Consider the following 71,127-nt stretch of genomic DNA (forward strand, 5'->3'; position numbering starts at 1 on the left):
GCCGGCTGTAACACTATATCCCAAACCTGGTGATGGAAAAACGACAGACAGGGATTTTCTTACAGTTCCGCACACTGGAATCAATTTCACTTGCCTGACATTAAGGTGTTGGCAGGGCCACGCTTCCTCCGGAGGCCCCAGGGCAGACTCTATCCCCAGCTCTTTCAGCACCTGGTGGCTGCCAGCATTCCTTGACTTATGGCCGCAGCCTCAAAACTGGAATCTTCAAATCTCTCTCTGTTTCTCTTCCTACGGCCTTCTCCTCTGTGTGTGTGTCACCTGGTCTCCCTCTTGGGAGGATGCATGTGACTGTCCTTAGGGCCCCCCAGATAATCCAGGCTGATGCCCTCATCTCAAGATCCTTGACTTCATCACATCTGCAAAGACCCTTTCTTTTCTTTCTTTTGCTTTTTCTTTCTTTTTCTTTTTTTTTAGGGCCACACTCGCAGCATATGGAAGTTCCCAGGTTAGGGGTTGAATCGGAGCTGCAGCTGCTGGCCTACACCACAGCCACAGCCACAGCGACATGAGACCCAAGCCGCGTCTGCGACCTACACCACAGCTCACAGCAATGCCGGATCCTCAACCCACTGAGCGAGGCCAGGGATCGAACCCGCATCCTCATGAATACTAGGTGGATTCATTTCTGCTACACCACAGTGGGAACTCCCCTGTAAAGACCCTTTCTTAAAATAAGGTAGCATTTATAGGTCCCGGGGATTAGGGCTTGATGTCTCAAGGAGCCATTTTTCAGCCTACCACACACGCATTGGTGCCCATGGGTCACTGTCCCAATATCTGAAAATTCTCATGCGGGGGCAGGCTGTCTGGTATCCAGCAGGGGATGGCAAAAGCACCTGAATAAAACAGCAATATCGGAGTTCCCATTGTAGCTCAGCAGAAATGAATCTGACTGGCATCCATGAGGATGCAGGTTGGATGCCTGGCCTCGCTCAGTGGGTTAAGGACCTGGCGTTGCCGTGAGCTGTGATGCAGGTCACAGATGTGGCATAGGCCGGCAGCTACAGCTCTGATTCAACCATATGCTGATTCTCCATATGCTGCAGGTGCGGCCCTAAAAAGACAAAAACGAACAACAACAACAACAAAAAACCCAGCAATATTATTCCCAGTTCACAGACGACTGGACTGAGGAAGAGCAAAGCTTGAGGAAGTGAGGGAGGATGTGCTTGGTTTTGTTTCTTTCAACAGGGCTCCTCCCTCGTTACCTGAAAAAAAACCTCATGAGTCCTTACCAGCAAAAGAGGCACGAAGTTGAAAGGCCATCTGCCGTGCGGTTTGCTGGCCTGGGTGTGCTGGAGGAGAAAAAAAGAAAAAAGTCAAGACCTAAAGAAGCTTTGTCAGGTCCTAAGGAGAGGGCGAGCCGACTGTACCTGTTGAGCAGAACAAATACCTAAATGCATGCAGGGAGCTGGCAGGTGCCTCCAAAGCGACGGTGGATTTTCCCATCTCTTTACATGGAATTAAAGCTATATCGATGTTACCCGCCATCCTGCTTCTAGTAAGCAGCAGATACTCAACTGACCTCAGCAGTTAGCGTGACAGGAGTGGCTCCGACGTACTGTTTTTCGTAAGCATCGGGCTTACCTGGACGTTTGTCCTTCACAGTTCTCGCCCAGTTTTCCCCAGACAGTTGCTCAAGCACATGTGATCCTTCGATATTCCTCAGCGTGCTTGGATTTGGTTCAATTTCCCCACAGGAGGGAGAAGATCTGGGTTCAAAGCCCCGTTGCGTCACTGTGGCTGAATGACACGGAGCAAATCCCCTCTTCTCTCTGGGTCTCAGATTTTGCATCTGAAAAATCAGGGAGGTGTCGGGTCCCATTCAAAAGCACACAAGTCCCGGGAGTTCCCTGGTGGCTCAGCAGATTAAGCATCCAGCTTCATCACTGCTGTGGCACGGGTTCGCTTCCTAACCTGGGAACTTCTGCATGCCATGGATGTAACCCCCGACCCCCCCCCCCCTCAAGAAAAAGAAAGAAAAGGAAAAAAGTGCCTATGTCTTCAGAGTGGCTGAAGTACCGGAGACCTTCGCCAGAAAGAAATGATCTAAAAGGAAACTCTCCGACCACATGGGAGGCTGCTGTCTTTGCAGAGTTGGTCCCGAATTCTACGACGTGGCCTTAGGCACAGAAAGGCAATCATTCTTCTTTGCAATGACTCTAACAGATCCCATTCTTGGCAATTACTGTAGGTGGGAATGAGAGAATTCTTTCATGACGAACAAAAGCCTTTGTGTCTTTTCCAAGCAGTGGCAAACTGCCTAGATGGACACACCAAACCACCCTGATGGAAGACTTGGGATGTCTAATTTGAAAAACAGACACACGTGGCAGTAGAATAAAGGCTTCTGCCTACATTCTCCATCTCTTTGCCTCCTCCTCTCCCCTACTTGTGCTCTGGTGCCAAAATTAAAGACTTTTCTCTGGAAACCTGAAAACTTTACCCTAATCACTTTCATTGGTTTTAAGCAAGGACTAAATTAATTAGCAAAACAGGACAGCCAAATAAGCAGCTTCATGTGCCCTTTGGGTAGACAGTTTTGAAAGCTTAGGACAACGGCGACATGGGCTTTGAGCCTGATAAAGTCAGGCTACAATCCCAATTCTTTTTTTTTTTTTTTTTGTCCTTTTGCCTTTTCTGGGGCCGCTCTCGCGGCATATGGAGGTTCCCAGGCTAGGGGTCGAATCGGAGCTGTAGCCGCTGGCCCACGCCAGAGCCACAGCAACGCTGGATCCGAGCCACGTCTACGACCTACACCACAGCTCACGGCAACGCCGGGTCCTTAACCCACTGAGCAAGGGCAGGGACCGAACCCGCAACCTCATGGTTCCAAGTCGGATTTGTTAACCACTGCGCCCCGACAGGAACGCCTACAATCCCAATTCTGCTCGTTCCTAACTGTGTGACTTTGGGCAAGTTGTTGACCTTTCTGGGCCTCCATTTCCTCCTCTATAAAATCAGCCTCCCAAGAGCTTCTTTCCATGGTTAGTGGTTTACACGGATTCTTAATCCTCACAGGTTGGTGGCATCTGCTTTTATTGTGAGGATGAAGTGAGAGGACTCAGGTTGGCAGCTGTTACTCTGTGCTTGGCTTTGTGCCAGGTACCACAGAGGAAATTGAGAGTATTGATTCAGAGTTCCCCATGTAGCTCAGGAGGTTAAGGACTTGCCGTTATGTTTGTGAGGATTCGGGTTCGACCCCTGGCCCTGCTCACCGGGTTTAGGATCCGGCAGTGCCGCAAGCTGTGGCGTAAGTCACAGATGCGGCTCAGATCTGGTGTGGCTGTGGCTGTGGTGTAGGCTGGCATGGCAATGCAGCTCTGATTCCACCCCAAGCCCGGGAACTTCCATATGCCACAGGTACGGCTGTGAAAAGAAAAACAAACAAACAGACAAACAGACGTATTAACTCACTAAACATTATGTGAGCACCTGCCACGCACTTATTTACAAAGTGGAGGGGGACTGTGCAGAGAAAGTACACGACTCGGTTTCTCAAGCTCGACCGGTTCTTTTCCGGTTGGAAGGGTTGAGAGGAGGCTGCATTAAACGCCCCTCCTGGCCAGATGAGAGCCTCCAAGCGTCAAGGTTTCTCTGCTCTAGTTCCTAGTTCGGAGCGCAAGGCTACCGACTGGGACGCGATCCTCAGGGGAGGGCCTGGGGGAAGACACATCACTGCAAAGGCTGAAAAGATTCTGGAGACTCAGGTGGTCTCGGCGAGAGAAGGCGGGGGCTTGCGCCCCCTGCCGGCAAACCCTTCACAGACCGGCCTCCCAACAGTTGGGCGGCTCTTCCTCCTGCTCCCCCGCCTGTCACCTGTGCTCCTTGCAAAGCTTGCCACACCCCCCTCTTTGATCTTCTTGGCATCTTGGGGTCATTCCCCAGGTCTGGCAGAAGACTTGCACCCCCATTGAAATGCAGCTCATCCTAAGAGTCTGAATGGCCCCTCTGGGGACAGTAGCAGGAATGAAAGTTTAAGGCCGCCTTTCTATGGCATATGGTGAAATAGCAGCCCTTTAATATGGCGTGAGCTGTTTAGACTACTTTAATCCCTATTAAAGCCATCACGCATGTATGGTTAATTTTTTAAATAAAAATAAGTGTGATATTTATGTAGTACACATAAACCGACTACAAACATAAGTCAATTAATAGAAAATATCGATGGAACTACACACCAGATGTCAGCCTATTGCCAGATGCCAATATTTATAACCTTATCTATCTATATCGTACACATACCCCGCTGCATTGATTAACACATAAACACTTTTGAATTACATGATTACACGTGATTTATAGATTTATATATGAGAAAACACACTTAGCCAAGGGAAAAATTATAACGATGGGTAGAGCACTAAGCAGCCTAAACCTTAAAGGGATACCAGAGATTAGAGTATAATACATGCAAGCATCAGCGACTACAAGTGTGAAAAGTTGCGTGTAAAGACCTCACACTTACTTTTTGGGCTACCGTAACTAAAAGAAAACTCCGGTTCCAAGTTGCAAAAAACAAAATAAAAGTTTTGGAGGTGCCGTTGTGGCTCAGCAGGTTACAAACCCGACCAGTATCCATGAGGATGCAGGTTCAATCCCTGGCCTCACAAAGTGGGTTAAGGATCCAGTGTTGCCGTGAGCTGTGGTGTAGGTTGCAGGCATGGCTCAGACCCTGTGTTGAGGTGGCTGTGGTATAGGCCGGCAGCTGCAGCTCTGATCCAGCCCCTAACCTGGGAACTTCCATGTGCTGCAGGTGCCGGCCTACAAAGCAAATAAAATAAAATAACATTTTTATCCACTTAATTTTATGGGTCCACTATAGTGGGTTCAACAGTGCCCACTCCCCATTTATGTCTGCCTGGAACCTCAGGCGGTGGTCTTATTTGGAAATAGAGTGTTTGCACTTATAATTAGTTAAGTGCCTTAAGAGGAATCACCTAAAATCATTCTGTATTTAAGGTGAGTCCTAAATCCAGTGGCTGGTGTCCTTATGAGAGGACAAGAAGTCACAGAGAGACGCCCGCAGGGGAAAGTCATGTGAAGACAAAGGCAGAGACTGGAGTGACGCGTCTATAGTTAAGAAATGCCAAGGGGAGTTCCCGTTGTGGCTCGGTGGGTTAAGAACCCGATAGTGTCCATGAGGACACATGTTCCACCCCTGGCCTCTCTAGGCGGGTTAAGGATCTGGCATCGCCAGATGCAGTTAGGTCACAGATATGGCTCAGATCTGGTGTTAGACTGTGGTGTAGACCTGCAGCTGCAGCTCTGATCCAACCCCTAGCCCGGGGAACTCCCACATGCCACGGGTGCGGCTATAAAAAGAAAAAGAAATGCTGAGGATTGCTGACAACCACCAGAAGCCTCTAGAAGGAACCAACCATATTTACACCTTGACTTCAGATTTCTGGCCTCCTGAACTGTGAGAGAGTAAATTTCTGTTGTTTTAAGCCACCGCATTTGTGATGACTTGTTATAGGAGCCCCAGGAAACTAATACAACCACGTCGACTTTTATATCGAAACTTGACAAAGCACCAAACATGAGAACTAGACACCTATCTAATTTGTGAATATAGAGGCAGAAATTCTTTTTTTTTTTCTTTTATAGGGCCGTACCTGTGGCACATGGAAGTTTCCAGGCTAGGGGTCAAACTGGAGCTGCAGCTGCTGGTCTACACTACAGCCACAGCAACTCAGGGATCTGAGCTGTGTGTGCGACCTACACCACAGCTCACAGCAATGCCGGATCCTTAACCCACTGAAAGAGGCCAGGGATCAAACCTGAATCCTCATGGATACTAGTTGGGTTTGTACCACTGAGCCACAATAGGAACTCCCAAGAAGCAGAAATTCTAAATCAAATATCAGCAACGCAATCCTGAAAAATAATAAATTTTTAAGACCAGTTTACTAGGACCAGGGAGGTTTTATTTTAGATGTTTATTCGAAAAATCTATGGGAATTCCCTGGTGGCTCGGAGCATTAAGAGTCCAGCAGAGTCACTGCAGCATCTTGGGTCGCTGCTGTAGCACAGGTTCGATCCTTGGCCCAGGAACTTCCACATGCCGTGGGTGTGGCCAAAAAAGAAAAAGAAATAAGTGTCAAGAGGGCATTGTTAAAATCCACATGAGTTCTTAACAATCATTTTCATATATGTATTTTTTTCTTTCTTTTTTCTTTTCACAGTGCACCTGCAATATACAGAAGTTCCTGTGCTAGGGGTCAAATCAGAGTTGCAGTTGCCAGCCTATGCCACAGCCACAGCAACACCAGATCCCAGCCGCATCTGCGGCGACCTATGCCACAGTTTGTGGCAGTGCTGGATCCTTAACCCACTGGGTGAGGCCAGGGAATGAACCTGAATCCTCACAGAGACTCCTTCAGTTTCTTAACCCGCTGAGGCACAAAGGGAGCTCCTCTTTTTTTTTTTTTTTTTTTTTTTTTGGCAGCACCATGGCATTTAGATTTCTCTGACCAGGAATTGAATCTGAGCCACAGCCACAGCAACGCTGGGTCCTTAAGCCATTGTACCAAACCGGGGATCAAATCTTCATCCCCCAATCCCATTGCACCACAGCGGGAACTTTTTTTTTTTTTTCTTTTTACGGCCACACCTGTGGTATACGGAGGTTCTCTAGCTAGGGGTCCAATCGTAGCTACCACTGCTGGCCTACACCAGAGCCACAGCAACACAGATCCAAGCCGCGTCTGTGACCTACAGCACAGCTTATAGCAACACCGGATCCTTAACCCACCGAATGAGGCCAGGGATTGAACCCGCAACCTCATGGTTCCTAGTAGGACTCGTTTCCTTTGCGCCACGACGGGGACTCTGGGAACTTCCTAATAATCGTTCTTCACAAAGTGTGAGTATAAAGATGTTTCCTTAGCAGAACATGCAAGATGCATCTGAATGCGTACATCCGTGTGGCTGTGCATATACATACGTGTATTTTGCAGCTCCACCTACTGCGAGGACCTAGAGACAGTGACCCCAGCAGCAGTGACCATACCTAGTGTCCAGGTCTTGATTTCTAAATGTCCTTCTCCTTGGAGAAATGTCCTTCTCCTTGGAGAAAAGACCCAAGAGGAGCCTGAGCCTAGAGCATCCTGTAGTACCAGAAAGTGGGAAATGCTCAAAGACTAAAAAGGCTGAGGACTTGCCAAAGGCTTATGAGCCAACCTGAAAGAGCACTCAGTGGTTAAATGTGGGACAATGTGAGCAACCAAATTAAATAGTATTGGAGTGTAACCCAAGTATAAGATAAATATACATGAATTCATGCTGATAAATACTTGATTGAATGAATAAATGAGGCAGAAAGAAAAGCTCTTTCAATTTATCAATACAGGCAGAATAATGGCCGTAGAAACTCATCATTTGGCAACCACCACGGTTTTCAAGAAAAATCGGTAGCGGATGCTAAAAGCAGTGGATGGAAGGATGATGAGAAACAGGATATTTCCATCGTCTCAAAATATTTATCATTCCTAAGGGCAAAACAGTAACCTTACAGTGAAGGAAGCCAGCAAACAAGAGCAACGTTAACATGGTCCGTGGGGGTCATATCACCGTCACCCACCTCCTGACACGGCGCCCCAGGAAGGGCGAGGCATCCTTCTGTAATACTCTTGAACTTCATCAAGGGAACCTCAAACAAACCCAAAGCGAACAACATTCTACGAAGTAAGTGGCCACTTCTCTTCAAAATTTCAGAATTGGTAAAAACAAAGGCTTATTAAAGAACCATCCCAGAAGGTAGAGGATAAAGGAGGCAAGACAACCACGTGCCTGGTGTGACCCTGGATTGGATCCTGGACCAAAAAGAAAACATCTATTAGTGGAATAATCGTTAAAACTCTGTATAAGGTCTGGACTTCCCGTCGGGGCGCAGTGGTTAACGAGTCCAACTAGGAACCATGAGGTGGTGGGTTCGATCCCTGGCCTTGCTCAGTGGGTGAAGGATCCGGCATCGCCACGAGCTGTGGTGTAGGTCGCAGACGCGGCTCGGATCCAGCGTTGCTGTGGCTCTGGCGTGGGCTGGCGGCTACAGCTCCAACTCGACCCCTAGCCTGAGGACCGCCGTATGCCACGGGAGCGGCCCAAGAAATGGCAAAAAAGACAAAAAAAAAATCTGTATAAGGTCTGTAGATGGATTAATAACATATCAATGTTAATTTTCTGGTGTTGATACTCATACTATGAGTATATGAGAATCCTTTATACTATTTTGCAAATTTTTGTAAATCTGAAATGATTTCAAACATTAAATAATTGTAATGAAGGCCCCCTAAATTTTTAAAAATTATACTGTAGCTCGCACAGCAGAATTTTGTGCAAATATTAAACTTAGGGTTTTCTCAAAGGAAGAAGGTGCCAATGAGGAAATGTATTAAGAGAAGATCTGCCGTGTATGTAAACTGCATGTTCTCTATGATCCCAAGTCTGTGTAATTACTCACAGATATACGTATAGCCAAGCAAGATAAATAAAGGCAATACTGGGAAGTAGAAGATGAAATAATCATATTCGCAGGTGTTATCACACTCTACTTTCTACTTAGGAATGCAAGAGAATCAACTATATATAAGAGCTACTAAGAGAATTCAGTTACCTGGTTACAAAATAAATGCACAGGATTCAGAGTATTCTGTGTGGCAGCAATAACAGTGGGAAAATACAATTTTAAAAGAAAACCTGGGAGTTCCCGTCGTGGCTCCGTGGTTAACGAATCTGACTAGGAACCGTGAGGTTGAGGGTTCGATCCCTGGCCTCGCTCAGTGGGTTAAGGATCCGGCGTTGCCATGAGCTGGGGTGTAGGTCACAGACGCGGCTCGGACCTGGTATGGCTGTGGCTGGGGTGTAGGCCAGCAGTTGCAGCTCCAATTGGACCCCTAGCCTGGGAACCTCCATATGCCATGGGAGTGGCCCTAGAAAAGGCCAAAAAAAAGAAAGAAAACCTCATTCACAAATAAAATCTTCAGCATACTAGGAATAAACTAAGATTTTGTGTGTGTGTGTGTGTGTGTGTGTGTGTGTGTGTGTGTGTGTGTGTGTCTTTTTAGAGCCGCACCCATGGCATATGGAAGTTCCCAGGCTAGGGGTCAAGTCGGAGCTGCAGCCACCAGCCACAGCCACAGCCACAGCCACAGCCACGTCAGATCCGAGCATTGTCTTCGACCTACACCACAGCAACACAGGATCCTAAATCCACTGAGTGAGGCCAGGGACCGAACCGGCATCCTCATAGATGCTAGCCAGATTCGTTTCAGCTGTGCCACGAAGGGAACTAAAAACTAAGATTTTACCGAGAGGGATTTAAGATTTTACCTTTGAGTAAGGAGTGTGGATGGAGCTGGTAAAATTGGTTAAATACGGGGAAAAAATAAAGTGAGTCAGTATCTTGAACTATATGCCATTGAAGAGAAGCAGAATATGCCCCCTCAAATATGACTCTTTGTTAAAGTTATTTGGAGCTGATGATTTTGAGAAACTGCAGACAGGAGAGGCTCTGAAAACAGAATGGAAGTTACCTTTTGGTAGAGACATTTACATTAGAAGGGGGTCTTTACCAGGAAAAGAGTTATTACTGGCGATCACTTTTCATCTGAGAGACTGACTTAGATGGCAGGGCAAATTCTATTTACCATCTATTTCCCCTTTCACCTTCCAGTGAGTGGCCTTTATCCCCTTTTGGAGTCCCAGAGCCCTGCCCCTTTCCTTAGTTAGAGAAGCCTCAATTCCCCGGCTGCCTTTGTGAGACTTATATCTTATATCTCTATATGTGCATACATAATTAAAATCATTTGTTTTTCTCCTTTTAATCTGTTTTTTATTAGATGAGGTCTCAGCTAAGACCTAGAAGGGTAGAGGGAAAATTACATATTTCCTCCTCCACACCACTAAAAATACCCTATGAAACAAGTAGCTAAATATGAAATGTTTAACCATTTGGAGAAAACAAGCTAGACATCACTAAGGTGAATATGTAATCACAGGGGAAGGAATAATTTTTGAAGCATAAGTACGTAGAAGCTATAAAGTAAAAGACTGCTAGTTTTGACTACATAAAAGTTTTAAATTTATTTACTTCAACTAGATCATAAATAAGAATAAGAGAAATAACAAATATGAAAAAAAAATATAATATATATGCAGACAGGGTCAATACCCTTAATATGTAAAGAGTGTTTACAAATAAACAGAAAAAAAAAAAGACTCCAACAGGGAAAAAAGAGAACCCTAAAGTCTCCACCCAGAAACTATTAGAGCTAATAAATAAATTTAGCAAAGATTGCAGGATACAAGAGTAATATACAGAAATTGAAATCCATAGCATTTCAATACACTAATAATGAAATATCAGAAAGAGAAAGTTTTAAAAAATCCCATTTAAAATCACATCAAAAAATAAAGTAAAATACCCAGGAATAAACCAAGGAGGTGAAAGATTTATGTGCTAAAAACTGTTAAACATTAATGAAGGAAACTGAAGCTGATTCAAAGAAAAGGAAAGGTATCCCATGCTCTTGGATTGGAAGAATTAGTATTATTAAAATATAATTAAAATGGTCATGCACCCAAAGAAATCTACAGATTTAATGCAATCTCCATCAAAATACCCATATTTGGCACAGAACTAGAATAATCCTAAAATTTATATGGATCCACAAACTACACCAAATTGCCAAAGTAATCCCAAGGGAAAGAAAAAAAAAAGAAAAAACTTGGAGGTATAACCCTCCCAAACTTTAGATTATACTATAAAGCTACAGTTATAAAATAGCATAGTATTGGGAGTTCCCTGGTGGCTCAGTGTGTTAAGGATTGATGTTGTCATTGGTATGGCTCGGGTTGCTACTGTGGCACAGGTTTGATTCCTGCCTGGCCCAGGAACTTCCACATGTCACAGGCGTGGCCAAAGGAAAAAAGAAAAGCATGTTTTGGCACAAAAACAGACACAAAGATCAATGGAACAGAATAGAGAGTCCAAAAATAAACCCACCCACCTATGGGCAATTAATCTATGACAAAGGAGGTGAGAAGGTACAAAGGAGAAAAGACAGTCTCTTCAATAAGTGGTGCTGGGAAAACTGGACAGCTACCTGTAAAAGAATGAAATTAGAACACTCTCTAACACCATACAAAAATAAACGCAAAAGAGTTTAACGATCCAGATGTAAGACGTGACACCCTAAAACTCCTAGAAGAGAACATAGAACCCTCTTTGATATAAATTATAGCAATAGTTTCCTGGATCAGTCTCCTAAGACAAAAGAAATAGAAGAAAAAATAAACAAATATGACCTAATTAAACTTAAAAGCTTTTAACATAGATAACAAATGCTAGAGAGGATGTGGAGAAAAGGGAACCTTCCTACACTGTTAGTGGGAATGTGAATTGGTGCAGCCACTGTGGAAAACAATATGGAGGTTCCTCAGAAAACTAAAAGTAGAATGATCTTATGACCTAGCAAGTTCACTCCTGGGTATATATCTGAAAAAAACAAAAATATTAATTTGAAAAGACACATGCATCCCAATGTTCACAGCAGCATTATTTATAACTGCCAAGATATGGAAGCAACCTAAGTGTCCATTGACAGATGAATGGATAAAGAGGATGTGTAATGGAATATTACGCAGCCATAAAAAAAGAATGAAATAACGCTATTTGCAGTAACATGGACAGACCAAAGATTATCTTACTAAATGAAGTTAAGTCAGACAGAGAAAGACAAATATCAAATCATATCACTTATATGCAGGATCTAATAAAAATGATGCAAATGAACTGATTTCCAAAACAGAAATATACTCAGACATAGAAAACGAACTTATGGTTACCAAGGGGAAAGGAGGGAGGGATAAATTAGAAATTTGAGATTACAGATATACACTACTATGTATAAAACAGATAAACCATAAGGACCTACTGTGTAGCATAGGGAACTCTATTCAATATCTTGTGATAACCTATAATGGAAAAGAATCTGAAAGTTTATATGTATATATACACAGATATATAGAATCACTTTTCTATGTATCTGAAACATTGTAAATCAACTATACTTCAATTAAAAACTACTAAAAAAAAACAACACAGATGGTTGGATTAAGGAGCTGTGATCTGATATATATATATAATATGTATAGTTGTGTATTTGATATGCTTAATATTAATACATATTTTACATATATATTCATATATTTAATGTGTATGTATATAAATATATATATGTCTTTTATATATATATATTAGAATGGAATACTACTTGGCCAAAACAAGGAATTTAAATACTGCTATTTGCAACAACATGGATGAACCTAGAGAGTGTTACGCTTAGTGAAATGTCAGATAAAGGTAAATACTATATGGTATCACTTAAGCGTGGAGTCTCAAAAAATAAAACAAATGCATATACAAACAGAACCAGACTCACAGACTTGTTGTTACCAAATGAGAATGGGGGGAAAGGGGAGGGATAAACAAGGGGGATGAGATTAATATATACAAACTGCCATGTATAAAATAGATATAACAAGGAGGTACTGTATAGCACAGGAAATTGTACCTATTATCTTGGAATAGCCTATAATGGGGTATAATCCGCAAAAATACTAAATCGTTACGCTGTACACCTGAAACTAACACAATATTGTAAATGAACCATAAGAAGTGGGAAAAAAATATACAGCAGTACTTACAGGAGCAAAATAGTGAAAACGGTGCAAATAGATAACACTAAGGAAATGATTAAATAACTCCTGGTCCATTTATCTACAAAATAAAATAGCGCACATTAAAAATTACCTGACCAACACATGAGAATTGTAAGAAAAATACTTTTGAAATACAATATACTGTTAAGGAAAATACAATATAGGGTAAAGTAATAAAACATGCCATAAAATAATATTAAAATATAATCTTAATTTAAATATATATTTATATTATACATTTTAAATATATAAATACCACCACCATTTGGCTTACTTCAAATATAATAAGAAAGTCTGTTCTGAATATATTGGGAAGCCACTAAGAGTAAAAAAATGTTAAATGTAACCAAAACTGAAACACTGTGATTATTTATTCATTTATTTATTTTTGGCTGTGTCTGCAGGATGCAGAAGTTCCCGGGCCAGGGATCAAACCCACACCACAGCAGTAACAACACTGGATCCTTAACCTGCTAGGCCAATAGGAAACTCCAAAATACTGTGACATTTTAATAAAAAAAATTTAATTATATGATTTTAAATCATATATACTCATTCAATAAATACTTGCCAGGCGCCAGTTATATAGCAAACACTCTAATAGGTTCTAGATACTCGGTCATGCAAAGAACACAAACCTGACCTGCGGCGTTTATGCTCTGGTGCCGCAGATCATTCAGCTTACAAACACACAAATAAATATATAGGTATGGATTTCAAGAAGTGTCTTGAAGACCTAAGACAAGCTAGTACTATAGCACGTAAAGGGGGACGGATGTGTTAGGCAGGTGGGCGCTGTGCGAGGGGCATCTAAAAAGAACTGAGTTGTTTTCCAACTGTGAAAAGTGATTCTTATTTTGATAGGAGTATTAGTAATTATCAGTGCTTTTTCTTTTTATAACTCCTGCTATATTTTCCTAAATTCCAGCAATGAACATGTACTACTTTTACAATCAAAAAAGAATAAAATACTTAGAAGTGCACTTAACCAAGGGGGGGAAAGGCTTGCACACTGAAAATTATAAAATACTCGTGACAGAAATGAAAGCAGACACAAATACCTGGAGAGATACATCATGTTTATGAATTAGAAGAATCCTCTTGTTAAAATATCTATACTACCCAAACCAATATACAGAGTCAATGCAATCCTTAGCAAAAGCTCGACATTTTTTACAGAGATAAAAAAAAATCCTAAAATTCATATGGAAGCACAAAAGACTCCACACAGCCAAAACAACTCTGAGCAAGAAGAACAAAGCTGGAGGCATCACACTTCCTGATTTCATAATATGTTACAAGCTACACTAATCAAAACAGTATGATGCTGGCATCAAAACAGATATATTAACCAATGGAACGGAATAAAGAGCCCAGAAATAAAACCACACCTATATAGTCCACTAATCTTCCAGAGGGTGCCAAGAATACACAATGGGGAAAGGATAGTGTCTTTAATAAATGGTGTTGGGGAAAGTAGGTATCTATATGCAAAGGAATGAAATTAGACCCTTTCCCTGTGCCATACGCAGAAGTAAACGCGAAATGGATTAAAAGCTTCAATGTAAGACCTGAAACTGTAAAACTCTTAGAAGAAAACATAGGGAAAGAGCTTCTTGACGTCGGTCTCGGCAATGATTTCTTGGATACAACCCCAAAAGCGCTTGCAACAAAAGCAAAAATAAACAAGCAGGATTACATCAAACTAAAAAGCCTTTGCTTAGCAAAGGAAACAATCAGTAAACTAAAAGACAGCCCACAGAACGGGGTTGCCAACATGTGTCCGATAAAGAATTAATATCCAATATATAGATAAGGAACCCTTTTAACTCGGTAGCAAAAAAAGTCACAAATAAGTCAATTAAAAACTGGCCAAAGGACTTTAAGTCTATTTCACAGATATTTTTTTCAAAGAAGACAAACAAATGGTCTTGAAAGGACATGAAAATGAGCCTCGCATCACTGATCACTAGGGAAAAGCAAACCAAACCATAACGAGGTATCACTTCACACCTGTCACGACGGGTATACCCCCCCCCCAAAAAAAAAGCAAATGTTTTTAAGGATGTGGTGAAAAGGGAACCCTTGCATATTGCAGGGAATGGAATTTGGTGTCACCACTATAGAAAAGTCTGGAGGCTCCTTTATATAAATAGAGCTACCATATATGATCCAGCCATCCCACCTGTAGTTATGCATCCAGAGGAACTGAAATCGGGATTGTCAAAGCAGCATCTGCACTCCCAAGCTCACTGCGGCACTATTCACAATAGCCAAGACATGGAAGCCGCCTAAGTGTCCATCAACAGAGGGCTGGATAAAGATGTGGTCGTCTTGGTTCAGGATGCTATGACAAAGTACCATAAACTGGATGGTTTCAACAACAAACAGGTTTTTTCTCACAGTTCCAGAGGCCAACGGTACTGTATCGTATGCTTCAAAATCCGCTAAGAAGATAGATCTTTTGTTACGTGTTCTTATCGTAAAAAATAATATTAAATAAAGACAGTGGTCATAGTTTCATGGGTGTACACTTGTCCCCAAAAGTCCCTGTAACATCTCACCCCTGTGGCCTTGTCCAAACTGCTCTTCAAATCGCCTTTTAAATTTTTGTCACCACACTGATACTGTCACCGTTGGATTACCTCAACCTCAAAAAAGAAAGTCTATTGTGAATGTACTGGGAAACTTCCAAGAGCAAAAATTTTTAAACATAGTTGAAAGGGAAATATTGTGATATTAACAAAAAATTAAATGATACTATGTGAAATCATCTTTGAAGTAAACTCCAATTGGATGAAAAAGATACTGGAGTGATTTGCGTATAGAGATATCTTCTGATGTTTATCGGATGTCGATTCAAACGAGAAAGGAGGCTGGTTCAGACAACGCGTGATCTTTACAGAACAATTAAGGACACTGGAGGAGGGGGAACGGTGATCTATTGTAGTCCAGCCAATGCAGCGGTAGCCTGCAGGACCATTTATTGAAATCTCAAATTGAGAAATGTTCAGTGAACAAAGGGCCAGAAATCCTTCAGAGCACACATGTAGTAGGATTGAAATTCCTCAACATCTTTCAAGAATTTCAGTTGTTTTATCTTCTGTCTTGTCTTAGGGCCGCACCTGCGGCATACGGAGGTTCCCTGGGTAGGGGTCGAATCAGAGCTGCAGCTGCCGGCCTACACCACAGGCACCACCACGCGGGATCCGAGCCGCGTCTTCCACCTACACCCCAGCTCACGGCAACGCCGGATCCTTGACCCACTGAGCGAGGCCAGAGATCGAACCCGAGTCCTCATGGAAACGAGTCGGGTTCATTAACTGCTGAGCCACGACGGGAACTCCTGAAGAAGTTAATGCGTATTGTCACATTTGGGGTGTCAAAGTCCTTGCTGAATTTCGCCAACGAAGTGTGCGAGAGAACAGGAATCAGTGCCACTGCGATCACAGACGCCGGCGGGGCTTCCAGCAGTGCGAGTGAGTGAAGGCAACGAGCAGGGCTCCTGTGGGCGGTCAGGCAAGGAGCCTGGCCAGTAAATAGGCTTTTCTGCTAAGCCACTGAGGTTTGGGGGTTCTTTGTAACTACATCAAAACCTAACCCCATAAACAAGGCGCTATTGGGTAGTACAGGGAACTACATTCAATATCCTGAGATTAAAGCATAAAGGAAAAGAATTAGAAAAGAAGATATATATTCTGTATTCTATGTATAACTTAATCACTTTGCTGCACAGAGGAAATTAACCCAACACTGTAAATCAGCAAAGAAGAAACATCTAACTCACGCTGACCTGTACTGTCCTTAATCCAAACCATCAGATGTCCTGGATCAAACTGATTTAAAAACCTTTCTTTCTCATAATAGAAAGTTTAGTTGCTGGTATTCAGCTGGTTGCAAAAATGACACTGTGCTCTCACAGGACAGCGAGCAGGAATGGCTCATAATTAATAGCTCAGGCTTTGGAGTCTGAAAAAACAAGAAAACTGTCCGCAAGTCCTGGCTGCTACCAGTTCCTCTGTGCCACGGGCCAGTCATTAACCTCTCTGAGCACCAATTCTTTTTATTTTTTTATTTTTATTTTTTTGTCTTTTTAGGACCTCATCCGTGGCATATGGAGGTTTCCAGGCTAGGGGTCGCCACAGCCACAGCCACACAGAATCCGAGCCGTGTCTGTGACCTACACCACAGCTCACGGCAACGCTGGATCTTTAACCCACTGAGCGAGGCCGGGGATCAAAGCTGCCTCCTCATGGATACTAGTCGGGTCCCTTAACCACTGAGCCACAGCGGGAGCTCCAGCACCAATTCCTTTTCATCTGCATAGTAACAGGCAATGGATGGAAAGAGCTTGGCACATACTGACAATCTCCCTTCTGAAATACCCTAAGACCAATATCTTGGTAGCCTCATGGCTCCCCACATATCAGGGACGAGCATTTTTTTTTTTTTTTTTTGCAGGCAAATATGCCATATTTATTGATTCCTCTCCTCAGTGGAAGAAAATACTGTTGGTAGAAATAAAATATCAGCCTCAGCTTGTACCAGATACCCAAGATCTTGTAAGTCATTACAATGTGTTTTTGAGAGTTGCCACTTCACTGCTCTATAAAAAGCTTCCTGGAAAAAGTATTAACAGATGGCCTCTTAGTCTCTGAGACTGTTAGTAGCACACCAGATGGCAACCCAAATGAGAAGATTCAACTTAACTTCTCCAAACCAAAGGAAATGTGACACTAGCTTTTTAAGAGGTGTGCAGCCTTAGAGGTAGCAAAGATAGGATCCGTTGAGGTAAAAAACTCATTTTCTCTCCTTGTTTCAATGTGGAATACAGTCCTTCTTGCTTCACCAGCTGGCCAGACAGCTCTTTTAAAATGCTGGAAATGCTTTGCCCAACGCAAACAGAAATTTTATTTGAAATGATTGACAGATTTATGAGGTGTAAGGCTGGTCTAAAGAATGAAAGTACAAGGCAGCGCCCCAGGGACAAGTGCTGGGCCACAGACACTTCTTTTTCTCCAGGACCAGTCATGAGTCTGCAACATTTTGCTCTTATTGTTAGAAATATTAGGCCTCAGCTCAACTGTCCAACTTTTGACAGGAAGGTAATAACTGTTATAAGATACTTATCATCTTTCCAGATGTCCAGCTCACCTACTGGTGAATAAAAGCCTGGGCTGGGGGGCTTCCCTCCTCAGGCATTGCTCCTGTACCAGTTCTCCCAGGTGCCTGTGCGTTCCAGAATAATGTTGCCCCATCGGGGTTCAGAAAAGGCCAACAGAGTCTTCATGTTGGCCTGGGAAGGTATCTTTCTCCCATACTAGGTTGCATGAGTCAATGAAGATGTTTCTGGAGATCAGAGGATACGCAAATATCAGTGTTTCAAGAGGCCATGGAACTCCCCCAAAGCTGGCACCCAATGATTTCATTCCTCCAATATGGAAGCCCATGACCCATACCGGACAGATGGATTTGGGGTAAAGTGGCTGGAAATGTGGTCTGCAGTACAAACACAGCATGAAAATATGAGTATATCCTCTCTGAATCGGTCCTTTTGGGAAAATGTTGGACACAACATCCTGAGTTCCCACCATGGTGCAGTGGGTTAAGCATCTGACCACAGCAGTTCAGGTTGCTGCAGAGGTGTGGGTTTGATCCCTGGCCTGGTGCAGTGGGTCAGATTCAATCCGTGGCCTGGGAGCGTCCATATGCTGAGGGCGAGGCCATAAAATGAAACAAACCAACCAACAAAAACAATCACACAAGGCTGCTGCCCTCTCCAGTCTCAAGTGCAAGTCCACTGCAGAGCTGGGGTAGACACAAAGGAAGCATGACTGACACAAACCACATCGAATTGTCAGCAGCTCCTCCCAGCTTCCTTGTAAGGTCCTAGGACAGGGGCTGGGTCCACCCCCTGCTCTCATGAACCCTCCTGGGAGCTATAGGCTAAGACCGTGGGCACCCTATAATTCGAGAATACAGACATGGCTCCAGGGCTCCAGGGAACAGGTGTTATCTAAAGAAAAAACGAGTCCATCACGGGGGCTGACCAGCCTGGCAAATCGAGTTCAAAGAAGTACAAGTGGTCATGTCTACCCAGTCCCACCTAAGGGAGGGAAACCCGGGCTCTAGGGTCATTAAGGGAGATGATCTTTGTTCTGGGACAGGAACGGATCCCCAAGCCCACTCCCAGGCCACCCACCTCCCCAGGCAACATCTGCCTTAATGATTCTGCTTCCCTGATCTCCGGACACTGAGAAGGAGACACACGCACATTCCGGCTCCTGCAAAGAGGGAAGCTCTCTTACAGACTCTCCGAGCTCTTGCTTCCTCTGTCACTGTCTAGTATTTCTCTGTCCTCACTTCTGGCACCCTGACACGGCTGAAGACTGAGAACCAGACGGCAGAACTGGAATCTTAACCTGGGGTTCACGTTCCATGAGGCCAGGTCTTTGGGAGGTCAAGGAATTCCACGAAATTATATGTATCCGTGTGGGCACAGGTGCGTATGAGCGTGCGGCAGTGGGAAGTAAACCATAGGTTCTTTCGGATTTCCCATGGCCCATGACTCAAAAAAAAAGGTTAAAACCCACTTCTCTAGCTTCCTGATTGTTGAACACACGGAGGTGCTGGGAGGGTGGCACGCCTGGAGAGGGCACAGAAGCTCCTTGCCATCCCAACTCCCACAATGCCTTGCTCTATGCCTCTCTTTCATTTGATGGTACCCTTTATGAAAAGCCAGTAATAGTGCGTTGCCAAAAAACTCACTTCTCTAGAATGTGGTCACCCCACCAAGAAGCTGCTCTTGAGAAACCCTGCCCGCCATTAACCAGTACCCCTAGATGGCCCCCAGGTATCTAGACAGCGTCACTGCCTGCCCCTAAATTTGCCACAAGGTAATGCCTAGACCATCCCAGGCGTGGCCATTTCTATTATTCCTAAAAGTGTCAGCAAGGATTTTACCGCTTCTCTCAGAACCCAAAAGAAACAACTGTCCTCAACATGAAATAATAATTCTATTATTGGCTGCCAACGCGCACCCACAGATACGTTTGTCTCTCCTGGACTTGTGAGTCTTAGGATACTTGACTCATCCTCCAGGAATCAGGAGAGGTCTGTTGGAAGGGTCGTTTTTCTTCATCCCAAGATGTCTGGGGTTGCCTTGCATGTGCTGCCTTAGGGCTCGAGAGGCGGTGGCATTCAGCTCAACATCATCCAGTGAAAACGCGGTGGCCAATTAACAGGCGCGGGCGGCGCAGGAACGCGCACACCAAAACCACACAGACGTCCTCTCGGACAAAGCAAGCATTTACACAAAGTCAAGAGGCTGATGGTCGCATCACGTATTCATCCCAGCGGTGGACGCGGGCAAAATCCCACAGAGAAGGCCTGCCTCTGGCTCCGGCACTGGCCGCCGTCCAAACTTCACAGACTATAAACAAGGCACAGCTTTTCCACGAAGCGCGTTAGGAGTGCAGCGCACTCGGGGTCCCCAGCCGTCTGAGCAAGTGCTCAAGCCATACGTCAAAGGAACGTTTTCATCAGCCCAAGGTGGCAGGCGAGGATAAATGAGCTGGTCCTACAGGCGCACGTTGACAGGGCACCGGGAGCGGGGCCCTCAGGAAATGCCTGTGGCCCACTCGGCGGCCCGGGCCGGCCAGGAGGGCCTGGGAGTAGGTGTCACGCCGCAGGGGGAGCCGGCTCCTGCAGGCCTGTCTCGCTCCAGGGAAACACAACGGCTCCATTGTTGACTTTGGCTGGAAAGAAAGTTCTGGCTTTGCCCGCAGCCTCATTCAGGGAACAGGCCGCCTGGGCTTGCGTGGGGCGCGCCGCTCACACAGGCGAGGGTGGCCCTCGGTCGGGTCAAGGCCCCCAGAGCCTCTGCCGCGGCCAGGGGCCAGGAGCCCCCGACCGTCCCTGTGATCGCTGCTGTTCCGCGTGAGCAGAGGGCCAGAGTGGGACGCTCTTCGTTCCCAGGGGGTTGACTCTGGTTTCTTTCTCGGTGTTCAAAGTTCTTTCCCCGGGAGGTCCCTGGGTTGATGCCACCTCAGGCTGTGGAATGAGTCCGCCAACCTCATGCCTCAGACGTCATGTCTCCGTATCAGAGTCTCGGCGCGGCAAGAGGCGGGCGGAGAAAGGGGCGCCGAGATGAGGCCGGGGGACAGACAGCCTGAGCGCAGGTCTCTGCACCCCCGGGGCCCCCTGGAGCCCAGAGCCCAAAGAAGGTGTTCGTCATTGCTAGGGGCCCCCCGGGACAATGGTCTCAGATCCACACGGAGCCCCTGGGGCTGCAGCCTCCTTATTCTTTTTTTCAAGTGGTGAAGTCACCTCGGGATGTTCTTGGGATAAAGAGGCGCCCTGCCCAAGACTCTGTCCAGGATCCGGGGCTCCCACTTGGGACGAGTAGAAAGCTGGAGGGGATGATGGCCACCGGAATACTTGGCATCCTAGAGTCAGGGCCCAAAGAGCCCCCACGGAAAGATGGATCACTGGGAAAGGTCATGGGTCCTGGCGAACCCCTAACTCAAGCTTTTCTGCGGTGGCTGATGGGTAGAGACGGGCAAGACCAAGGGGACCAGCAGATGCCAGTGCCGGGCTAGACACCTTCCCATGCGCCAGCCTCCCGGGGCCTCCATCAGAGTTAAATGGCTATGATGTGGTGGAACAGTCACTGACAAGGACCAATGATAACACATACCCAGAGGCCGAAGGACTACCGCATATGTAAAGTGCCCGGCTCAGCCTGAAGAAGTCAACACACGCTAGACATTGTCGTTACCGCACAGTTGATTGAAACTATTCCTAAGTTCTCCAACTGGACTGAGCTCCCTGAAAGACTGAGTCACTGGCACCAGCGCTCGGTAAATGTTTTTCAATGAACGAATGAATGAAGAAGCACTACAGAGTCACTGCGTGAAAAAAAGCAACTTTCTCTCATCATCCACATCGAGACCGCTGGTTTTGCTTTCTAACATCCCTAAAGCCCGTCCTCCACGGCTCTCCATCACTACTGCCACCGTCTTGTCATCAGCTCTAGCCTGGCCTCTTCAAGTCGCATGACCGGTCTCCCTTCCACCCATCTCGACTCCTCCTCCAACTGGGCTCCAGAAGGCCAGCATGGGACCCTTAAAAACAGAGCAAAAGAGAGGCTAATTCAGCTGCCAAGGAACAATACCCATTGCAGGGCCCAGGCAGCCGGGGCTGAAGAAAGCCCTACTCTACGCAGACACGGAGGACACTTGTGGCTGAGACTGAGCAGAATAAGAAATTAGGGGGAATCAATTTTGGACTTTTTCACTTCTTTGGAGTTAAGAATGCTAAGCTTTGGACTTCACTTACCAGGAGATGAGATTTCAAATTTGGACCTTAATTTCTTTGGGCTTTAACTTATAAAAACAAGAGGATTTAATTTGTTTTCGTTTCTGTCTTCCAACCGTTTAATAACACAGGCCATGTAACGTAATGCAGCATCTAATGTTCTAAATGGAACCAAGTTTTCAAATACGGGCACACGGATCTCTGCCTAACTCATTTTATTTTTCCATCCTTGGTTCCTTTTTCATAATAAAAGGGGTATAATATTTTCTCTTTTTTCAATTTTAAATTAAACATCTTTTCCTGGGAAATCCTTTTATTTATTTTTCTGATTGTTTTTATTGTGGTAAAATACACATAACATAAACCTTACTCTCTTTGCTATTCTTAAGTGTGCAGTTCCCTGGTATTGAGGACACTCGTATTGTTGTGCAATTGTCACCACCATGTATCTCCAGAACTTTCTTCATCCTGTACAACTGAAGCTCTGTACCCGTTAAACACTAACTTCCCATTACCCTCTCCCCTCAGCTCCTGGAAAATGCCATTCTACTTTATTATTTTTTTAAATCTCCCCTATTTCCCCACACCCTCATCTCTGGTCACCACCATTCTACTCTCTGTTATTATGAGTTCAACTTTTTAAAAAACTTCTACATCTAAGTAAGATCATATAATATTTGTCTCTCTTATTTCATTAAGCATAATGGCATAGAGGTCATCCATGTTGTTGCAAATGGCAGGATTTCCTTCTTTTTATGACTGAATAATATTCCATTGTCTATAAACCACATCTTCTTTATCCATTCATTTATCAACATTTAGGTCGTTTTCCATACCTTGGCTGTTGTGGATAACGTTGCAATGAACATACTGCCTTCTGAAATATACTTGGAATCATATGGTAGTTTGGGGGGGGGTAGTTATAGTCAGGTCTTTATTTAAAAATCTGATCTTTCACCAAGTCGGGGAGCAGAAGCCTTCACGGTCGTCACAATCTTTTGCTTGGGTGCTGCCTTTGTGGGAGCCTTTGAAGCAGCCATTGCTGTCTTTTTAGATGCTTGCTTAGCCTTTTTTTTGCTTCCTTGGCAGCCCTGAGAGCTTGTTCTCGTTGAGCCTTCCTAACTTGAGGTTTCGGATTCCTCTTGGCCATTGTGTCAGCAAGATATGGCCCTGGTGCATCTCCTGAATTTGACTGTACGATAGGTTCTTTTCTTTCGAATTTCTTCTGACTGTCCCTTTTTGTGCTTCCTTCTGTAGAGAACAGTCCTGTTGATCTGTGGAGGATTCCTCTTGGAAAGGAATGCTGACTCACATTTTGCATTAAGAAATTGGAAAACCTTCCCGTCAGTCCTGGCGTAGCGCCCCCCGGGTCCTGGGTAGATCTTGTACCCTCTGAAACTGCATGGCTTGACCTTCGTTGCTGCTAACACTGGGGAGAAGGAAAGATGGCGAAGAGGACCACACTGCTTTCCATAATGGCTGCACCAATTTACATGCCCACCAACAGTATCATCGTGTTCCCTTTTTCCCACATCCTTGCCAACACTTATCTTTTGACCTTTTGATGATAGCCATTCTGACAAGCGTGAAGTGATATCTCACTGTGGTTTTGATTTGCATTTCCCTACTCATTATGGACACTGAACATCTTTGGTAAATGTCTATCCAGGTCTTTTCCCCATTTTTAAATCAAGATGTTTGTTTCTTTGCTATGGCATTGTGTGAGTTGCTTATATATTTTAGATATTAACCCCCTCTCAGACACATCACCCTGTCACTTTTTGGTGGAAGCCTGGGAGCCAGTGCATAACGTTTGATGTTCCTTGCTCCCGCCATGGTGATGGTGAAAGCAAGTGGTGACAAGGGAGCCTCCAAAGCCTGTATTCTTGAGTGACCATGAGGAGCAAATTCCCCCGCTGACCTGCATTGCAGAGGTCATTTGAATGAGAAATTGAGCTTTGTCATTACACCACCAAGATGTGTGGGATTGTTTGTTACCGCAGCATAACCCAACCCATACTGACTAATACAGATTATATTTGATGAAGGAGTTTTATAGTAGTAGAAACATAATTGCAGAAGTCGGACAGTTTACTCAAGGAAGTAATGTTCCTCAAGTATTTTAAGAGCGCCTATTTACTAATCAAAACTTGCCACGTTGATAAGATGACATTTTTGTCTCTTCATTAAAGCAAGTTCTCAGAGATACTTTCTGGATCCTGGTTTGAGTCATTGTATGATTTTATTTTACAGCATTTGCCAATCTACAATAGATTCCAAGAAAGGTTTTCAGCCATACACCCATATTTTTTTTGGCCCAATATTTACTGAGCTCCTACAATGTTTCAGGTAACCTGCTAGGGTGATGGGGTATCAATAGTCAAAAAGAAAGATAAGGTTCCTTCCTTTAAGGAGCTGGGAAATGTCCTGAGGGAAAAGAACAGGGTGCTTTGAGACTGTATAGCAGGAGAACTGACCTAGCCAGAGAGGAGAAAGAAAACATGACGCTCTCTCTGAGACCCGAAGGATGCATAGGAATCAGCCTGACATGGCAGCTGTTAGTAAGATCTTGGTGTCAGTAAGAAATGGAATGTTCAAGAAATAGGGCAGGGAGTTCCCCAAATGGCTCAGTGGTTAACAAAGCTGACTAGCATCCATGAGAACGCAGCTTCGATTCCTGGCCTCACTCAGTGGGTTAAGGATCCAGCATTGCTGTGAGCTGTGGTGTAGGTTGCAGACGTGGCTCGGATCCTGTGTTGCTGTGGCTGTGGTGTAGACTGGCGGCTGCAGCTCCGATTTGACTCCTGGCCTGGGAACCTCCATACGCCATGGGTGTGGCCCTACAAAGCAAAAAATAAAAGAAAAAGAAATAGGGCACTTAGGGTATTTAAAAGTTCTAGCTTTTTAAATTAAATAATTAATCATAGCTCATTCATAAAGACTAAAGTTCCAGTGCTTTCATTTCTATTGTCTCACTTTACTGTTAGAAACTCTCAATGAGGGAGACTGAGAACGAAATTATTCTCTCTGGGTAGACCCTGTCTATGTCCCACCCACACAGACGTGTCCCTTAGCCCTCCGTATGACCATGCACATTGGCCCTACTTCCACCTGCCAGTATCCAAGTCTCTTTGCCTGAGCACTGTCTCTGACCACTAGTGTCTGCTCCACCTGCCTACATGGCAGGCCTGAAGGAGGAGGAATTAACCCCTACCCTGGAAGCAGCTCTGAACCGATGAACAACTGGTGGGAGTCAGTATATCAATGACCTAGTCAGCCCTTCATCCCTTGGGCAGGACAACTTGGAGGCAGGTGTTCTGCTTTGATACCTAGAGCTCTCCAGAAGGATTAAGCTCCCATGACAGACCACAGAGGTAACAGACTTCATGACACACCCTTTGCGGGCTGCTTTCCTTTCTTGTATCATTTCTACACTCCACTGTAGCTATTTCCTGCCACCACCTCTCTAATGGTTAATTTTATGCGTCGACTTGGCTAGGCCATGGGGCTTAGTCATTTGGTCAAACTCTCTTCCTTTTCTTTTCTCTCTTTCTCTTGTTTTAGGGCCGCACCCACAGCATATAGAAGTTCCCAGGCTAGGGGTCAAATCAGCTGTAGCTGCCAGCCTACATCACCGCCACAGCAATGCAGGATAGGAGCTGTGGCTGGGACCTATCCCACAGCTCACAGCAGCACCGGATCCTTAACCCACTGAGCGAGGTCAGGGATTGAACCCACATCCTCATGGATACTAGTCGGGTTCGTTACCGCTGCACCACCACAGGAACTCCAAACTCTACATTTTCTACGAAAGTATTTTTTTAGAGGTAATTAACATTTAAATCAGTAGCCTTTGAGTAAAGCAAATTGGTTTCCCTATGTGGGTGGGCCTCGTCCAATCAGTTGAAGGTGTTTAAGCGCAAAGGACTGAGGTCCCCCCAACGAGGAAGGAATTCTGCTCCAGACTGCCTTCACATTTGAACTGCAACACCAATTCTGCCCTGCACCTCTGGCCTGCAGGCCTACCCTGAGGATTTCAGACTTGCCAGCCTCCCACAATCCTTAAAACACATCGTAGATCTATAGCTATATCTATGCAAATATAGAAATGTATACATAAATATATACATAAGTAGATACATATATGCATTATATGTATATATGTGCATATTGTACATGTGCGTGTATATTTTATATATATATATATATTTGGTCTGGACAGATAGAGCTCAGTGACTTGCTGAAGTCACAAAACAGCTTTGATGTGGAGCTCAGCCTAGAAGCCCCATCTCCTCACTGGCATGGGTTCCACCTACGAACGTTTGGCCAACACTTGCCTAGCCCTCCCCTTCCCACGTCTACACAGACATGGTGGGTTCATCTTTTCCTCTGGCCCCGTCAGAGCTCTGGAAACGTTCTCAAGCCACACCGTGGGCAGCCTTTTGCAGTCAAGAGGGCCGAGTGTGCAGAAGAGGCTGGTCTGCCGTCCCTGTTTCCGACCGCATTCAGAACCCTTCTGAAACGCACCACCACCCTTTCAGACTTTGATGGCAGCTGGCAGTGTCTGACTGGTCCCACCCACCTCGAATGCCTCACCGGCTCCTTGAAGCGGGAGTCAGGGGCACCTGCCCGCCCCCACTTCACACCTATATGCCAAGGTAAGCCGACTCCGTTTCTGACAGCAGCCCTCCCCGCCGGGCACCCACGCCAGGGCACTGAGCTGGGAATTCAGTGCCACTCTCAGAGCGCAGATCCGAAGGCCCAGCCAAGGCCGAGTCTCGCCCAGGGCTGGCCACGAGGAGGTGGTGCTCCTATGACGGACCGAGGGAAGCGGCTCAGGGTGAATGATCCGCTCTGGGCACAGGGACTTATTTCAAAGTCTCCTTGCAGGGGCCTTTAGGAGAGCTGGCTAAGAAAAGCACAAAAACGTGTCGTAGAGCTGGCCCCGTTATTCTCCAGTCCTCACACACGGAGCCCAGAGCTCATTCAAATATTTGCCAAAGTGCTTACAGATGCTGCAGCTTCTCTTGTTACGGACTCTAAGGCCACGGATCAGCGAAAGTGGATTCGCGAGACACCCTCGGCAGAGATGGCAAAGGCCCTAGCAGGTTAATGGCAGCAGGAGGAGCTGGTGCGGGGCCCCTGGCCCAGCGGGGGCTCTTCCCACTCCCTGCAGGGACAAAGGCGGCGCCTGGGAGCGCGAGGCGGGGGCACAGGCGGCCCCTCCCGCCTCCAGGCCGCAGCACATCAGGAGAGAAGGAAGACCACGCTCCAGGCTGCGGGTGGAGTGGGACGTGAGGCCGAAGACAGCCGGGACCTTCCGCAGAGGAAGTGCTATAGCAACAAGGCCAGGCCTCTGAGCCCTCGGCCCCACCTTGGACCCGCTTTGATCCGCAGGGCCCAGCGACGGAAGGGAAGACGCCTGGAATCAGCCACGGCTCCCAGTTCCTAGCAGGAAACGGGCGTGCTTTTCTCTCATGTGGGGACACGGTTTGTCAAGGTCACATTAATGAGACCACGAACAGGGAACCCAGAGCATAACCTGTCTGAGGCTCTGGGTTTGGGCCGTCCGTGGTCTGGGCCAATCCTGGAGACACACCAGTGAGATCAGCAGGTGTATCCCCCCATTTTACACATGAGGAGACTTCAGGCCCAGAGAGGTTCATGCCCTTACCTAAGGCCACACAGCGAGTCAGGCCTGGAGTCAGAACTCAGACTCCAAAATCGGGGCCCATGCTCACCTGCCACGGTTTCTCTTCTCTTCCTGCCATGGTTTCTCAGGGAGGGATCAAACATTCATGCCACGAATACTTTTCAAGCCCTTGGGAGGCCCTGTTCTGAGGGCCGAGCGCCGAGAAGGCAGTGGTGAAGAAAATGCCACAAGGTCCCTGTTCTCTGGATCTGATATTCCAGCGAGGGGAATGTACATGAATGACCCAATCACAAGAACAGAACTCAAGTGCAGAAAACAGTGAAGCCAAGGCACACGGGAAAGGGCCAAAGCGGCGGGTCTAAAGACTGGGCCTCTGGGGAAGAAGGAAACCACGAGGTTCCGATCAGGGTCTGGCCTCTGGGGGTGATGACCCACGGAGCAACCCCATGTCCCCGCCTCCTCTGCCTGGGTGCCCACCCTGGAAGTGGCCGCCGAGCAGCGGCCTGGCCCAGGACCCTGCCGGCCCCAGGAAGTGAGGAAATGTGTGTGTGCGCACGCATGTTTCTTTTGAGGTTAAACTCATCCAAGTCTGGTTCATAAAGAAAGAAAGACAATAAATGTGGGCAGAGAAGAGCTGGCCCTGGATGAAGAGACCCAGGCCGGGGAAGGCGACCTGGCCGGGGCCGCTCCATGGGTCCCGGGGGGGGCAGGGCTTGAACCTCAGTACTGAAAGGGAGGAGATGAGAACGGAAGCCCTAACCCCCAAGTGCTCACGGCCCAGGCAAACAACAAAGCCATGTTCCAAATAACGACTCTCTTAATTAGCCTCTTTCGTTCAGAAGTATCTGTGACCAGAGACCCACTTTTTTTTTCTTTTTTTTTTTTTGTCTTTTTAGGGCCGCACCTGTGGCATGTGGAAGTTCCCAGGCTAGGGGTCGCGTTGGAGCTGCTGCTGCCGGCCTATACCACAGCCACAGCCACGCAGGATCCTTAACCCACTGAGTGAGGCCAGGGATCGAACCTGCGTCCTCATGGATATTAGTTGGGCTCGTAACCCGCTGAGCCACATGGGAATTCCCTGCTTCCCTCTTAATGCTTCTACTCCGACGACAGTGGCCTGGAGTGTGCACGGTCGCGACTTTCAAGAGGGTCCCTGAGCTCATGCGATCCACCCGGGTCTTCGAGATTTTCCCAGGATGTCTCCTTGGCCACTGGAAGGTCCACGGCAACCCAGAAGGGGGGGACCAGAGGTGGAAGGGCTCCTCAGGAAATCCGGTTTACTTGCCCAGACCAGAAGATAGATAGAAGTCCCATGGTAGTGTGTCCCCACTGAGGCCTGGAGCCCTCCCACCAGATGGGAGAGCCTTATCACCATTAAGGTGTTGGGACCCAGGAACCTCAGGAGCCCTGAACTCAAAATGCCTGATGTGCCACCTATAATACCAGGCCAGTGCCCCTTTGTGGGCTTCACCTCCCTCTCGGGTTTCCCAGAGTTCAATACCGCTGGTCCTATCAGGGCCAGGCTGGGATGCCCATGCCAGGGGCAGGGCGGGCATCAGCGCACGGGGTATGTACGGGCCTTCCCAGAGCCAAAAACGTGGTGACCAACAGTTGACCTCAGTAGAACTCGGATTAAAGCCACCCCCTACACACACACACACACACACACACACACACACACACACACACCAACAGGTGTGCTTGCATTGCTGCTTCCACTTGAGCAAAATCCCTGCCGAGGTAGAAGGGCCTATTTGTTCTCTGTCAAATGGCACTTATCTCACACACACACAAACACACAAACACACACACACACACACACACACACACACACACACACCATGAACTCTGCCTGTGGACCAGGTCAGAACTGGCAAATCTTCATCCCAGACAGCCGGTTACATTGGAATTTCCGAAAAACAAATCACGGTTTCGTCAAGTACGCCCCAGGCGATATTTGGGACATACTTAGAGTAAGGAATTTATTCACTGTTGACCTGAAATGCATTATTTAACTGGGCGTCCAGGATTGTGTCTGGCAGCCCCATGCCTGCGGCCCACTTGGTGGCTGGCACCAGTCGCCGAAACTGGTCGATGGAGAAAACAAAGAAAGATCCTGTTTTGCACAAGTATTTGGGGAATAAATACTACAGGCTGTCGCCGCGGCACTTCTTCCTCTTGTGACATTTTTGGAGGGCGTTTCCATCGTATATAAAGCCAGGGTCTCGTGGGATGCAAATGAGACCCAGTCCCAGAGGGGGGAAAATGAGTTGGAAAAGCAGTTACAAAACAACCCCAGGGAATCCGAGGCCCGCGCTTCATCTGCCGAGTCTTTTATTCTCGTTAATTCCTAACAGTGTCTTTTAAATCCTGGACTAGAATTCGAGAACAGTCGGGGTGTGAGTGTGACAGTCATTACTCCTAGGAGACGCCCGCTCCGCCAGCTGGGCGCCCTCCGCGCGCGTTCCTGGTGCCACAGCGGCCTCCAGTGGTCGCGCGAGGAACCGCACGCCGTCTCCACCGCCGGTCCGAGCCCGGCCCTGGCGGGGGCGGGAAGCACAGCGGGGGCGGCGGCGGCGGCGGCGGCGGCGGCGGCAGCGGCCGCTCAGGGCCGGGCTGTGTGGGAGGATCGCGGCTCGAGAGGCACAAATCCAAGGGCGCCACGTGGAAACAAAGCTCTTCCCTGTTGCTGTGAAGACCGACCAGACCCGGGTTGTATTTCATCCCGCAGGCCCAACTGTGACGTGTCCGCTGACCCGGTTTTACAGATGTCCTCTTCCAAACGGACTCGGCTTTGTGAATGTTTTTCTTTCACTATCAAGCCGTGGTGATGGAAATGTTAAAAAAAAATTTTTTTTAATTAAAAAAAACCTTTTGAATAGAATCAGAGAAGGCTGGACTAGGAATAGATTCTTATTCTGCCAGTTGGTGATGCGTAAGTGGATCGCTGGGGGAGGGGGGAAGGTCAAAACCACCGGAATTAGGGCTCTCGCTCCCACCCTCTGCCTCTAAACTCCAACCTAGCAACAGTCTCGCTTCATTTCCGAGTAAGGGCGGCACCGCCGATCCATTATTGAAAACACACGGCTCCAGTGTCGTTGTTCATTTTCATATATGCAGCTCGGGGCAAAAGGTTCTCTGCCGCAGCTTCCCTTTGATTTGAAAGCAATACAAAGAATAAAGGGAAATGAAAAATGTGACCATAGAGGGTGGGCGCTTGATCCTTACACACACACACACACACACACACACACAAACACGCCTCCCAGGTACATACAAAGGCAATTTTCCGAACGGGTGGTCACCAGCCTTTCCCTTTTCACAAGTTGATATTCTGGCAGCCCCACAGCTTTCAGTTGGCTCCTTTGCACATCTTTTCAGCTGAAATCCACCTGCGGGGCGGGGACATTGGGGAGACCCAAGGACGGGACCGATGCCCGCGCAGCAGCCCCTGCAGCGGGGCCACGGTCAGCGGGACCGGAGGCGGCCACAGGAGAGGCGTGTGGACCTGCTCTGAGGCCTGCTTCCCCCGGGACCTGCGGGGGACCTGCAGGGGACCTGCGGGTCCCCGGCCCAGCGGCTTCCCGGCCCCAGCCTTCAGCGCCCCCTCGTGGAACGAGGAGCCGCCGAGGCGTCTTCTCCAAATTCTTTTTGCTCCTTCATTTCCCAAACATGTATGTGCCTAAACCGTGCCAGGCACTGGGTTAGAGGCAGAGCATAGAGAAAGGCAGAGGGAATGCCCCCTTCTGAGAACAAGGTCATTGCAAAGCGACAGAAGGCGCACCAGAGGAGAGGTGTAAAGCCGGCTGCCTGCCGGGCCCTGCTGATGGGAGTGTAAATTCGCGCCACCTCTTTGGAGGCCAGTTTGGCACCAGCCTCCAGATTGTCACGTGCACACCCTAGAGCCTGCGCGCTGCTCCGGGCCACCATGGCATCCTAGGGGACATCGGGGAGAAGGGTGTGTGCTTAGCTGGGTAAAGGTCACACACCCGCACTCCAGCCAGGACAGAGCCCCAGGGAAGCTGGGTCCCCGACCTCTTGTGCCACTATGGTGGCACGGGGGCTCTGCCTGCCACCCGGCAGATGGAAGAGGAGTCGGGACCAGGACACGTGGCAGGTCAGTAGGGGCCAAACCAGAAAGGTCTCTCTGAAGGCCAGGTGGAGGCGTTTCTGTGTTTCCTCGTTTCACTGGAAGCCACTGGAATACTTGAAGGTGAGGGAGGTGCAAAGGGGCGACCCAGACAGTTCTGCAGGCCGCAGAGATCCTCCTGAGAACTCGGTGGACCCACTTGCCGTGGGGCAGGAATGCGAAACCGCTTAGGAAGTGGTCGCGTGTCCAAGTGATAATAGGACAGTAGGGGCAGAGAGAGACCTGGGCAGGTTCAGGATTCGCTCAGAGAGGTGAGATCCATGGCTTGTAGAAGGATGTCTACGCCCCTTGGAACTGCAGGGCTCTCCCGACCCACGCGGCCAGCAGAGTCCTGAAGGTCAAGGCTGCGAAGAGCAGCGCTCTCAGTGTTAACCTTTGCAGAAAAGTCACGTGGATGAGCTGTCGTGGGAGAGGAAGGACGCTCTGCAGCTCCCAGCTTCGTCCTCCAGGAAAGAGCGTCATGTGCTCACGTGGAAATGCTTCAGATTTGCGTGTCATAGAAAAGCGGGGTTGGGAAAGCCGTTAGAAACTCTGCAGAGAGTTCCCTGGTGGCCAAGTAGGTAAGGATCCGGCATGGTCACTACTGTAGCTCTCTCTGGTCAATCCCCAGCCTGGGAACTTCTGCATGCCATGGGTGTGGCCAAAAAAAATTAAAAATAAAAAGATAAAGAAATCACGCAGCATAAAAAGCAGCTTGTAAACAGGCTGGAGAAGAAGAGGAGTGAGAACAGAGTCGTTTCAGATACTGTGCCCGGGGAGGGCTCTGCCAGGTTCATGTGATGTTAGACTGTCTTTGCTTTGTGTATTTTTCTAATTTTTCTGTGATGAATATGTAAATACTTTTGCAATAAGGGAAGGATCCAGTATTATTTTTTTTTAAGAAATGACCTACTATATCTAAATCCTCTGTTATCAGACAGGAAGCTGAGATGGGAAAAATCTCTCTGGACAGGAAGAAAAGAGAAATCCAATCAATCACTACTATAGAAAATCTTTTTTTTCCTTCTTTTTTTTTAGCACTGCCCCCGCGGCATATGGAAGTTCCCAGGCTAGGGGTCGAATTGGAGCTGTAGCCATCGGCCTACGCCACAGCCACAGCAACGCCAGATCTGAGCCGTGTCTGCGACCTACACCACAGCTCACGGCAACGCTGGATCCTTAACCCACAGAGCGAGGTGGGGTATCGTACCCGCAACCTCAAGTTTCCTAGTCAGATTCATTTCCACTGTGACATGACGGGAAATTCTTGTTTGTTTGTTTCTGGGTTTTGGTTTTTTTGGGTTTTTTTTGTCTTTTTTTGCTATTTCTTGGGCCGCTCCCGCGGCATATGGAGGTTCCCAGGTTAGGGGTCGAATCGGAGCTGTAGCCACCGGCCTACGCCAGAGCCACAGCAACGCGGGATCCGAGCCGTGTCTGCGACCTACACCACAGCTCACGGCAACGCCGGATCGTTAACCCACTGAGCAAGGGCAGGGACCGAACCCACAACCTCATGGTTCCTAGTCGGATTCGTTAACCACTGCGCCACGACGGGAACTCCTGTTTCTGGGTTTTTTTGTGTTTTTGTTGTTGTTGTTGTTGTTAAGGACTGCACCTGCGGCATATGGAGGTTCCCAGGCTAGGAGTCAAATTGGAGCTGGAGCTGTAGCCTGCTGGTCTACACCACAGCCACAGCAACAATGGATCCGAGCCATGTCTGCAACATATACTACAGCTCACAGCAACACTGCATCTTTAACCCACTGAACAAGGCCAGGGATCAAACTCGCATCCTCATGGATGCTACTCAGGTTCATTACTGCTGAGCCGCAATGGGAACTCCCAAGAAAATATTTGCTGTTGGAAAATCTTCCTCTGTATTTGAAAGCTCCTTGCCCTCTTGCAAGATTTTTTTCAAGGCTATATGCAAAGGGTCACTCCCCTTCTACAGTCAGCATGTTATTTCCATAATCGAGTGTGTATCCCCAAGTCATAAAAGTCTCAGAGACAGAAGGGGTTTTAGGGAGTCCTGTGGGGCCGGCTGGGTTTGGTCGTGGGGGTTGTCCTGTGTGTGCCTGCTACCACCCGCAGCCTCTCCACACTCAATGCCAGTAGCATCCCCTCCCCAACCGAGTTGTGACAACCGAAAGTGACACCAGACATTGCCAAATGTCCCCAGGGGCATGATCACCCCCGTTGAGATCCACTTGCCAAGGTGTTGCTTACATACCTCGGGTGACAGAGAGCTCACCCCACCTAGGAGCAGGCTCTTCCAAGCTTGAGTTGCTGTTAGACAGTCAGCCTTCCACTGAGCGGCCATCTGTCTCCCCACAGCATCGGTGCTGCTTCTGCCCTCAGGGCCATTAGCGCGCCCGTCCAGTCTCTCTTTCCCAGGATGCTTCTGCAGGGCTTGCAAGAGAGCGCCATGCTCTGCTCCCCATTGCCCCCTCCGCCTGCTCCGAGTCTCCTCTCCCGAGCGGAACACTCCTCCCTCGGCTGGTCCTCACAGGACACGCTGGGTCTCCTGTTTCTCCGTGATGGTCCCAGGTCCTCGGCTACACGCGACTCCCCAGGTGCTGGCTGACCATGGCGCTGGCCGCCTCTCTCCTCCTGGACACCTTTTTTTGGCTTTTTTAGGGCCACACATGCGGCATATGCAGCTTCCCAGGCCAGGGGTCGAATCAGAGCTGTAGCCGCCAGCCTACACCACAGCCACAGCCACGCCAGATCCGAGCTGCGTCTGCGACCTACACCACGGCTCACGGCCACGCCGGATCCTTAACCCACGGAGTGAGGCCAGGGATCGAACCCATATCCTCATGGGTACTAACTGGGTTCATAACCCGCTGAGCCACAATGAGAGCTCTGCCTGTGCCTTCTACACTTTGCGCTGCGCGCGTGTATTATGCAGTCACAGTAAACAAGCAGGCAGGTAAGCACGTGGGACATGTTTCACCTGCTCCATCACCCGAGCCACCAGCCTGTCCTGACCCCTCTGGTGATGGATCTGTCTTTCACATCCTCACTTCCATCCCCAAATACCCTCCGCATCTTCACTCAAGGCCACATCCACAAGGCAAGGTGGAAAAAGACAAGGCGAGACCCACCCAGGCCCCTGTAAGTCAAGGTAGCGAGTGGGGACTTTTCCCGTTGGGACCTCGGGAACTCACTCATTTCCTTCAAGACAAGTCAGCCCAACCCGACTGGCCACCCCACTTCCTCCTCCTTTCCGGGGCGTCTCTGACTACAGGGCAAGCTTCTGGACTCCCGTGCAGCTCGATCCCACCATCAAGACCTCAGCTCAGCTCCTGCACCCACCCCAGGGTGTACCTGTGCGGCTCTGCCCGGCGGCGACCCTGTCCTGAGAGCCGCCAAAGAGCTTCATTTTTCTTAAGGCAGCGTCAAGCAGCGAGAATGACACGCACAGTGATCATGGCAAATGCATGTGATTTATTTGTACTAACTCATGCTGCGCTTAAGACACACACAAGCCTACTTTTTCAATTAAGAGATTAACTGATAAAAACTGTTAAGTCAATAATGCATTTGGACTAGAAATCACCTGCCAAAGGTTCATTCCAAAACCCACTCTAAACGATGCTACATCAGGAAGTGGGGTTTGTAAATGTCGGCCTCACTCCCGCTGCCAACCATCCTACTCACTTACATCATGGGCCCCGACTGTCCCAGGAAAAAGCCAACGCGGATAACTCCTGGCCTTTGCCCCTCTCTCTGTCCGCATCCTAACTCTTGCTTCCTGGCAGGTGCCAAGCACACTAGGCCTGCTCCTCTGGCCCGGACTGGGCCATGGCATCCCCTGCAGGCACCTTGGGGTGGTCTCCCGGACCCCTTGTCCAGAGCCGACCCGAGCCCGGACTTGCCCCCATCAGAGGCCTGAAACCATCATGTAAAATCCATCCTCCGGTCACCAGCACCACTGGCTGCCAGTAACCCTGAGCAGGAAACACTGTCCCAAAGGTGGGCTCCCCACCACAGCAGCAGGTCGGTGTTTTTGCAGGAAGGCAGCATCTGCGCCAGCGGGTGGAGACACGGAAGGAACACCAGCGGCAAGTTCCGGTGGGAGGCAGGTCCCGGCAGTAGTCAAGGTCTGACCCATCAGGACAGCACCGTGGGTGACCCGATTAGTGACAGTTCTCTCAGCTTCAGGGTCTCATGCATGGAAGAGACAGACTGCCTGGGACAGCCGAGGGGACACGAGGCTGCGAAGGGGCGAGGCCGACAGCAGGTTCAACCACAACAGGCCACACCCAAGGCCCAAAGAGACAATGGGCGGAGGCCAAGGGGGACGACCAGGTTCTAGCTCGAGGCTGGAGCCCAGGGCCAGAACTTGAGACTCTGCAAAGGTGCTGACGCCTGCAGGTTGGATTTGGGCAAGGAAAAGTGGCCAAGCCTCCTTTGGGAGTGTATACTCCCAAATTCTGGCTCGGTGAGGCCGGACAGCTTGGGCGCCTGGCAGGCGTGGGGGAGGTTGGCCTGAGCAGGGAAGGGCCAGCCACTAGCCAAGGTTCAGAGAAATCCTGCCCTCTGGAGCCCGGCTGAGCTCATGCTCCACACGCACGGCAACATTTTTAAGTGATTCGAGATGAGCTCGGGCTGGGTATCTGCCCAAAAGAATTAAAAGCAGACACCCAAACAGGTATTTGTACACCCATGTTCACAGCAGCATTACCTGCAATAGCCAGAAGGTAGGAACACCCCAAGTGTCCATCCGGAATGAATGGTAACTGGGGTGCCGTCCATGCACATGCTGGAGAGTCATTCAGCCTAAAAAGAGGACATTCTGACACCTGCTACGACATATGCGAACCTCGAGGACATTATCCCCAAGTGAACAAAGTCAGACACAAAATGCAAAAAGCGTATGATGCCCCTTATATGAGGTTCACAGTCCAATTCAGAGTCAGAAGGCAGAATGGTGGCTACGAGGGGTCGGGGGAGGGGAGGAGTGGGGGGTCACTGGGGAACAGGGACGGCGTTTGGGTTTGGCAGGCGCAAGAGTTGTGAGGATGGCTGTGGTGACGGCAGCATGACCATGTGCATGTAATGCCACTGAGCCGCACACACAATGTCTAAGATGGTCAATTTTACGTGTATTTCACCACAAGTTTTTACTTTGTTATTCTTTTTCTTTTTAAAGTCACACCTGTGGCATGTGGACGTTCCCAGGTTAGGGGTCAAGTCGGAGCTGCAGCCGCTGGTCTACACCACAGCCACAGCAACATGGGATCCGAGCCTCGGCTGTGACCTACACCACAGCTCACGGCGACGCCGGATCCTTAACTCGCTGCGCTAGGCCAGGGATTGAAACTGCGTCCTCATGGATACTAGTTGGATTCTTAACCCCACTGAGTCACAACGGGAACTCTCACAATTTTTTTTAAAGGCATACAAAATTTTGAGAATTTCAGTGTCAAAAAAAAATTAATGCAGGAAGGGTGGTGCAGTCATTACAACTGCCAACCCAGAACTGTCAATGACCTGAAAAAGCAGGCCGACATCCTTTTAGATCAAAGAAGCTGGACATGGAATTGACTCTACGTGGTAGATCTGAGCTATGGAAACACGTCTGTATCTGTTGCATGCGGGTGCAGGCAGGACAAGAGCAGAAAGCAGCGCCCAAGAGTGGCCCATCCTCACCATCTCCTGCCTCTGCCAGATTTTACAAGAGGAGCATGTATTACTCTGATAACGGGGGGGGGGGGGGAATAAGTATCAAAACAAACCACAAGAAAAGCAAAGGAGTATGCATATTTATTAAATCGCCGGAGTTGGAAGGGTCTCCATGTTTAAGAGGAAAAGACAGAGGAAAATCACATCGGAAAAGAGCAATTTGTTGGATTACTTTAAAAAAGTGAAACCCATCATCAAAATTTAAAGGCAAATCCACACAACTGGAAACACGAGTGCCCAACAATCAGACAGAAATAGCAATGCTCAAGGTCACTAAGAAGCAAAGAATTCAAAGCGGAAACAAGATGCCACTTGCACCTATTATTACGGGGGTCGGGGGTTGTTTGGCGGCTGTTAGGGTATTATTTGTATGCTTGTTTGCTTGATTTTTAGTTTCACTGCCCTAAGGCAGCAAGGACAGCGGGGAGAGATGCTTTACAATGTGGCACTACGAGCGCCTCCTAAGGGAATTCTTGACATGCGCAAAAAAACACGATTCAGAGCTGCTCATCACAACAGGATCTACGGCGCTGAGAACGTGGGAATTGACTACATTTCCAATAATTGAAAGAAGGTTAAGTAAATTATGATACAACTACACAACGAAATATATTACCACCAGTACAAAGTACCTTGGCAAAGATCTGAAAGAACCACATATAATACTTGGTCAAAGAGCAGGGATGTGACACTGCATATGATCACGATGTCAGAAATTTACACCCCAAAAAGACAAGATATTAAGTGACCATCTTGGTGTAAAATACTAATGCATTTTCTTAGTTTTTACTCCATTTGTCTTTTCCAATTTTTCTAACATTAACACAACTTTATCATCAGGGGAAAAAACGCCACTCTTTAAAGTACGGTGACCACAGGATTCTTTGGCGACGAGCATTTCACCCATGACACGGTCTAGAGAGTCCAAAGCCCTGGCCTCTTGCAAGCGGGGGCGTGAGAGCGGCCTGGAGGATGAGCATGATTGGCTGGACGGGGAAGAGGGGACGGGAGAACCTACTGTGGACGGGGAGGCACGGGCTGGCACGGGAGAGTCAGGGACCAGCGTGTGAACTGGTCAGCCGAGGAAAGGGGCTTTGTGGAGTCAGGGAAGACTCTGACTGCTCAGCGGAGGTCTGTGCAGACCCAGTAGTAGGCACTAACGGTGTTCTCAAAGGGCAGGATCAAAGAGGGATTTCAGGAAGACACGTGGATTCTTCAGGACCGAGGGCGGAGAGAGGAGGGGAGGGTGGCTACTTGGGAAGCAGGTGCAAAGGGCTGGGCGATGGCGATGAGACTGGGGCGGGGGAGGCCGAGCGAACTCCCTGTGCCAAGCGTCAACCAAACCTGCTTCACTCACTGCCCGCCTGCCCGCCCGAGGAGGCTTTGCGGGCCAAGGCGGAGCGGAGACTCAGGCCCCGGAAGGAGCCTGCCAACAGCCAGGCGGGTCCGGCTCCGATGCAGAGGGGGTCTAGGGCAGCGCCCTTCCATGCCTCGCGGATCAGAACCGTGGCGGCCTTCTGATGCACCCTCGTGTGGGTGAGCCCCTGGATTAGGGCCATTCCAAATTTCCGGGCTGACTAGTTCGGGTTCCAGCCAAACGGCAAAAGAGAACCCCTCACGCCAGTGAAATCGGGATTTCTATGGAGAGCGACTGGAGAATTACATCATGCCCAGCTCAGGGGGATCAGGGAAAGCTCAGCGAAGCAACCAAGATGGGGCTTCTCTAAGCCGAATCGAGATGAGGAACCTGGTCGACTCTGACGTCTGAAAAGCACAAAGCAGCTTCCCGTCCGAGGAACACCGGAGATGCACGAAAGAGGCTCCCAGCGGGGCTCGGTGTCAAAACCGCAGAAAGTGACCGAGCTGACTGAGGGGAGCACACCCCTGAACGCGAGAGGCAGCCCGCGCTTCTAAAAGCAGAGGCCGGCACAGGGGGGCCAGGGAAAGCGAAGAGCCAGAGAGAGCGGAAGCCCTTCCAGCACAGACAGATCTACACGCTAAACACCCCAAAGCGGCCCCGGCCCGGCTGCGGCTTCGGTCACGGTCACGCGGGCGAGTTACTGCCAGGCGGCAGCCGCCCAGCCCCCCGGGCACGGCCCCCAGGCACGGCCCCCCGGCTCCCTCCGGCTCAGTTCCGCCTACAGCTTCATCGAGGGCAGGATCTGGAGGGTTTGGATGCTCAAACTCTGCCTCACGAAATCAAGTGAGAAAAATCGATGATGTGTACACGGTACAGCCAACCAGGAGCAACAAACGGATGCAGAAGAGTCGTCTATGTCACGACGTAGCCTTTTAACTGTGGAGCGGGCAATAAAGCTAAGCCCACGGAAAACAGGTCCTGAGGAATCTGCATCGTCAAGTGATACTGACGTGAGCGAGAGAGAGGAGGACGGAGGAGGAAGAAAAGGCGGCGGGAAACCATCTGCAAAAGCTGAGGCTTCCAGAAGAGAGAGGAGCTGCGGGATCCCAAGAGACCAGTCGGGCCCCTTCCTCCTCCAGAAGAAACTGCTGCCATAACATGACGCCACGTGGTCGACCGAAGCTTGGGGTGTTACCGCAGAAGCCTCCGCTGTCCGCGAATTGGTGAAAAATAATCTGTATTTAAAATTGTACTGGTCTGAAGTAATCTTTCAATATAATATCTTGCCTTTTTGGTCACAATTTAATGCAGTGCAGTAACTTAATTTGCTCTCATTTTGTTTCACAAACATTTACCTTTAAACACGGACGCAGCACTTGCAAAGAAACAACGGCTAGAAGTTATTCACTTGGATACAGGACTACATTAGATGTGTATCAAGAAAGGGCTGGACTCTTCTGGTGACTACGGATAATCAACTTTAACACGCTGTAAATACGACCTGCGACTGTTCCATTCCTTTTAAGATGACACAGACTAATAAGCTTATGACTACCACCTGCCCTTCTGGTTGCTTTCTTATTTAGGGAATACAGAACTATGTTCTGGAGGATTCGAAATCGCCTAAAATTATACTCATGAAAAGTTTTCAGTTCTCAAAATAATTTAGAATTTAATAAAAGGAAAAGTAGACGATTTCCTGCCTCCTGGATAAGGGGTGTTGCAATCAACCATCCCTAGAGAAGGCGAACACCAGTGGTTCTGAATGACTCGATTCATGGATACAGTTATGCCTTTAGCTGTTCTCCACTGTGAATAAAGATGCCTTTTAATAGGTGGCCTTTGGCTTCAAGGGTCATATTATTTGCTAACAATTTATTCTTTGGGCCAGAAAGTCTCTTACGAAAAATTAACCGCATTTCTCATACATCTCATGCTTCCAGTTTACTGAACATTATCTATTTGAACGACAAATTCCACATTAATCACTGAACGCGTATTTTATTTTGGGGTTTGAAAATCTGTGGTCTTAGAAAGAAACCTAGATTACATGTTGACATAGTATCTTGAATATATTGGGTTAAATAAGATATATTATTAAATGACAAACAAAAGAACCAGGAACTGACTGTCCAACCTTATTTGATATGTGGTTACCTTTGGAAAGGTACTAAATCCCACAAATAACTAAAGCGTTTCTTGAGTGAGTACAGTGTTATGTTTGGTTATTATGGTCTTGACCTCTAAAAGAATGACCATTTCAGTGCGCTCCCTCCACCCTTACTCATTCAGTAAATAAAGCTAGGACTGTTCAAAAAAAAGAAAAAAAAAAAAGCGGAAAAGGTTCAGCCCCAGTTCAATGACCAATGTGCAATTTATAAAGATAAAATCAAAAGTTTCGGCTATTACATATTCTTGGGCCAAATTGTTGATGCCTGCTTTGACTGCCTACCCCTCGGGTTGCTTCCAATATTACAGGTCATCACGCAGCAACCGGCTCTCATTCCTGCTCTCGCCAGCGGCAGGGGAGCACGTTACGTGCCCTCTGGGGTTGGCATCAGTGGTGGGGGAAGGGCTCGCCCCGGGAGGCATTATACACGTTGTGATCCTGCCAAGGGTCAGAGTCTACAAAGTACAGCTCCCCTGCATGGATGTCTGAAAAGTTAGCCAGAAATTCCCGGGGGCTGAAGCCAACCCACACGGTATACCTATAATCCACCGTGCGTATGGAATAGCCCATGACCTTGATGTCTTTTAAACTCGGCTTGTCTGAGTTCCACTGAGGAGCGTCTGCAGGCCGGGGGTACTGGCTATAGGCCACCAGCTCACGGGGATTGTCACGCGCGTGGGGCTCCTCTTCCAGGTCACCGAACTGAAAATACTTCAGCAGGTTCCGGCCCTCTCGGCACAGCTCCACGTGAAAGGAGGGGACGGGGCAGCGAGGAGGGACGCGCAGGCCCGCGAGCCCCGCCAGCGTGGGGAAGAGCGAGAGGAGTTCCACGAGGTCCCTGGCTTGCCGGCCTGAAAGAGGAAGCAGCCCAGCGGAGCGGGTTACATCCCAGACACCTGCCGCAGCCGGGCGGCTCGCATGAAGAGCCTGCCCAGGCTCCACGCGCCGTCCTTTGTTCTTTTACAGCATTTACTTTGGCACAGGAGTTTCAGGGGTGCAGCCAAAAACAAATGCTGCCGGACGCAGAACGAAGGTGCCCTCTGCCTGTTGGCACCTTTAAGCACGATCTGCACTTTGGACCCACCAGTGTCGAAGCGAGTCAGGCAAAAGGCGCATCGGTGGGGGCCCGGACCCCCGGGGAAAAGTCCGTGAACAGGCTCTTCCGAGCCTCGTGGTACCACCGTGCAGACCGCCCCTCCCTGGATGTCTGCATTTGACCCGTCTCCCTTTTATTGTCGTAAAACACAGACGACATACGATTTACCAGCCTCTCCGGTTTCTAGTGGCCGGGTCAGGAGCAGGAAGCGCCTCGAGCTCTCTGTCCAGCGGGCATGACTGGAACCGGGCCATCAGACGGCAGCTCCCCGTCTTGTCTCCCCCGCTCTAAATCCATGAATTCACTACTCTGAGCACCTCGCAGAGGTGGAAGCACACAGTGCCCCCTCGTGCCTGGCCCCTCTCACTTAGGACAGTAAGTTCGCCCGCTGGCCCAGGCCGCAGCAGGCGCCAGAGCCCCCCGCCCCAAGGCGAGCTCCGTCCCGTCGTGTGTCTGCGCCACGCCTCGCCCGTCCCTTCGTCTGTCCCTGGACACGCGGGTGGCTGCCACCTTCTGGCGTTCATAACGCCATGAACACTCGTCTCAAGAGTTCCCCTGAGCCTGTTTTCCGTTCTGGGGGACACGTACCCGGGGGTGGAAGTGCAAGTCGCAGGATCACCCTCTGGCGAACTTTGGAAGGAACCACCAGAGACCTTCCGAGAGTGCCCGTGTACCAGTTTCCATCCCCCGAGCCCCAGCCACTTCTGAGGGGTCCAGGTCCCCCACACCCTCGCCAGCGTTCTTATTTTCTGTCTATGTTGATGACAGCCATTCTCCTGGGTGTAAAATGGTATCTCGTTTTGGCTGCTGCACCTTTAAAGTCGAAATGCTGCACTTTATACTGACTCCTGGGCCATCATTCTGGCCTTTCTGGATCTTGAGGAGCTTGCTTTATGCTGCCCGATTTGATTTCGGACACATTTGTCTCAGAAGGGAAATATGTGAAGGACGTTTTTAAAGACGGCATCGTTATGATGGCAAGACCCGGCCGACACAACCACCGGAACCAGGTAATGAGATGCGGCATCGCTGAGAAGGGCGGCGGCCGCCAAGTGCCCGCCCGATGCGTGACAAGCAGGGCGCCCCACCGCACACGCCGTGCGCGGGTCCGAAATGCCGACCCTGGACCGGGTCACGAGGAAGCGATTGGACAAACACCGACTGAGGGCGGCTGCACAAGAAAGCTGCCCTGGAGGCCGGACAAGGATGAGGCCACGGGGACACGGGGCCCAGGTCACAGTAGGCCTGTCGCCGCTGTAAGGGCTTTTCACTGAGTTGAGACAGGCGTGTAGGGGCTCCAGGGCAGGGCTGTGATGCCACCTGACTTGGGTTTTAACGGGATCACTGCGGCTGTTCAAGTCAGGATGGCTGAGGACGAAGTCTGGGGATCAAGAGATGGTGGCAGTGTGGGCCTTGGCAGTGGCGGGGAGGTGGGCAGAGGTGGTGTGGACAGATTCTGAGTGGAGAGCAACAGGCTTGCTGGCAGACCGCGTGTCGCCTACTCTGAGAGACAGACAGGGGCCAGCAAATGCACAGTTTTTTGGCCTGCGGACACCACCGTTTCCTGAGAAGTGTCCCAGGAAAGGCTCAAGGGGCTAGACCAGCCCAGTGGGACAGGCTCTTGGACATCCAAGTCCAAAGACCAGGGAAGAAACACGGGCTAGAGAGAAAATTTAGAAATAAACTAGATGGCAGTGCAGTTACACCAGCTTATAACCTGCTGAACACCTGCCAACAAAAGTTTCAAAAAAGATTCTCAAAAAAAAAACCACCAAAATCCTCAACCTGTCAGGAGATTCCTCCCAGTAAACAGAGGGAGATGATGGCACCTTGCGTCTGCGGGAGCCTCCTCCCAGCGACGCAGGTCGGGCACACAGTGCACAGAGAGCAAACGTGCAGAAGGTGAAACGGGCAGTGTAAAGCGAACTCGGAAAGATCCAGAGAGGCCAGAATGATGGCCCCAGAACCCAGAGACAGTTACACGAGAATCAGTATGAAGTACAGGATTTAGACGGAAAAGATGGGTGAATGCAGAAGCCCGGAGAGAGGGCAGCCTGGTTCGGTGGGGCTCAGGGAACAGCCCGCCCACCGAGCTAATGGCACCCGAAGGACGTGACTCATCGCTCTGAGCAGATCGAGGGCAGGGACAACTCGCAGAGAAACCACACGGGTCACCCCACATGGCAGGGAGGGGGCTCTCGTCCAAGTGGTGTTTCTGGAAACATCGGCTCTCAAACTGGAGCTTTTCGGGTTTTGTTGTTGTTGTTGTCGTCTTTTTGCTATTTCTTGGGCCGCTCCCGCGGCATATGGAGATTCCCAGGCTAGGGGTCGAATCGGAGCCGTAGCCACCAGCCTACACCAGAGCCACAGCAACACGGGATCCGAGCCGCGTCTGTGACCTGCACCACAGCTCACGGCAACGCCGGATCGTCAACCCACTGAGCAAGGGCAGGGACCGAACCCGCAACCTCATGGTTCCTAGTCGGATTCGTTAACCACTGCGCCACGACGGGAACTCCAAACTGGAGCTTTTTGGAAGACAAGGACCGGGACAACCCGCGGCCGGCCACTCCCTGGGGAGGAACCGCTTGGGGGGGCCTGGGACATGGCAGTGCAAGTGCACCTGCCCCTCACCACTGGGGAGGCAGGAGCAGAACCCCCCCCCCGCCGGCTCTGACGGACCCAGGGCTTCACCAGACGGAGGAGCTGCCGGACGTGAGCGTCACCCTCACCCTGGGGACGGGGCCATACTCGTGGGCCCTGGCCCTGCCCCCCCTCCCGCCCCGGGGCCTGAGGGCGGAGAAGGCGGTTTATGGATGAACTGAAGGCGCCGCTGCCCGCGAGCGACAGGACTCCAGCAGGTTCCCTACCTGGCTCCATGGACTCGGAGGCGGAAGCGAAGGGGTCGATGTAAGGGAAGAGCCGCCCGCCTGCCTCAGGAAGCGGGGCCGTCCGCCCCGGGACGTAGACCAGCAGCGGCACGCGCGTGGCGACGTCGAAATTGCTGTACTTGGCCCATTCGCCGTGTTCGCCTAGAGCCCAGCCTGGTTCACACAAGGCACAGAACGACAGAGGCTGAGCCAGCGCCTGGCGGCTCGCTCAGGGGACGCAAGAGCTCCTCGTCCCGAGGAAAGAAACTCCACTAGAACCACCAGAGAAAGGGACCTTGCCCCTGAGGGCTGCTGCATGTGCAATCAGACGCCTGTCCTCAATGATGAAAACTTTAACAGGAAAAATAAAACATTAAAGCCCCAACCTAAGAAATCTTCTAGGAGTTCCCGTCGTGGCTCAGCGGAAAGGAATCTGACTAGCATCCATGAGGACGCAGGTTCGATCCCCAGCCTCGCTCAGCGGGTTAAGGGTCCAGCGTTGCTGTAAGCTGTACTGCAGGTCCCAGACACGGCTCAGATCCGGCGTGCCTGTGGCTGTGGTGGCGGCTGGTGGCTACAGCTCTGATTCGACCCCTGGCCTCGAAACCTCCATATGCTGCATGGGGGCAGCCTTCACAAAGACCAAAAAAAAAGGCCACAAAAAGCTGCCACTTATGGGCTCAAGAAGGCTTTTGTGGTTCAGATCTGGGCAGTCCTAGGAGGGCCCTTGAGAAGGGCCATTTCGAATCAACCGCAGCTGCCCCCGTGCCCTCCCGGGGGGGTGGGGGGACTGTGTTAGCACCAGCAGAGGAAACTGGGTGCTGAGAAGAGGATTCAGAAGTGGATGGCAGAACATCAGGGGGAAGACACCAAGCAACTAGGCCACCTCCATGTGTAACACAAGCACACAGGTCTTTACAAGACTAAGGCCGGCTTCTGGGGAATGACACGGAGAGGTGGAAAACACAAAGAAAGGGACAAAACAGGACCCAAGTGCAATCGATCCTGCCATGTCCCACGTCTATGTATGACACACACACAGACACCCACGACACAGGGCCACGTGCATATGCACAACCGAAGGCCGGCGGATGGACCCTAATCAGTCAGCAGCCCTTTTGTGTTGTTACACCGAGCACGTGCTATCGTCTGGTGTTGTCACACTTCATATCTGATGATATTAAAGAATTGTTTTCCTATTTCTAGGTATGATAATGGTAAACCTCAAAAGGGCTAAATTTATTAGGGAGACTGTTCAGAAAAGTAAACCACCTGAGACTTGCTTCAAACCAATTTGGGGGCTGGGAGAGGATAACTTCGGAGCCCAAAGATGGGGACCATGGCCCACAGGCCCCAAACACACCCTGGCAAAAACTTAAAAGGACCTTTTTTTAAAAAATGTTTCCTTCCATTTTGGGGAAAAGTGGCAAACTGCCTTAGAAGAGGTACGGAGTTGTGAACAGTGGGGCTGGGGGTGGAAGGGCTGAGCCAGGTCTGAGGGGCTTGCTGGGCTCTGCCAGGATTGTTCTGGAGCTTTCGAAGACACCAAGCATTTAAGATGCCTTTTTCCTCTGGCCACACCCATGGCATATGGAAGATCCCAGGCCACAGCAGAGACCTGAGCCATAGCAGTGACAATGCCAGATCCTTAACTACAAGGCCACCCGGGAACTCCCAAGACGCTTCTTCGACCCAAACAAGGCCCTGCCTCCATGGAGACAGGCCCAGGACGAACAAGGTGGGCTTTAAAGCATCCAAGATGCCAGACTCAGGGCACTGCTGATTCACCAAAGGGAACACACAGCGATTTAAGGCGACCTAGGAAAGCTCTCACAGGAAAGTTCCCGGGCTTTGACGGGCTCACCAGGACGTTTCCAAATGCTCACCATGATCCGAGGTAAGAGCCACGATGGTGCTGCGGGCCAGCTCGAGATCGTCCAGAGCGCTCAAAAGGCGGCCAAGCTGCGTGTCCACATACGAGACAGAGGCAAAGTAGCTCTGGCGGATCTTCCGCTGCAAGTTAAAATAATGACAACGAGAGTGACTGGGCTTCAAAGTGGCACAGCGTACGCCGCGGCAAACACAGATGCGGCGGTTGCCTGAGCCCCCAGCCCGAGCTCTCGACCCAACATAACACTCATTTCCCTCCCGTCTGCACCCACCCACCCTCCCCAACCAGCACAGCCACAGCCCATCCAAGAGGAAGATTCTTTCTAAGGCAATCAGTTTTAACTCCGGGGCACAGATCACAGCGGATGGATGTGCCACGTACTCGTCCTTTCTGTGTCCTTCACATAATTCCAGGCCCAGGAGATGACCACATCCACAGAAACGCAGGCCTAGCTTCCCAAACTCTGCTCAGAGCTGGCTCCTTTCCCGGGCTGCTCTGACAAAGTCTGACACTGCTGGTGGCTTGAAACAACAGAAATGTATTGGCTCCCAGTCGTGGAGGCCAGAAGACAGAGGGCCAAAGGCGCCGGCAGGGCCCTGCTTCCTCTGAAGGCCCCGGGGGAGGACGAAGCCTTGGCTTCCGGCCGTGGACAACCAACCCCTGGCGCTCCTTGGCTTGAGCTACAGCCTCCAACCTGCCTCCACCCTCACGTGGAGCCCTTCCTGTGTCTGCCTCTCTCCCAAGGACCCCAGGCACACTGGCTGAGGGGCCCACCTCCTCCAGCCTGACCTGTATCAACTAGTTACACCTGCAGTGACCTGATTTCCAAATAAGATCACAGTCTGAGGTCCTGGGGTCAGGACTTCAATGGAGGGACACAACTCAAGTCCTAACGTCAGCCCTGAGTGGGCCTCTCCCCTGACCCCTTTCTAACCCAACACAAGGCATGGCCGCTGTCCTCACAGCCCGTGGCTGGCACGCGCGGCCCATTTCCAACAAACCCCCGGCAGGCCAGACACCCTCCGCAGGCCCCAAACCCCAGTGCGGCTTCTGGAGCAGAGAGACCCCATGAAGGAGCCACAGCCTCTTCTGGGTGACTGTCCCCCAGCCTTGGTCACAAATATTAAAGAATAGATGGGTCTCCTACCCTGATCCTGGGGGAGAAGCCGGGGAGCCGCTGACAGATCAGAGCAGCCCCGGCTTCCGCTGTGGTGGGAACAGTCACGGGGCTCGCCCGCGCTCCCCAGCCAGGGAGATGACAGATATCCAACCTTCTAGAAGGATGATGCTGAACCCCAGCCTCCCTCTACTTCCTAGGAAAGTCTTTGGTCTGTAACATGGGGACCTTTGGTCCTCCCAGAACCAAAGACACCTGTCAGGATGGCTGTGTCCTACTCGAGGATCCACCCCCTTCCTATGCTGCCCTTGGGGACAGGACGAGAAGCAGAGACGTGGCCCTCACCTGAGTGAGCCACCCGACCAGGGAGGGAGGACAAGCTCAGAGACCAGAAAAGGCGTGATCCTCGTGAGGCCCTGGGACGACCCAGGAGAATGCACCCTCAGTCTCCCTGGGCCAGGGTGGAGACAAGGCCAAAAAGGCAGGTCAGGGCCAGATGACACAGGCCTGGAGGGGCCTTCCAAGGAGTGGAGGTCCCGGGCTGGACAGCAAGGAAGGCACCGAGGTCACTGGCCGGGGGGTGGGGGGGGGGAAGCGCCGTGATCTTGGTGACAGGTGAGTAAGGGTCCTGGGGCGAGAGCCCAGCAGCCAGCAGCAGAGCAGCACTGGTGCACGGGGGGGGGAGGGGGCGGGGGGGGTGTCCACAGGCACTTGCTGAAGGGATACGTCTACCCCAAACCCCGGTGACGGACCAGGAAGCCGTGCCCAAGGAGCAAGAGGATGTGCGGGCTTGAGAGAGGTTGGGAGGTAGAGCAGGAGCAGGCGGAGAAAGGAGCCGAGGGCGCCCAGGGCGACTAGGTTTCTCATTCAGCTGCTAGCGCCCAGGGGTCACGAGAGGAGGAGGAGGAGGGAGAAGAGGACGAGCAGGGGTGGGGGCGGCCCACGTGGGGCCTCTCGAAGCCAGCGGACGTTCACGTCTGGCGATCAGGAGCGAGGCTGGGGGTCATCGGCGGATGCGGGGCAGGAAGAACGCAGCCCCTCCTAAGTGGCCGACACAGAAGGAGGGGCCTGCTGTGGGGACCACGAGGGCCCAGAAGGGGCAGCAAGGAAGCCCAGGGGGCAAACAGTTCCAGAAGGGGTGGCCCTGGTCAATGGTGAGAGAGCAGGGCTTCGGGGAAGGCCGGGCCCCACGAGGATGGATTTTACTCGCCAGCAAAGTCAGTGCTGACGCGGGGCGAGAGCTCTTAGCGCGTGGGGAGGCCGAAGGCCACACAGAGGTGGGCGGGGAAGGAAGGACAGAGAGGCCACCCAGCACTCTCTCCGCCTTGATGGCGAGCAAAGGAGAAGTTGGGACGGCGAAACAGGCAGAAGACGAGCAGATGCAGAGGCTGGAGCGGCGCGGTCTGGCTACAGGCGAGGAGCTTCTTCGGAGCGCCCATTCACCAAGTACCTGCTGGGCGCTACCCGATCCCCCGAACCAGCCCAGGGGAGCGCTGCCATCTCCATCTCACGCAGGAGCGCGCGAGGCTCAGAGAGCCGGAGTAACAGGCCTAGAGACACACCGCTGCCAAGCGCCGAGGGGCACAGCCACCAGCCCATTTCTGAAACAGGAAGTGCTGTCACCCACTGAGAGGCGGGGCCGAGAGGGCACCGGGCAGGGGCCCGCATGGCACGAGACTGTGGGGCTGGAGGCTGGGCGCGTGGACACGTCTCTGCCTCACGGCCGCAGGGACTCCCTGCCCCAACCTCAGGATGCGGGCTTGAGTGGAGGGGGTGTCGTGGTCAGGACGAGGATAAACGGACAGGTGTGCTGAGGGGCCGGCGGGAAGCATAGGTGACCTGCCATGGGGGCTCTGCAGTCCGGGCCGGTGGGGGGGGCACGAGGGCCTGGAGGAAGGGCGCTGCCTGTGGTCGGGGTGCTGAGCAGCCCCGCGTGGCCCCTGACCTGGAGGGCTGGGGGCTGAGGGGGCACAGAACCGAGGCGCTCAACGGTGGACTGAGGTGGGGCTGGGGCAGGACCCCCAGAGCTGTGGGAGGCCGACGAGCAGGGCCGGGTGGCAAGCGAACGTGGGGCAGGGATCAGCGCGTGAGCAGGGCAGCGAGGTCCTCCAGGCCACACTCCGAACCCTGCGCGTCCAGCTGGGCGGCTCCACAGCCAGGAACGCGGCGCGAAGTGGCTGAGGGGATCGCCGTCCTAGGCGGTGACAACCTCCAGAGCAGGTGTCACCACGGAAAACCTTCCTCTGGCTCGTTTCAATTTTGCAACTAACGACACTGAAGCTCAGAGCATTACAACGACTGGTCGGTCCGTGGCCACGCGGCAGGTGGGGGGTGGTGGGGGCACAAGAAGAACCCGAACCAGATTTTTTGGAACCAAAACAAAGCCCGGGGGTCTGGCATCACAGCTCCGAGTCCGCGTGGAGCCAGGGCTCTGCTTCTAAAAGCCCTGTGGGGCTGCTGACGAGGTGGCCCAGGAAACACACCCTGAAAAGGCGTGTGGAACATTCTGGAATGACTGTTGCTCAGCATGTGCTCTGCACTCCAGGGAGAGGGTGGCTGAGGAGTCAGCATGAGGACAGCAACTCCATGGCTGCTCCACCCCCACATCGTGGCCACCCAGACACTGCAGCTGGACGGCACTGGCCACACTGGTGCCCCAGCTGCCTCTGCGCCAAGGCCCCGCTCACCAAGCCACCTCACGAGAGTAGTGGGTGGCGGTGGCGGTGGCAGCTTTCCCATGGGGGGACCAGCAAGAACTGGCAGACGGAGAGATCTGGGTGGCAGGGAGCCGCCAGCCACCCCAGACCTGACGGACCAAGGTTCAGGGCTGGCGAGGAGGTGCAGGTCTCTTGCCCTCATCTCCGGACGCCCCCTCCTCTGGAAGTGGAGATGCTGAAGGGGAGACTCCACCCGCCCAGCACGCCCACAGAGCGCCCCGCGCAGAGACCTGAGGGGCGGGGCGGGGTCCCCGGAGGAAAGCCGATGACGTCATGCCCCCCTTCATCCTCGGTACCTGAAAGTCCGCGGGAATTGGGCCATAGGGCACACTGAGGTTTAGGGCTTGGACGTCCTCCCGCTGCCTGATGTCCATCCAGGGGTTGTAGGCCACGGGAGGGAGGCCGGCAGGGACCTGGGGGTCAGGAGCCAGGGTCACGTTCTCCAAGGGATACAACTTCTGAAACTCCTTGGGGGAAAAGCACACGAAACCACCAGGCTGTCATCCTTGCGGCAAAGGTGCAAGGTCGCACCTGTACTGTTCCCCCTAACACTTCTCTAAAACTGTGACGCCCTTATACAGAGGCCGCCAAGGCGCCCCGGGTGCCTCCCCGTCGCAAAGTCACTCTCCCGAGATGCCAACGGGAATGAAGGCATCTGGCTGTTTCTACAAAGCGAGCAGCACCTGCTCTCTCCCACGGAGATCGATGCCCTCCCGTGCCCACCCCCACCTCCCCTCCCACTGGCAAAGGTGTGGAGAGGTGCTGCCCATCCCCAAATCTCCGCCACGCGCAGCAAATCACTAGGAGCGCTCGCAGGACCCGGGGCTCAGCCATACTCGCGGCTACGGGGATTGCAGTGAAGGCTACCGATCGCAATGCACAGGGCAGTCGGGGGGACCAGGCATGCGCTGCCAGAGTCCTCTCCTGGCAAAGTCACACGGGATGTGCTTAACACCCCCTGCGCCGAGCGGTACGCCCACCTGTGTGCGGTGCTGCTGCCAGGGAAGCCGAGGCTCGTTAAAGCCTCAGCACCTGGGCTTTCTACCGGGGCTGGTCGCCAGGCACCCTCCGCCTGCACAGAGCAGAACTCCCTGGAAACGGTGCCAAGACTCCCGGGATCCCAGTTCCCAGAGGCCAGCCAAGGGCACAAGCGGGCCTTTCAAAGGATCACGGCCAGGTCTGCTAGGTTAACTCTTTCTGCCCAAGAGCCAGAAGTGAGTCCCTCTCCATCCAGGAGGCTGACAACTCCTGCCAGGAACGCCAGATCTCCTGGGCCAATCAAAGGCAGACACCTGCAGCATCAAAGGGCATATGCCTCCGGCCTCCGGCCTTGTCCCGAGCGAGGGCTGTGCTCTGCCAAGTCAGAAGAATGGGCTGCTCCGGCCCGGGGAAAACACAACAGGGAAAACCTGAAAAATATTCTAAAACAGAAGGGGCTACATACTCTAAAGATACACGTGCAAGCACAGAATTCGAGGCCCCAACGAGCAATGTCGCGCCCTGTGTTTAAGGACTTGGGGCGAAAGGCAGTTACTGCAGACGGCTTCACGGTCCCCGCAATTGTGTCGCGAGGGCCAGGGCTTACTGCCTCCCTTCTGTAAGCTGATCTCAGCGGCCGACCCAACATGTGCTCCGAGTTCTACGGGAAAAACTCTCCAGCGGAGGAGGCGGAAAACCAGGCGCTTCCCGCAAGGTTCTCACACGTCCGAGGTCTACCTCTCAGCCCTGGCCTCTGAAACCGTCTCCGTGTCACCGAGCACACTAACGCCAGCAGGCATCCCTGTCGCCCTCCTTCGACGAGGGACACAGCTGTCACTGTTGCGCGGGGCCAGCCAGCTCTTTACCTGGGGGTATCTGAAGGGGATGTGAGGCTTGTGATAGCCCACAGCCAGGAAGAAAGGAACGGCCGACGTCTTCAGCTTTTCCAACAACTGGATGGCTCGCTCGGTGCTCTGCTTGTCAGGCAAGGTGCCCTCGGGCACCTCCGCCACATCCACAGGGCACAGCAGGTTGGCATGGAGTTCTCCATCTGGTCCCTTACAGGTCTTTCAAAACAAAACATCTCAAGTCAACTTTTTATTTACGTATTTGTTTTATGGCTGCGCCCACAGCATGTGGAGGTTCCTGGGCCAGGGATGGAAGCCACACCACAGCAGTGACCCAAGCCATAGCCATAGCGCTGACAAGGCCGGACTCTTAACCCGCTGAGCCACCACGCAACTGCGCAAGTCAGCTTTTTAAATATAAGAAAGAGAAGTCGTGAAAGTTCCACACAATGGATTTAACCTTTACATATCCAGCCCGTGAAGTATTAGGCATCCAGGAGTTCCCACTGTGGCTCAGTGGGAACAAACCTGACTAGTACCCATATGGACGCAGGTTCGATCCCTGGCCTCACTCAGTGGGTTAAGGACCCAGCGCTGCTGTGAGCTGGGGTGTAGGTCACAGACGCAGCTTGGATCCCGTGTTGCTGTGGCTGTGGTGTAGGCCAGCAGCCGCAGCCCTGATTCAACCCCTAGCCTGGGAACCTCCATATGCTGCAGGAGTGGCCCTTTAAAAAAAAAAAAAAAAAAAAAAAAAAAAAAACAGTATTAGTCACTCAGACTAGACAGGCACACAGGAAATAAAAATAAAACTTAGAAGGGTTTCTTCTTTTCCAGGCAGAGGCCAAAAATCCACCGGCACTTAGCTTCCTACTGCTCCTCCTCTATCTTCACGTCATAATTGATTAATTAAAGGAAAGCCAAGCAAACTGATGATCTGAAAATAAACATGCCTCTCCAAGTCAATTACAAAAGCAGACAGAGGACCTGAACAGCCATTTCTCCAAAGAAGATATACAAACGGCCGATAAGCATCATCAGCCACGAGGGAAACGCAGATGAAAACACTGCAAATACAAAACAGTGAGATGGCACTTCACGCCCACTGGGATGGCTCTAATTTTTAAAGTGGAAAATACCGAGGGTTGGTGAGGACGTGGACAAACTGGAATCGTCAGTTCGCTGACAAATGCTAGTGGAATCATAGAACGCAGCACCTGCTTTGGCAAACACCCTGGCAGTTTCTTAAACAGCTAAACACAGCGTTCCTGGACCAGCTGGCGATTCTGCTCCTAGGCGCAGACCAAGAAAAATGAAAACCCGAGTCCACCCGAACACTTCCCCCAGCAATTCCACCCCGGAAAACTGAGAACTTAACTCCACGCAAGAACCCAGACGGGGCTGTTCGGAGCAGCAGTATTCACTGCAGCCAAACAGGGCAAACAACGCAAAGGTCCAGCAGCTGCTGAACAGACACATAAAATGTACAGCTCCCCTAAAACGGAGTGTTCTTTGCTACAGAAAGAATGAAGTTCTGGCACAGGCGACAACATGGGTGAACCTCAAACACATGACACAGTGGAAGAAGCCAGACACTAAAGGTCACCAGTTGCAGGATTTCACTGGTACAAAATGTCCAGAACAGGCAAATCCACCAAGAAAGAAAACAGATCAGCTGTTGCCACAGGCTGGGGGTTGAGCACAAAATGGGGAGGGAACAACCACGGGTACAGGCTACTTCCTGTGGCGGCGACAGCGGCATGAAGGTGAACTGGTAACGGCTGCACGAACCTGTGAGGGCACTACAATCACCAAGGTGTGTGCGTTCATTTTTCTTGGTTTACGGTAGATGGGTTATCGCTCAAAAATGTTAACGAAAAGACAAAAAGTCTGTTTTCAGCGTCAAAGACAGACGAAAGCTTCTAAGTGACAGGGTCCCAGTTAACTGTTTAAGGTGACAGTGCATGGAGTTTCCAGATGCATAATTTCTACCTCGCAAAGACCCAGGGGAACCCAGGTTACATTTCCTTACGGCGTCCTTTTGCCCCACGAGGCTCTAGAATTTTAAAACCCCTATCAAAGGTCTCAGCACCCGCACACCCCCATTAGGCCTGAGCCAGCCAGCCAGGCGGCCAGCCAGGCAGCCGAACGCAAAGCCCTTCTCCCAGTCTGGGCCGAGGCCCCTGAGCACAGGTCTCTCTTCCTTTAACCCTCAGCACCGAGCCTTACCCAGCGTGCGCGCCAGAGGGCACTCAGCGAGTCTTACGCACGAGAGCACCAGCTTCTAGAACAAAGCTCCCTCTCCACCGGATCAGATGCTAAAGACCCCAACCCTCGCTTCTGTCAAGTCGTGATCACAGACCAACCAACACACCTCACCGCACAGGCAGCTCGAGGGACGCGCCCCCCCACACACACCAGCCCCGCTCAGCTGCGAGACAGGCAAGAGCTGCCTCCCCAGCCGGGACCCCTCTCGCAGCCTTACCTTGGTGTTTTCATACTTTTCAGAGGAGGGGTGATAAGGCGGAAGAGACCAGCTGTACGGAGAATCATCACTATGATTGGAAGATATTCCTTGGGGGAAAAAGAAAGTCGTGAAATAAAAGCGTGCGGAGTTTTCCACGCCCTCCCCACCCAAAGCGAACGCTCCAGAGACAGTGGGGAAGGGCCTCCCGCTCTCTTTTGGCCTCGGTCTCCTTACCTATAAAACCCAGAGCCCACGGGCCCCACGAAAGCCAGCTCTGTGGGCTGCTTTCTGAGTACCAAGTGCCAGGCCCTGAGGAAGGAACCCAACGGGCTGAGAGCCCCACAGAACACTGTGCACTGCTCCCCCGGCCTCGGAGGGGGGTGCCAGGCAAGGGGGGGATCAGCGCCCTGCCAGATGCCAAGCAGGTGCCAGATGAGTGGGCTGAGACTCAATCCCCTGCCCTGGGACTCCAGGCTCCGTGCTCGCTCGTGACGCAGAAACCCTCCCCTGAGCTGGGCAGCGGACGGGCTGCCTGGGAAGCCAAGACAGCACCGCAGGACATGAGGCCCGTCTGCCAGCTGTCTGGAGAAGAGACGCTGTCTAGGCAGGGGAGACCCCAGGCAGGGGGACGTGGGTCCGGTGGGGGTTGGCAGCGAGGGCTTCCAGGAAGCAGCGAGGCTTGTGAGGGACCTGGAGGGAGGTGTGGGCAGAACCAGGAACCAGCATCGCCAGCACAGAGGCCCGTGGGGGGGGCGGGGTCCAATCCTTGGTTCCCATGCAACCCCAGGCAAGTGACTTGACCAAGTGACGACAGTGACAACCCACCTTGCTGACCGTTGAGGAAAAGATCAGGGCAACAGCCACCACAGTGTCTGGCACATGCCTGGCACTCAATCAGTGGTGGCAGGTGGCCTCCTCAAACAGGCCCTTCCCTGACAGAACCAAGTGCTGAGAACAAAGACCCAGCTGAAAAATGTGCCCCCCCCCCGCCCCCCAGGACTGCAGGCAAAGCATTTGTGCTCTGGCTCAGCCACGGTCCCCAGAGCCACCCACACAATCTAACTGGCAGGAGGCAGGAGGCCGGGCGCCATCGCTGGGCTGCCTGCCTTCCTGAAGCATGATCTCCCTTCGGCTGCATCGCCTCCCTCCCCAAAGCTGTCTCTTCCCTCCAGCTGTGCTCAGGCCAGGGGGCCAACATGTGAGCACCAAGCACCGAGCACCGAGGGCAGAAAGTCCCACTTCCGTGGGCCTTTCGCTGCAAAACAAGATTCCAGACAGATTCGCCTTCAAAACTGGGCCCCACCTGGTAGCCCCTCATGATAAGCGCTAGTGGGCGCAGCGCTCGGGCTTTCTACACACTTCCACGCTCCCCTGGGAGGCTGCCCTGGGAAGGAAGTCAAGGTCAAGCGCACAGCCAAGAAGTGGCAGAGCCGGGACTGGAACCCAGGGGCCCGAATTCCTGGCGCCACTGCCCAGAGCGGTTCAGTTTGCCTCCGGAGCAGCTCATCGCCCTGCTCTGCCAGACAGGGAGGCCTGAAAACCGGGGGAACTAAACCCTAGTACCTCTGCTAGACGACTGTGCTGCCATTAAAAACGATGTTGCACGAAGAGTAACTATGTGGGAAAATGTCTGTTTAAAACACTCCCGACGTAAAGCTGTATATACGGGAAAAGCTTGAAGCAGAAAAAAATATGCCCAGAACATGGGGACATCAAAATGCCCCCCTCCTCCGGGTGGTGCACGTACATGTAATTTATATTCTTTAATTTATACTTTCCTTTTCCCCCCAAACTTTTCATCAAATAATGATGCACTACTTCAAGTTAAAAAAAAAAAAGGTTTAAAGTTTGTGCTTCAGCATTCTCATTGTGGCATTAAAGAGAGCCAGCTGACCAGTGCTGAAAGTCAGGGCTGGTGGCCCCTGGCACTTCTAGGGACCCTGGGTCCCAGCTTACCCTCCTCCTCCTGATCTAATTCAGACAGTAGGCAGGCGACCGCCACCAAACTGCAGCCTCTTCGCTGGGCGAGTCAGCATAGCTTCCCTGGTCTCGCCTTACTGCCAGGGAGCCTGCGTACAGAGGGTCAGGCGCAGAGCTGGACTCGCAGCCAAGGCCACCACGCCCATGCCCCCACCAGTGGCCTTCCTTCCAGCCTAGGAGCTAAAGGAACCTGGATTCCAAAGGAAGAAAAGCCCTTCTGCCGTTTCTCACTTTGGGTGAGAACACACCGCCAAGCTGAGGAGTATTCTGTACCAAGGCGGCAGTGACTCTCCCCAAGAGGCCCCTGCAAAGACAGCCCCGACCCCAGGAGAGGACCCCAGGACTCAGGCACAAAACAGGACAGAGCCCAGACTCTGCTGGGCAAGCAGTACCAGGGTGAAAGACTTTTCCAACGGACACGGTCACGTAGCCGTTCTGCTTGAAGTACTGCGGGATGGTGGAGAAGTTCCCGGCGTGCGCCCTCCAGTAGGAGTTGAAGTCATACAGGCGGGTCGTGTCCGGCCTCCTCCCGGTGAGGAAGGACACGCGGCTCGGCGCGCACACCGCTTGCTAGTAGGAAGCAGAAGCAGAAGGAAACGTCCTCAGAGGAAGACAAGAGTCTGTGAGCTGAAAGGTAACCAGGCAACCTCCAGGTCCTCAGCTAAGAGCTGGGGTGGCTGCATCAGGCAGCTCTCCAAGCCAACCAGCAGGGTTTGGGCCTCACCCAGATGCCAAAAAGAAAGAAGTCTCCCTAGGCTGGGGGTGGGGGTGGGGGGGCGCCCTCAGCCCCTCACTCCAGCCGATGACTGTGCCCTTCTGCTTGATGGCATCTCCTGGGTACCCAGAGCAGGCAAGGATCCTGGGGGTGGCCACAGGAAGGGGCACAGGGAGGAGTGCCACCATGGCAACACTCCCTCCTCAGCACCCAGCAATCCCCCATTTGGGGAGGAAAGCTGGGCAGGACCAGGCTATGGCACGCCACCCTCTACCCAAGGAGAAGCACCGTGAAGGCATAAGCTTCCTTGCCAGTGAACAACCAGGTTTTTCTCAACCACCATTTCCCAGACCATGCTCCCCTCTAATAAAGAGATGCCCAGCACAATGGGTGCCATCCCCCAACCCTCGGTGCAGGAGGCAGCACACCCACACCTCGAGGTGCGCACACATACCTGGGCAAAGGCATTCTGGAAGAGAAGGCTGTGGGATGCCAGCTGGTCGATGTTTGGGGACCTTACCAGCTTGTCCCCGTAACAGCCCAGGGAGGGGCGCAGGTCATCCACGATGATTAGAAGGACATTCAGAGCATCTGCACTCGAGACAGGGGCTTCAGTGAGATCACCTGCAGCGACACCCAACCCCCACCCGTGGTAGGCGCCGGGGTACCCAGAGGCCCGTGGCTGGCCCCAGCCACCTTGACAGCTGAGCCAGCCAAGCCAGGGAAGGTGGGGGTAGGTGCACAGAGGAAGCCCCAGTCCTGGGTGGCAGGGTTAGGCTCTGGCCATGGCCTCAAGCCAGGACGGCAGAGGGAGAATGAGGGAGGGAGGGAAGTGGGTGGAAGGGAGGGAGGGGAGGGAGAGATGGAAGAAGGAACTGTAGGAAGGAGGGAGCGAAGCGGGTAAGGGCGGACGTGGGCAGGGAAAAAGGGAGGGAGCCCCGCAAAGTGGGCGAGGGCGCAGGAGGCACCTGTGGCGACGCTGCCCGGCGCCGCGGATCCGAGGGAGGCGCAGGCAGAGCCCAGGACCAGGCCAAGCCAGAGCAAGCCCCGGCCGGGCGGCAGCATTCTTGCCCCAGCGCGGCCGCTCCGGGACAACGATGACAAGCTTGGGCAGGCGGGCCGGGCCGCCCCCGCCGCCAGCCTCGGGTGGGCAGCCCCGGCTGACCGCGCAAGGCAGCCGCAGCCGCCGGGCGCACAGGCCCGGGCGCTGGCCCGGGCGCGAGTGCGCCTGCGCGAAATCCGGGCCACAGAGGGCGGGGCCGCGGCTCCAGGGCGGGGCCGGCCCCGCCCAGGTGCCCCGCCCACCCGCCGGCCAGGGCGCGCCGCCGCAGCAGGAAGGCTCCTTTGCAAGTCTTTCCAGGCGTCTCCGGTTTGCGTTTGCAAGCACTTTTCTGAACCAGCGGTTTCCTGCCTCTTTGCCTTTGCTCCTGCTATGCTTTCTCCTGGGAGCCCTTCCCTTCCCTCATCTCTCTACAAAATTCACATCTTCCTTGCAGACCGGCCCAAAGGCCATTCTCCTTCAATGAGACCCTATGAGAACCTGCCTTCCTCCATCTAAAGGGACCCCTTTTCTATGCACTTGTTTACCCCAGATACGTATAGCAAGCACTGTTGGCGGTTCTGGAGTTCTAAGTCCCCGCCCTGGTGGAGCTCGCCGACAATTAATGACCAAATAAACATTGAATGGCAGTGGGCGTGCGTGTTCTGGAGAAAACTAACACAGGAGGTGAGCGGGGCACATGGAGAGTTTCACGCTATTTTCTATGGGGTGGCCAGGCAAGGCCTTGCTCGTAAAGCGACATTCGAACACAAACTTGGAGGTGAGGGAGCAGCCGTTGTGGAGAGCATGCTTGGCAGTATTAGCCGATGGCAGAGGCTGGTGTGGCTGGCACAGCTGGCACAGAGGCTGGTGTGGCTGGCGAGGAAACAGGAGATGGGGAGCAGGTAGGCGGTGGGAAGAGCGAGAGTCAGAATTCTCAGGCAAGAATCTGTCACCACTGTCTGCCTGGGGCTGAAGGTTGGGCAGGAAGTGTGACAATCCCCTCTCTGTCTCTGACTCACCCCTCCCACCCCCTCCGCCTCCTAAAGAAATAAGCTGACACAATAGCAGGCCGATCAGAGATCTTACTGCTTTTGCCTGCGGGAATGCAGAAATATTAGTATTGTTATTGGGGGCTTCCTATACCCCAGGCAACATGCTAATTTTCTCCTCACACCAACACTATGAGCTAAATGCTGCTGTCCTTCCGGTTTTACAGATCCAGAAATTAACACCCCAAGAGGCTAAATCTCCTGATGTGGCACACGTTGGGGGCGTGGAAGCGCAGGGCAGCTCTCCTTGAGAGGGAGGCTCCTTAGCTGATAGCCGGTGCAGAGCGTCGGCCTCGTTTGAGGCCTGCTGCCATTGCCACTGCATCTGCTTTGCTGTTTCCTCGGGTCCCAGAAGGGTGGCGTTGGTGGTGGCGTTCACACCACAGCCTGGCTGCTGTCCCCTCAGGAAGGGCGGTCTCCGCCTGCCCTCCCCAGGCCAGAGCATCCTGAGTCCCGCACGGTTGGCCCAAGCTGCCAGGCTTCAGGTGGCATCTCAGCTGTTCCTCCTCATCCTGACACCTCCCTTGTACGGGTGGCTTTTCCCTCCCCAAAGAATGGCCCTAATCTTTCAGGAAACTCTGAGCCTGACATCAACAAGGACCCCAGTGTCTATTTAGAAAATCACTCTTGGAGTTCCCGTCGTGGTGCAGTGGTTAACGAATCCGACTAGGAACCATGAGGTTGCAGGTTCAATCCCTGCCCTTGCTCAGTGGGTTAACGATCCGGCGTTGCCGTGAGCTGTGGTGTAGGTTGCAGACACGGCTCGGATCCCGCGTTGCTGTGGCTCTGGCGTAGGCCAGTGGCTGCGGCTCCGATTCGACCCCTAGCCTGGGAACCTCCATATGCCACGGGAGCGGCCCAAAGAAATAGCAAAAAGACAAAAAAAAAAAAATCACTCATTTCCTTGGCATCACGACAGTTGCCTCCTGCAAGCTTAAGAACTAAGGACCAAATGATAGCAATCTTGTCTTTATCAAAACACCATTAATTAAAAATAATTCAGTAGGGGATTCCTGTCATGGCTCAGCGGTAATGAACCTGACAAGGATCCATGAGGATGCGGGTTCGATCCCTGGCCTCACTCGGTGGGTTAAGGAGCTGGCGTTGCTGTGGCTGTGGCGTAGGTCGACAGCTGCAGCTCCCATTCGACCTCCAGCCTGGGAACTTCCATATGCCGCAGGTGCTGCCCTAAAAAACAAAAAATAATAATAATAATTCAGTAAAGCCCAGGGTTGATCAAGGAAGGGAATGAGGCCAAAATTCGCAAACAGTCCCTGCATCTAAAGACGTCTGCTGTTCTCTGGCGGACGCTTCCTGTGCGCCAGCCTGTCCAGTGCGGGCAGGAGGCAGGCAGACTGGTCCTTGCCTCCCCGCCCCCTCCAGCCGCTGGGAGGTGGGACAGCAGCAATACCTGATGCCCATCACAGAGGCAGACTTCTGATTTGTCAAAAAGAAAGCCTCTCCAGAGGAAGGCATCGGATGTGAAGACAAATGCACCGGATCCAACACTGATTCAAGCACCCTGTGGCTTGTTGCCGAGGGACTGGGCGGCACGGAGAATTTCTGCACAACAGCCGGGCCTCTAAGGCCAGGTAGGAGAGACCAGTCATGAGGGCTATGATGCCCTGGAGCATGCAGGCTCATCTGCATCTTTCTAGAAGAGTTTAAATTTGAACAAAGGTGAGCACTGGCACTCACCAACAGCTGTGGTGTACACACCCCTAAGGTGAGCCCCCTGAGTCCTGCCCATGTGTAATCCCCTCCCATTGGGTGTGGGTGTGGCTCGGGCCTGTGCTTTTTTTTTTTTTTTTTTAAATGGCTGAAACCACGGCACATGGAACTTCTAGGCCAGGGATTGATTCAGAGCCACAGCTGTGGCAACACCAGATCCTTTAACCCACTGTGCCAGGCCGGGGAACAAACCTGTACCTCCGCAGCAAACTGAGCCACTGCAGCCAGAATTTTTTTTTTTTTTGTCTTTTTAGGGCTGCACCCACAGCATATGGAGGTTCCGAGGCTAGGGGTTGAATCGGAGCTGTAGCCGATGGCCTACACCACAGCCACAGCAATGTGGGATCCGAGCCACGTCTGCAATCCACACTGCAGTTCACAGCAACGTCAGATCCTTAACCCACTGAGCAGGGCCAGGGACTGAATCCGTGTCCTCATGGATACTAGTCAGGTTCATTAACCACTGAGCCACAACAGGAACTCCTGCAGTCAGATTCTTAAGCCACTGTGCCACAGTGGGAATTCTGAGCCTGTGGCAAAGGTGAGATGGGATGTCACAGCTGTGACTACAGTATGTCTTGGATATGAGTCTATCTTGCTAGCACGTACTCGAGAGTTCCTGCTGGTCTTGAAGCCATATTATAACTTCCCCTAAGAGAGCCACAGAGCAGGGAACTGTGGGTGGCCTTCAGGACCTGAGGGTGGCCTCTAGCCAATAGCCAGGAAGAAGCCAAGAGAACTCTGTCCTAGAACCCCGAGAAAATGGATTCAGCCAACAACCATATGAGGCTGACAGAGGGCCCTCAGCTCCAGAAGGGAATGCAGCCTGGCCAATGGCTCGATGGAAGCATTGTGAGACCCCGAGCAGAAGATCCAGCTAAGCTGTGCCCGGACTTCTGCCCCATGGAAACTGTGAACAAATAAATGTGTTGTTTGGAGCCACGCAATTTGTGGTAACTTGTTGTGAAGCAATACAAGATGAATATGACTCCATTGCTCCTTTATAAAATGAGTACTTGGAGTCAAAGGTCCGATCCCTTCCTAGGGTGACCCTAACAAAACTCAAGCAGATGTATAAGTGGCTTCTTATGGTCATGAAAGCACAGATGCCATAAGAGTTCATGAGGGCAGGTTTGCATCATTCCACAGAAACCACAGAAATGGGCCACTTGAGACCCATTACACCATAGGGTCTTCACTGGCCCATGAAGACCGAGCCACCAGCTCTGCCAGGTGTGTGATGGCGACACAATTCTGGAGAGAAAAGACAGCCTCTCTGTCTTCAATCTAGCTACGGCCGTAATGGAAGAAAAGATTGAGGGCAAGGAGGAGCCTTTCAATGCTCCAACAAAGGCCAAGAGGCCTTAGGCTCAGCTGACATTGAACTTGGAGGGCAACTGACAAGGTTTGAAAGAAGAGACGCAGAAGTAGGGGGAGATGATGGTGAAGACATGAAAGCAAAAGCTACAGGCTGACTTTGCTGGGCACACGGTCCAAGTTCAGGAACACGAAGCAGCCCTGACTGCTGCGGACACCTTAGACTTTAACAAGTCCCATTATGGAAAATGTCAAAGCCAATATTTTTTCAAAGTGCTCCAACACCCCCAACAGACCAGATGTGAAATGCCTTTCTCACTAACAGCCGCATTCAGCTGCATTCATACAGGGCCTTCAATTCATTGAGCAGTTTTTTAAGAGAGAAAACTACGTTCACTAAAAACTAAAATATTTAGCTGGAAGCATCATAATAAACTCAGGCCTTGGATGTCTCAGGATGGGCAAGGTGGGTAGCTCAGTACCTACAAGAGATTCAACAGGAGCATCCAAATCACACTGGCCCGATCTTATCAAATAGTTTAAACAGGAGTTCCTGTCATGGTTCAGTGGTTAACGAATCTGACTAGGAACCATGAGGTTGCGGGTTCAATCCCTGGCCTTGCTCAATGGGTAAAGGATCCGGCATTGCCGTGAGCTGTGGTGTAGGTCGCAGACGCAGCTCGGATCCCCCGTGGCTGTGACTCTGGCGTAGGCCGGTGGCTACAGCTCTGATTCGACCGCTAGCCTGGGAACCTCCATATGCTGCAGGAGTGGCCCCAGAAATGGCAAAAAGACAAAAAAAAAATAGTTTAAACAAGAAAATATTAAATACATTTCTGGGATATTGAAGAAATAATGACTGGTTCCACTTGCAGCTCAAGTTCCTTAAGCAGACACATGCGCTTACTGTCTCTTACGGCTTGGGCTCATCAGAAAGTCGATTCTACAACAGAGCTGAGTGTGCAGAATGTTTAGGAGGAAGTGCCTTTAGGGGAAATGTCCATGGAGAGGGTGGGGAGGGAGCAAGAGTGGACAGAAAGAGCAGTCGAGCTGTGCAACAGGCCTTGGGTAACCCCACGGGGCAATCTAGAGCTAGAATAGCCCTCCAGAGTTGTCTCAAGTTAGGCTGAGATGGCCAGCGATTTGCACATCACCTTGATGAGTCGTTGAATGTGCCTACCCTCAGAGAGGTGCGATCTTTGGCAAGGTGGCTCTCCCCAGCTGACTCAAGCCCTCAAGGGGCAGACAGCCCTGGAGGGCTGCCCTCTCAGCCACTGGGGCAAAGAGGCCTCCACTGGAGGGGGGGGTGATGTCTACACCTCTGTGTTCACATCTCTTCTGCCCTTTGAAATAACCATGAAGGAAAGAAAATACTCTAAGCTCAGAGCAAGAAAGGATGGGGGAGTTCCTGTTGTGGAACCAACCAGACTAGGACCCAGGAGGACGTGGGTTTGATCCCTGGCCTCACTCAGTGGGTTAAGGATCCAGCATTGCCATGAGCTGTGGTGTAGACTGCAGATGCCGCCCAGATCCTGCGTTGCTGTGGCTACGGTATAGGCCGGCAGTTGTAGCTCCGATTTGACCCCTAGCCTGGAAAATCCCACATGCGGCAGGTGCAGCCCTAAAAAGACAAAAAAAAAAGGATGGAAGAAGCTGCTCAAACTCATTATTAGGGATCTGTACATCAGAATCACGGTAAAGTAACACTTTACAGCCATCAGGCTGATTAATATCAAAAATTAAAAATAACAAGTTTTGGTGAGGATGTGCAGAAATTGGAACCCTTGGACATTGCTCTTCGGAATGTAAAGTGATTAAGTTCCTGTGAAAAACAGTTTTCAGTTCCTCAAAAAGCTGAATATAGACTGACCATATGACTCAGCAGTTCTGCTCTTAGGAGTATGCCTATAAGGTTTGAGAACAAATATATGTTCATGCATGCTCATGGCAACATGTCACCGTAGCCAAAAGTGGAACAAGCCAAAATGTCCACCCACGGATCAATGGATAAAGGAATTGTATTATATACATACAATGGAATATTATGCAGCCATATAAAAGGAATGAGGTACTGATGCATGCTACACCATGAACCATGCTACACCATGAACGATGCTACACCGTGGTCAATGCTACACCATGGATGAATTTTGAAAGCATCATAGTAATCAAAAGAACCCAGATACAAGGGTCACATATTGTATGATTCCGTTTATATAAGATATCCAGAATAGATACATCTGTAGAGACATAACACAAATTGGTGATTGCCAGGGGTTGGGAGAGAGGGGATGAGGAGCAAGTGCTTAATGCGTACAGGGTTTCCTTTGGGGGTGATACAAATGTTCTGGAACTACATAGAGGTGGGGTTGTACAACCATGTGAATGCACTAGATGTCACTGAATTGTTTATTTTAAAATGGTTAATTTTATATTATGTGAATTTTGTCTCAATTCTTAAAAAGTTAAAAAAAAAAAAAGGAGGAGACCTACAAAGGCTTAAGAATTCCACCAAACTTCTGGAAGCTGCCACAGTGCAGACTAAGGAAGTCAGAGCCGAGAATACCCACAAAGGAACTTCAGCTAAGGAAGAAAAAACTTAGCCTAGACACTGTCCCGACTCAGAGACAGCAGGTGTGACAGTGGGCAGGAGTAAGAAGTGGGACTTAAACCAGAGAGATCCACTGAAGGGTCATCTCCCCCGGGGGGCCCCAAAGCCATTATTTAACCCAAGAATGACAAAAAGAAGGGTTCTTCTCTAAAGAAATTGAATAAAGTGTCTGGGAGAGGGCCAAGAAAGCAGGAGTAGGTATTGAAACCACCACGTACACAAAAATCTTTCCATATCATGACGTTTCGGAGGACCCCCAACGAAAGTCTCAGCACGCTGCCTCTTCATCTTGAACCAAAGCGTGCAAAGCAAAAGCCCACCCATGGGTACAGACAGAGCGCCAGGCAGCCTCATTCTGAAGTGCAGTCAGATAACAAAGAAAGGCCAAACAGTTGAGGATGGTGTCCAGAGTGACAGCGAAGTATCCAGAAAAACAAAAGCAAAGCTGGCCTAGAGGAGAGAGACAAATAAAGGACAGAAAAGAATAATTTTAAAAGGGCAAATAAAAATATCTTTCAGTGATGTCAGAAAGATTTGAGAAGCTATTGAATGTATGAAACCAGAACAGATTGCTCTGGAAAAACTACAACAGAACATGAAAGACCACTTGGAAATTAAAACTACGATCGCAAAATTCAACATTCGGTAGAAGAATGGAAAATTAAGCTTAGAGAAATTTTTAAAATGTGGAGCAGAAATACGGAAAGGATATCACCAAGGGCTGGCAAGAATATGACAGGATTCGAACCCTCATACCTTGCTTGTGTGAATGTTCATGAGTATAGCCATTTTGGAAAACTTTGTGGCAGTGTTTACCAAAGCCAAAGCTACACATGTGCCTACCTCATGAACCAGCAACTCTACCCCAGGGCCGATGCCCAGCAGATGCGAGACTTCTGGCCACCACACAACACGGACGAGAATATTGACATAGTATTCTCTGTAATCACCCCAAACCGGAAGCAGCCCCAAAGTCCTTCAGTTGTATCCAATAATTTGGACAGACAAACGGATATAATCACAAACTGGGATGCAACGCAGCAATAAAAAGAACAAACTACCGATATATGCAACAACATAGTTAAATTCCAAAAATACAATGTCGATTGCAAGAAGCCAGACATCAAAGAGCACCTGGTGTGCAATGACATTTATATGGCATTCTAGAACAGCAAGAGATCTGTGGCGATGCATCGGAACAGTGGTTATCTTTGGGGAAGGTAGGGAACAGGAGGGGGGCATGAGGAAGTCTTCAGGGGCGCTGGAAAAGTTCTGGTATTTTACGTGCTTAGTGATACATGAGTGAGCACATATGAAAAAAATCAAGCTCTACACCTAACATTTGGGTACTTCAGCATATGCAAGTTGTTCCTCAATAACACAGGCGAGACACAATCCAGGACGTATGAAACAAAAGGCAAGAGACCAACATCTTACGAAGTTATAGAAATGGAAAGGGAAAACTGGAGGGGAGGAAATCAAAGGTATATTGGAAAAATAATTTTCGAGCTAAAGCAAAAGCAGTTCATACTGAAAAGTTTGAGGACGTAGCACAACAAATGAGAACACACCCAAGCGTGTGCACAGTTTTGTGAAAGTTCAGAACAGCAAGGATAGGAAAAGATTCTAAAAACTTGCAGAGAGTAAAAATTATACAAAATGTCAGTGTGAAGTTTTCTACATAGTCATACGGTGAAACAAGTGTGAGAATAGAATGAAGACTTTCTCAGAGATGCAAGACTTCAACCACACCCCTCCTACTGGACCCTTTCTTAGGAGGCTGCTTAAGGATGTCCCCCAGCAACCAGAGGGAGTATGGAAGCGCGCCACCATCGCCACCCGCCCCATAACTTGCATACATGCCCACACGTGTATATATAACACATACTTATATCATTAGGAAATAATATATAAATCTAACCAGATATAACTAAATTATATCATTATCCATCATATCTTTTTTTTTTTTTTGGTCTTTTATCCTTTTAGGGCTGCACCCGCGGCATATGGAGGTTCCCAGGCTAGGGGTCCAATCGGATCTGTAGCCACCGGCCTGCGCCAGAGCCACAGCAACGCGGGATCCGAGCCGCGTCTGCGACCTACACCCCAGATCACGGCGACGCAGGATCATTAACCCACTGAGCAAGGGCAGGGACCGAACCCGCAACCTCATGGTTCCTAGTCGGATTCATTAACCCCTGAGCCACAGTGGGAACTCCCTCATTATATCTTTATTTATTTGTTTAGTTAGAAAAATCCTCTCCTGTGCAGCAGGCCTGGAGGATGACCAGTCCAGATTGCAACAAAAGGTTAGAGACTCTGGGAGGAGGACCTCCAGGAAATAAGGGGATTTTATTCAATAGACAGTGTAACTGAGATAATGGAAGAACTCAGCTATCTGCTAAAAGCATAGTGTGCCCCAAACAAAAGTCTCTAAACATTAAGGAAACAGTTCCAATTGGCACAGAAGTCAGCGGCCTTCAATAAGAATGGGATGGATTCCAGGGTGTAAACGGAATAAGAAGCTGAAAGATCTTAGGGCTATGGCTAGAAGAAGGCATAGCCCTAGTCTCCCCTCTGCAAAAGACGCAACCAGGAACTCCATGAAAAACAAAACCTATAAAAGATAGTCATGGTTTAATATAAAGTGAACTAGGACATGTTAAGATTTGGGACAAAAAGTATCAAAATGGAGACTCTATTTGGACATTCCCATTTGGGCAGCGTTGGGGGGTCATGGCTGTAACTATAGAAATGGAAATGGAATCCTCATCCTACATTGTGCTGTAATGAATACTCTTACCATAATCATAATCCTGCAAAGACAGTTGTTTGCTTTTCCACTTAGATTATCAATCGGTAACAAAGCCCAGAAGACCTAATTAGGGTGAAAGAGCAATGGACAATGGCAAAGTACCAATGCCGCTATGTTGCTGCTATGATTAGTGCTCAGAACTCCCTTAAGACCAAAATTCTTCTCTCCCTAGCTAGCTTGGGTGCTGTCAGCTGCTGTCAGCCCTCCCCAGGCAATTCAACCAAGGCCCGAGTTGTATCTAGGGAGCCCCCATTCAATGGGGAGGTATAGAGGTTCAGCCTCTTGCCCCCGCTTGGAACATCTCTGAAAGGTCATCCCAGCTTGAGAGCTCCCTGGAGGGTTGGCCTTTTTGAGACTGCATCACAGCCCACCTTTTCCATCTGCCCCCTCCTGATTCCTTCCCTTCCCCTTCGCTTCCTTTCCGCAGGTGCTGAACTTGAGAGAACTCCCGAAGAAACTCCTGCATTTTAATCTCATCTTAGAGCCTGCTTCTGTGGGAACCCAACCTGCAATAACACTTGACAGGACGCTGGGAAGAGGAAGGGAGGAAAAGAAGTGGAGGGGGGTATAGGCACATTCATATCATCATTACAAAGTAGAAAATCCATCGCTATTGTCCCTAGCTGATGGAGAGAGAAACAAAGGTATAGGGGTATTATTCAAAGACACAAAATTAGTCAATAGAAGACCTGAAAATAGTGCTACATCTATATGTTAATAAAAGGAAAAGGGAAAATGGTGGGGAAAGCTGAAAGGAAATTGGTCATGAGTTGATAACTGATGAACTTCAGTGATGGGCACATGAGCTTTATTCTTCGATTTTCTATACTTTTGTATACATTTGATCCATTACAATAAGGGTTAAAAGGTATACTTAAAGAGAGGGAAGGATGAGTGAACTATAATCTCATCGAGCATAGCAGGAAGTCAGCAGATAGTGCCTAAAGTTGACAACAACATACAAAAAATTGATATGGACCCAGGCATAGTATTTACAAAGATAGGGGTGGACTACCAGGTGAACTGAAACTAGAAACATTTAAAATGAAAATGGGATGCTGAGGGGCAGGGCACAGGACTCCTGCTTTGCACTATATGCCTTTTGTTCTCTTTGACTTTCATTGCGGGTTGAGTTGTGTCTGCCCACACCACCACCACCACCACCACCACCCCCGACAAAAAAGTGTGGTTAGAATCTTCCCAGTACCTCAGCAGGTGACCTCACTTGGACATAGGGTCTTTACAGAGGTAATGGAGTTAAAATCCAGTCATTAAAGTAGGACTTAATCTGACTGATATGCTTATAAAAAGGGGAAATTTGGACCCAGACACATACATACAAAGAAGGAAGAGGCCCACGTGAGAATGAAGGTTTGCAGTAACGCGTTTCCAAGCCCATGAATGGCAAACGGTGCCAGGAAACCACTACAAGCTCCGAGAGGCAAGGGAGGATAGGTCTGCTAAGAGCTTGATTGTGGATTTCTGGCTTCCAAAATTCCAAGACAACACATTTTTATTATTCTCAGCCACCTAGGTTGTGGTACTTAGTCACAGCAGCCCTAGCAAAGTAACACAACTTAAAAACATTTTAAAATGTAGTAAGATTGGAGTTCCCGTCATGGCTCAGTGGAAATGAATCTGACTAGCATCCATGAGGACACAGGTTCGATCCCTCGCCTTGCTCCGTGGGTTAAGGATCCAGCGTGGCTGTGAGCTGTGGTGTAGGTCGCAGACGCGGCTCGGATCCTGTGTTGCTGTGGCTCTGGCGTAGGCCAGCAGCTACAGCTCCGATTGGACCCCTAGCCTGGGACCCTCCATACGCCATGGATACAGCCCTATAAGGACAAAAAAGGAATGTAATGAGCCGTGTGCAGAAAGTAAGCTGAGATAGAAAATTACATGCACCATTTGGCATAACTATGTCATTGTTGTCGTTTTGCTGGGTGGTGGCAGCAGAAGGACCAGAGTAAAGGCACACGGGAAGGGCCAGTGAGAGAGCAGTTTGGGTGACCGTGGTTAAGAGTGAGAGTGTGAGAGAACTGGCTTCAGCCAGAGAGTGTGATCCTGAGGGTTAAGATGTTTGAAGTAGAGCAGATGCTGATGACGACAAGGTCTAGGATGTGGCCTTGAAGACGGGGGCGGGGCCCGAGGTGGAGAGGAAGAGCGAGCGTCAGAGGTGAGGAAGAAGTCAAGGAGCTGAGAGTCGCACCAGATGCCCAGGTAGACACTGAAGTCACCCAGGATGATGGCACGACTCAAGACACCAAAGTAACCTGTGAGCCAGGTTCCTGAGCTTCGGTGAATGAGGGAGAGGGGCCAATAAGAGTTGCGTAACCAGGAGTTCCCGTCGTGGCGCAGTGGTTAACCAATCCGACTAGGAACCATGAGGTTGTGGGTACGGTCCCTGCCCTTGCTCAGTGGGTTAAGGATCCGGCCTTGCCGTGAGCTGTGGTGTAGGTGGCAGATGCGGCTCGGATCCCGTGTTGCTGTGGCTGTGGCAGAGGCCAGCGGCTATAGCTCCGATTGGACCCCTAGCCTGGGGACCTCCATATGCCGCGGGAGGGGCCCCAGAAATGGCAAAAAAGACAAAAAAAATAGGGGGGAAAATGTCCAAGTCCAAGAGATAAATGAATGGGAAAAAAAAAAAAAAAAAGAGTTGCGTAACCAGAGTCTTCGTGGCTGTGAACAACACCCATTTTATTTATTTATTTATTTAGTCTTTTGCCTTTTTGTTGTTGTTGTTGTTGTTTGTTGCTATTTCTTGGGCCCCTCCCGCGGCATATGGAGGTTCCCAGGCTAGGGGTTGAATCGGAGCTGT

General features: G+C 50.6%; 1 protein-coding gene and 1 long non-coding RNA gene across 7 annotated transcripts in view; both read right to left on the reverse strand.

The window, feature by feature from the left end:
- Positions 1–1,944, reverse strand: part of LOC125118760 (uncharacterized) — a 9,783-nt gene extending 7,839 nt beyond the window's left edge. For both annotated transcript variants that reach the window (XR_007132885.1, XR_007132886.1), the window contains exons 1-2: positions 1,609–1,944; positions 1,257–1,316 (exon numbers count right to left, since the gene is read on the reverse strand). This is a non-coding gene — a long non-coding RNA (uncharacterized LOC125118760). The remainder of the gene's footprint in view (positions 1–1,256; positions 1,317–1,608) is intronic.
- A 27,704-nt stretch (positions 1,945–29,648) lies between these two features.
- IDS (iduronate 2-sulfatase) lies at positions 29,649–58,941 on the reverse strand. Of its 5 annotated transcripts, XR_007132764.1 has the most exons (11): positions 58,713–58,941; positions 58,199–58,335; positions 57,422–57,599; positions 55,068–55,156; positions 52,604–52,804; positions 51,056–51,226; positions 46,921–47,047; positions 45,035–45,208; positions 30,996–31,110; positions 30,739–30,870; positions 29,649–30,532 (listed from the first exon to the last, which is right to left on the reverse strand). XR_007132764.1 is itself a non-coding variant. In XM_047763977.1 (10 exons), the coding sequence occupies exons 1-10, from the start codon at positions 58,807–58,809 to the stop codon at positions 30,789–30,791; spliced, it is 1,371 nt and encodes a 456-aa protein (XP_047619933.1). In that variant the 5' UTR covers positions 58,810–58,941; the 3' UTR covers positions 29,649–30,788. The 5 variants fall into 5 exon arrangements, 4 of the variants coding, with proteins under 4 accessions (XP_047619933.1, XP_047619935.1, XP_047619932.1 ...); XM_047763977.1 differs by having other exon boundaries at positions 29,649–30,870; XM_047763979.1 differs by lacking the exon at positions 30,996–31,110 and having other exon boundaries at positions 29,649–30,870; positions 58,713–58,939.
- Between the last annotated feature and the right edge of the window lie 12,186 nt (positions 58,942–71,127).

Source organism: Phacochoerus africanus, chromosome X (assembly GCF_016906955.1).
Source record: "Phacochoerus africanus isolate WHEZ1 chromosome X, ROS_Pafr_v1, whole genome shotgun sequence".
NCBI classification, from domain to species: domain Eukaryota; kingdom Metazoa; phylum Chordata; class Mammalia; order Artiodactyla; family Suidae; genus Phacochoerus; species Phacochoerus africanus.

Bases quoted from the DNA above. Each gene is read 5' to 3' on its own strand.
- IDS (XM_047763976.1), bottom strand. From the start codon at position 58,809: ATGCTGCCGCCCGGCCGGGGCTTGCTCTGGCTTGGCCTGGTCCTGGGC. The intron at 51,227-52,603 runs GTAAAGAGCTGG...TTTTCCCCCAAG, and splicing joins TCCCCTTCAGATACCCCCAG to GAGTTTCAGAAGTTGTATCC. The intron at 47,048-51,055 runs GTACCGAGGATG...TTTAACTTGCAG, and splicing joins CAATTCCCGCGGACTTTCAG to CGGAAGATCCGCCAGAGCTA.